Source organism: Salmo salar, chromosome 08, assembly GCF_965601325.2.
Source record: "Salmo salar chromosome 08, fSalSal1, whole genome shotgun sequence".
NCBI classification, from domain to species: Eukaryota; Metazoa; Chordata; class Actinopteri; order Salmoniformes; family Salmonidae; genus Salmo; species Salmo salar.
In genome coordinates, this window is record NC_138298.1 from 40,323,634 (window position 1) to 40,387,500 (window position 63,867).

General features: G+C 44.4%; 1 protein-coding gene and 1 long non-coding RNA gene across 2 annotated transcripts; both read right to left on the bottom strand.

Annotated features, from left to right (window-relative positions):
- Window positions 1-29,721: 29,721 nt before the first annotated feature.
- LOC123741886 (uncharacterized) lies at window positions 29,722-32,986 on the bottom strand. The gene is made up of 2 exons (XR_014393121.1): window positions 30,259-32,986; window positions 29,722-30,169 (listed from the first exon to the last, which is right to left on the bottom strand). It is a non-coding gene; the product is annotated as an uncharacterized LOC123741886 (long non-coding RNA).
- Window positions 32,987-33,039: 53 nt separating this feature from the next.
- Window positions 33,040-50,771, bottom strand: LOC123742562 (uncharacterized). Its single transcript, XM_082978684.1, has 6 exons — window positions 50,479-50,771; window positions 42,497-42,598; window positions 41,908-42,246; window positions 41,569-41,705; window positions 33,987-34,096; window positions 33,040-33,601 (listed from the first exon to the last, which is right to left on the bottom strand). Exons 1-6 carry the CDS (start codon window positions 50,624-50,626, stop codon window positions 33,469-33,471), a joined length of 969 nt encoding a protein of 322 aa, XP_082834810.1. The 5' UTR covers window positions 50,627-50,771; the 3' UTR covers window positions 33,040-33,468.
- Between the last annotated feature and the right edge of the window lie 13,096 nt (window positions 50,772-63,867).

The window sequence follows — 63,867 nt, forward strand, 5'->3', positions numbered from 1 at the left end:
CTTAAAACCTGGATCAGTACCGCAGCAATATATGGACAGGTGAGACAACAAAACAAACAGTTGCTGTTCATTTTGTACACGCTGGGACATCCTGTTACTTTTACATTTACATTAACATTTACGTCATTTAGCAGACGCTCTTATCCAGAGCGACTTACAAATTGGTGCATTCACCTTATGATATCCAGTGGAACAACCACTTTACAATAGTACATCTATATCTTTTTTTTTTTTTGGGGGGGGGTTAGAAGGATTACTTTATCCTATCCCAGGTATTCCTTAAAGAGGTGGGGTTTCAGGTGTCTCCGGAAGGTGGTGATTGACTCCGCTGTCCTGGCGTCGTGAGGGAGCTTGTTCCACCATTGGGGTGCCAGAGCAGCGAACAGTTTTGAATGGGCTGAGCGGGAACTGTGCTTCCGCAGAGGTACGGAGGCGAGCAGGCCAGAGGTGGATGAACGCAGTGCCCTTCTTTGGGTGTTCTTTGGGTGTTCTTTGGGTCTTCTCTGAGACATATTGGAGCAGAAATGGTCATGATGTCATGCAGGGGAGGGGACATTGAGAGGAAACTTCTTCAAATGGAATATTTCTGAATCCACAGAGCCAATGAAAGCCTTAGAAAATGTCACGTTACAGCAGAGATGCTGTATTTTTGTTAGAGATGCCCTAGAAGGACAAGAAATGGTCAGACAGGGCACTTCCTGTATAGAATCTTCTCAGGTTTTGGCCTGCCATATGAATTCTGTTATACTCACAGACACCATTCAAACAGTTTTAGAAACTTTGGAGTGTTTTCTATCCAAATCTACTAATTATATGCATATTCTAGTTTCTGGGCAGGAGTAGTAACCAGATTAAATCGGGTACGTTTTTTTATCCGGACGTGAAAATACTGCTCCCTATCCCAAACAGGTTAAAGTAATGATGGACTGTCGTTTCTCTTTGCTTATTTGAGCAGTTCTTGCCATAATATGGACTTGGTCTTTTACCAAATAGGGCTATCTTCTGCATACCACCCCTACCTTGTCACAACACAACTGATTGGCAAAAACGGCACACCTGTTAATTGAAATTGTAAGGTCTGTCGTCAGGAATGGACCAAGGCGCAGCGGGAATGTGGATACTCATATTTTTAATAAACACAAGTAAAGCATCCACAGGAAAAAAAACAATAAACACGACAGGAACAGTTTTGCAGGCACACAAAACGCAGTGCAAAAACAACTACCCACAACCCCAAAGGAAAACACACACCTGTTTATAGGACTCCCAAATCAGAGACAACTAGAACCACCTGCCTCCAATTGAGAGTCCAACAACCAATCTACACATAACACAAAATCTCTGCCACGTCCTGACCAAAACTAATACAATTGCTCCCTCTGCTGGTCAGGATGTGACAGAAATGCATTCCAGGTGACTCAAATCAAATGTTATTTTTCACATGCACCGAATACAACAGGTGTAGACCTTACAGTGAAATTATGAATACAACAGTGAAATGATTACAAGCCCTTAACCAACGATGCACTTTCAAGAAAAATAAGTGTCTCGGGCCTTAACAACACCCGTGCCAGTATATCCAACAAACACCGGCTTCTCAGACATTATCACTTAAATAATGACCATGGAATCCAATCCACCTTCAATAATAAAAAGTAATAAATATATATCAAAATAAGTGGCGATAGGGAGTAGGCTGCTGGCTTAACGCTGAACAAGACTCTTGCCTTGGACTAGCTGTAGTGTCGCTGGCCAGGAGTCTGGAGGATGATAAGTTGGGTGGGCTGTGTGAGGAAAGTGAAAGGCAGGAGCACGGCTGCCGCTTGACAACGCGACATATCGGGGGCGCTCTGTGAATGAGGCGATGGGCAACAAAGCTGTGGCATGGCGCATGACCACACTGGAGGGACACCGGCCTCCCAATTGCTCATTGCTAACTAGGATATTGCTGCACTTACAGTACATTATAGTTTGACTAAGGTCTCATGAGTTTCTAAAGGGAAAACAAACAAGTTGGAATGTATTTCACTGTGGCTTCTCAGGGTGGTATGCCAGCAGTATACCACCCTGCATCCCACTGCTGGCTTGTTCAGAACTAGCATACCCACCCAAAACTTCCGGTAAATTGACTAAATTACTCACAATAAAAGTTGACAAAAAACATAACAATTATTTTAAGAATTATAGATACAGAACTCCTTCATGCAATCGCTATGTCAGATTTTAAAATAGCATTTCACTGTAAGGTTCTACACCTGTTGTATTCAGCATTTCACTGTAAGGTTCTACACCTGTTGTATTCAGCATTTCACTGTAAGGTCTACACATGTTGTATTCAGCATTTCACTGTTGTGTTCGGCGCATGTGACAAATAACATTTGATTTGATTAGTCCCCACCACCTGGGACCTGTAACACATGCGTAATACAATAATAGGAGAAAGCATTGTCACTTTAATACCACTCACCTTGAATTAAGAATCGTGAAAGTCAGTGAAGAGGACCGTGCTTAGAAGACAGAACAAAGAATAAACATGGGTAATGTAGTTGACAAAACCCCAGTGAAAAGAAACAACAGCAAAGTAGGTGTTATAAAACAGCATTTTATTACTGCTACCTCACACCCACAGTGACTTATAACACTTTACTTTAAGACATGGAGTAGCAAAAGGTTGTTATCATCATTCATTTGTAAGCGTGGTTTTTATTCAAGCAAAATACTTAAAAAGTAAAAGCCACACACACTTCACTTTCTCCAAAGATACATTTAATCTGGAACGTTATATTCCTTTACTACAAAAACATACACAACCTTAATAAAATAATAGTAATAATATAATGTAAAACATACACAACCTTAATAAAATAATAGTAATAATATAATGTAAAAATACACAACCTTAATAAAGTAACAGTAATAATATAATGTAAAACAAACACATCACCACTATGTAGATGGTTTGTTTGCTCCAATCCACATCAGTACAAGTTATTCTCTGCACTCCGGAACTGCACATCCCACACCAGACAAGAGTTATGATACAATCCAGATATTAACCTACTGTAACATGGGAGAGTAACCTACAGCATGGGAGAGTAACCTACAGTAGCATGGGAGAGTAACCTACAGTAGCATGGGAGAGTAACCTACTGTAGCATGGGAGAGTAACCTACTGTAGCACGGGAGAGTAACCTACAGCATGGGAGAGTAACCTACAGTAGCATGGGAGAGTAACCTACAGTAGCATGGGAGAGTAACCTACTGTAGCATGGGAGAGTAACCTACTGTAGCACGGGAGAGTAACCTACAGTAGCATGGGAGAGTAACCTACAGTAGCACGGGAGAGTAACCTACAGTAGCACGGGAGAGTAACCTACAGTAGCATGGGAGAGTAACCTACAGTAGCATATGAGAGTAACCTATAGCAGAATGGGAGAGTAACCTACAGTAGCACAGGAGAGTAACCTACAGTAGCACGGGAGAGTAACCTACAGTAGCATGGGAGAATAACCTACAGTAGCACGGGAGAGTAACCTACAGTAGCATGGGAGAATAACCTACAGTAGCACGGGAGAGTAACCTACAGTAGCATGGGAGAGTAACCTACAGTAGCACTGGAGAGTAACCTACAGTAGCACTGGAGAGTAACCTACAGTAGCACGGGAGAGTAACCTACAGTAGCATGGGAGAGTAACCTAAAGTAGCACGGGAGAGTAACCTAGAGTAGCATGGGAGAGTAACCTACAGTAGCTTGGGATAGTAACCTACAGTAGCACGGGAGAGTAACCTACAGTAGCACGGGAGAGTAACCTACAGTAGCATGAGAGAGTAACCTACAGTAGCTTGGTAGAGTAACCTACAGTAGCTGAACAGTCAACTCAGCCATATAGAGAATAACCTACAGTATCTGATCAGTCAACTCAGCCACATGGGAGAATAACCTACAGTAGATGAACAGTCAACTCAGCCATATGGGAGAATAACCTACAGTAGCATGTACCTGAAGAATCAACTCAGCCATATGGGAGAGTAACCTACACTAGCATGTAGCTGAACAGTCACCTCAGCCATATGGGAGAAAAACCTACAGTAGCATGTAGCTGAAGAATCAACTCAACCATATGGAGAATAACCTACAGTAGCTGAACAGTCAACTCAGCCATATGGGAGATTAACCTACAGTAGCATGTAGCTGAACAGTCAACTCAGCCATATGGGAGAATAACCTACAGTAGCTGAACAGTCAACTCAGAAATATGGGAGAATAACCTACAGTAGCTGAACAGTCAACTCAGCCATATGGGAGAGTAACCTACAGTAGCATGTAGCTGAACAGTCAACTCAGCCATATGGAACAATAACCTACAGTATCATGTTGCTGAACTCAGCATCTTCCCCTACTCCCTCAAACCTTCCCCATCATCCTCCCCACCAAACACCCTTAGCGTCCACCCCTACTCCTCCACAGTCTTACCCCAGCCTCCACCGAACCCAACAACCCCAGCATCCACCCCCCCATCCCATCAGCACCCCTGGTATTGATCCCTCCTTCCCTCCAACCTTCACATAACCCTTGGCCTCCACCCAGCCTTTCCCCAGCCATCATCATGACTCAACCCCACTGGATCTCAACCCAGCCTACACCCTAGCCCAGAGATAGGTAACCCTGGTCCTGGAGTGAGACAGGCACTTCATGTTTTTGGATTCCAAGTTGGTCAGGTTTGCTGCCCTGGCCCTATATAGCCCTTATCCACCCACCCACCCAACCCTCCCCAACCCCAGCCCTCCCTAAGCTCTTCCCAACCCTCCCCAACCCCAGCCCCTCCAAGCTCTTCCCAACCCCAGCCCTCCCCAAGCTCTTCCCAACCCCAGCCCTCCCCAAGCTCTTCCCAACCCCAGCCCTCCCCAAGCTCTTCCCAACCCTCCCCAACCCCAGCCCTCCCCAAGCTCTTCCCAACCCTCCCCAACCCCAGCCCTCAACAAGCTCTTCCCAACCCTCCCCAACCCCAGCCCTCCCCAAGCTCTTCCCAACCCTCCCCAACCCCAGCCCTCCCCAAGCTCTTCCAAACCCCAGCCCTTCACAAGCTCTTCCCAACACAAGCCCTTCACAAGCTCTTCCCAACACAAGCCCTTCACAAGCTCTTCCCAACACAAGCCCTCCACAAGTTCTCCCAAACCCCAGTTCTCCCAACCACATTTACATTTACATTTACATTTAAGTCATTTAGCAGATGCTCTTATCCAGAGCGACTTACAAGTTGGTGCATTCACCTTGTGATATCCAGTGGAACAACCACTTTACAATAGTGCATCTAAATCTTTTAGGGGGGGGGGGGTGAGAAGAATTACTTTATCCTATCCTAGGTATTCCTTAAAGAGGTGGGGTTTCAGGTGTCTCCGGGAGGTGGTGATTGACTCCGCTGTCCTGGCGTCGTGAGCTCTTCCTAACCCCAACCCACCCCAACTCCAGCCCTCCCCAAGCTCTTCCCAACCCTCCCCAACCCCAGCCCCCCCAAGCTCTTCCCAACCCTCTCCAACCCCAGCCCCCCCAAGCTTTTCCCAACCCTCCCCAACCCCAGCCCCCCCAAGCTCTTCCCAACCCTCTCCAACCCCAGCCCCCCCAAGCTTTTCCCAACCCTCCCCAACCCCAGCCCCCCCAAGCTCTTCCCAACCCTCTCCAACCCCAGCCCCCCCAAGCTTTTCCCAACCCTCCCCAACCCCAGCCCCCCCAAGCTCTTCCCAACCCTCCCGAACCCCAGCCCCCCAAGCTCTTCCCAACCCTCCCCAACCCCAGCCCCCCCAAGCTCTTCCCAACCCTCCCCAACCCCAGCCCCCCCAAGCTCTTCCCAACCTCAACCTGTTATTGATAGACTTAACACACCTGCCTTTCACAGATCCAACCATTTTTGTGCTTACATGGCACATCATTCCAAGCCAGTACTGGGTCCTTTAGAGTGTTGTCAACCAAAGCGCAGTCTTCACCTTGCAAATCATTTGGCTCCCCTTTGTTCCAGTAACTTGTGGTCAGTGGTGTGCCATCCACCCATCTCCAGGTTCCCTCAACTTCTATGTCAGTCAGACCAAACCAGGCTTTTTTGTTGAATGTTTTGATTAAAGCCTGTTCCTCTCTGCTGTCGATGATCACCAGGGTTGCTCCTCTCGCCTGACAGTCCTTTCTGCTCTCATCCCACGTTTTCTCATCAGGGGAGATGTAGTAACAACTGCAGCCAGACTTCTTCCAGACTTGGGGACATATTCTGTATTTATTAATAATGGCCAGTAGCTGGTCTCTCTCTTCAGTCTGGTTGTTGTAGCTGGTCTGTAGCTGGTCTCTCTCTTTAGTCAGGTAACTATAACTGCTCTGTAGCTGGTCTCTCTTTGCTGTCAGGGTGTTGTAGCTGATCTGTAGCTGGTCTCTCTCTTTGGTCAGGGTGTTGGAACTGGCCTGTAGCTGGTCTCTCTCTGCAGTCAGGGTGTTGTAACTGTTCAATAGGTTTCTCTCTGTGAAATAATACGATCAACAACCAAGTTAATCAGTCATTACCAGGGTTGGGGTCAATTCCATTTAAATTCCAGTCAATTCAGGAAGAACACTGGAATTCCAATTCCATTTATCTTCAATGCTTTTCAATGAGGAACATTGGGAATTTGGTTTACATTCTGAATTGACTGGAATTGAAATGGAATTGAACCCTGGTTGTTACACCACTGATGATGAAGAATGTTTGAGTGAGAACATATCAAACTCACGGTAGAGTAAGAGGCCTATGATCCCAGCCAGTAGGAGAACACACAGCAGCCCCAGACACACTGCAGCAGCTAGGAAACGTCTCTTCCACACTGAAGCACAAATTATTATTATAAGAACTTTATCATGTATATGCGTTTATTTGTTAGAGTTGCTCTTTCAAGCACTGAGGAAAATACACAAGCTTGACTTGGTCCACAACACAACAACTGAGTTCCGGCACCTCAAATGTTCTGCTGCTTGAGTTGCAGCCCCTGCTGAAAAAACAGCATAGACCAGCATAGGCTGGTGAACAGACTTCATTGTGTTTTTTCAGGTGAACAGCCTTCGTTGTATTTTTTCAGGTGAACAGCCTTCGTTGTATTTTTTCAGGTGAACAGCCTTCGTTGTATTTTTTCAGGTAACCAGCCTTCGTTGTATTTTTTCAGGTAACCAGCCTTCGTTGTGTGATGTTAATGGGATCAGTGTCCCTTCCATGGGATGGTGGAGCTAATGTAGGCTAATGAGATTAGCATGAGGTTGCAAGTAACAAGAATATTTCCAAGGACATAGACATATCTGATATTAGAAGAAAGCTTAAATTCTTGTTAACTACACTGTCCAATTTACAGGAGCTATTGCAATGAAAGAATGCCATGCTATTTTTTGAGGAGAGTGCACAATTTTGAAGATGAAAAGTTATTAATAAACAAATTAGGCACATTTGGGCAGTCTTGCATCAAAATGTTGAACAGAAGTGCAATGGTTCATTGGATCAGTCTAAAACTTTGCACATACACTGGTGCCACCTAGTGGGCAATATATAAATTGCACCTGGGCTAGAATAATACATTATGACCTTTCTCTTGCATTTCAAAGATGATGGTACGAAAAAAATACAAGAGAGCAGTTGGTTTTTTCTTTGTATTATCTTTTACCAGATCTAATGTGTTATATTCTACTACATTCCTTTCACATTTCTATAAACTTCAAAGTGTTTCCTTTCAAATGGTACCAAGAATATGCATATCCTTGCTTCAGGTCCTGAGCTACAGGCAGTTAGATTTGGGTATGTCATTTTAGGTGAAAATTGATTAACCTCTCTGGGCTAGGCGGGACGAATTCGTCCCACCTACGCAACAGCCAGTGGAATCCTGTGGCGCGATTTTCAAATACCTTAGAAATGCTATTACTTCAATTTGTCAAACATATGACTATTTTACAGCATTTTAAAGACAAGACTCTCGTTAATCTAACCACACTGTCCGATTTCAAAAAGGCTTTACAACGAAAGCAAAACATTAGATTATGTCAGCAGAGTACCCAGCCAGAAATAATCAGACACCCATTTTTCAAGCTAGCATATAATGTCACAAAAACCCAGAAGACAGCTAAATGCAGCACTAACCTTTGATGATCTTCATCAGATGACACACCTAGGACATTATGTTATACAATACATGCATGTTTTGTTCAATCAAGTTCATATTTATATCAAAAACCAGCTTTTTACATTAGCATGTGACGTTCAGAACTAGCATACCCCCCGCAAACTTCCGGGGAATTTACTAACAATTTACTAAATTACTCAAGATAAACGTTCACAAAAAACATAACAATTATTTTAACCTGTTATGGCTAGGGGGCAGTATTTTCACGGCTGGAGAAAAAACAGAACTGATTTAATCTGGTTACTACTCCTGCCCAGTAACTAGAATATGCATATAATTATTGGCTTTGGCTAGAGAACACTCCAAAGTTTCTAAAACTGTTTGAATGGTGTCTGTGAGTATAACAGAACTCAAATGGCAGGTCAAAACCTGAGAGATTCCTTTACAGGAAGTGGCCTGTCTGACCATTTATTGTCTTTCTTTGACATCTCATTCAATTACAAAGGATCTCTGCGGTAACGTGACACTTCCCACGGCTCCAATAGGCTCTCAGAGCCCGGGAAAAACCTGAATGTCGTCATTCCAGCCCCAGGCTGAAACACATTATCGCCTTTCTCAAGTGGCCGATCAAGGTACTGTGGCCTTAGGCGCGTGCACTGGCCGCCCCCGTCTTTGTGTTTTTTCCTCTGTTTGCCGAAAAGGAGATTCCCGGTCGGAATATTATCGCTTTTTTACGAGAAAAATGGCATAAAAATTGATTTTAAACAGCGGTTGACATGCTTCGAAGTACGGTAATGGAATATTTAGAAATGTTTTGTCACGAATTGTGCCATGCTCATAACCCGGATTTACCATTTCGGATAGTGTCTGGAATGCACGAACAAAACGCCGCTATTTGGATATAACGATGGATTATTTTGGACCAAACCAACATTTGTTATTGAAGTAGCAGTCCTGGGAGTGCATTCTGACGAAGACAACAAAGGTAATCAAACTTTTGTAATAGTAAATCTGACTTTGGTCAGGGCTAAACTTGGTCGGTGTCTAAATGGCTAGCCGTGATGGCTGGGCTATCTACTGAGAATATTGCAAAATGTGCTTTCACCGAAAAGCTATTTTAAAATCGGACACCTCGATTGCACAAAGGAGTTCTGTATCTATAATTCTTAAAAGGGGCTAATCCTTAAAGCTATTGGCCGATAGCTTGTTGGCCTTGTTGGGTCCTTCCCTGTCTTCCTGATTGGTTCCACATTGCATTCATTGCATTCATCATTCCACATTGCATTCATCATTTACATCATCCCTCCTATCCAGTACTCTAAGATGCTCCTCTCTAGTTCTCTCTCTCCCCCTCTGCCCCTCCTCTGACACATTTTCCAAGCTATGCACTTGGACAAATGCTTTGGCCATCATCATCTGGTGTCCCCCAGGGCTCTGTTCTAGGCCCTCTCCTATTCTCGCTATACACCAAGTCACTTGGTTCTGTCATATCCTCACATGGTCTCTCCTATCATTGCTATGCAGACGACACACAATTAATCTTCTCCTTTCCCGCTTCTGATAACCAGGCGGCGAATCGCATCTCTGCATGTCTGTCAGACATATCAGTGTGGATGACGGATCACCACCTCAAGCTGAACCTCGGCAAGACGGAGCTGCTCTTCCTCCCGGGGAAGGACTGCCCGTTCCATGATCTCGCCATCACGGTTGACAACTCCCTTGTGTCCTCCTCCCAGAGTGCTAAGAACCTTGGCGTGATCCTGGACAACACCCTGTCGTTCTCCACTAACATCAAGGCGGTGACCCGATCCTGTAGGTTCATGCTCTACAACATTCGCAGAGTACGACCCTGCCTCACACAGGAAGCGGCGCAGGTCCTAATCCAGGCACTTGTCATCTCCCGTCTGGATTACTGCAACTCGCTGTTGGCTGGGTCCCTGCCTGTGCCATTAAACCCCTACAACTCATCCAGAACGCCGCAGCCCGTCTGGTGTTCAACCTTCCCAAGTTCTCTCACGTCACCCCACTCCTCCGCTCTCTCCACTGGCTTCCAGTTGAAGCTCGCATCCGCTACAAGACCATGGTGATTGCCTACGGAGCTGTGAAGGGAATGGCACCTCCATACCTTCAGGCTCTAATCAGGCCCTACACCCAAACAAGGGCACTGCGTTCATCCACCTCTGGCCTGCTGGCCCCCCTACCTCTGAGGAAGCACAATTCCCGCTCAGCCCAGTCAAAACTGTTCGCTGCTCTGGCACCCCAATGGTGGAACAAGCTCCCTCACAACGCCAGGACAGTGGAGTCAATCACCACCTTCCGGAGACACCTGAAACCCCACCTCTTTAAGGAAAACCTAGGATAGGATAAAGTAATCCTTCTAACCCCCCCCCCCCCTTAAAAGATTTAGATGCACTATTGTAAAGTGGTGGTTCCACTGGATATCATAAGGTGAATGCACCAATTTGTTAGTCGCTCTGGATAAGAGCGTCTGCTAAATGACTTAAATGTAAATGTAAATGTAAATCTCTGCCTTCTCCTCATCTGTTACTGCCACATCCTACCACCTCGTTAACACTGGATAATCCCACTCCCTTCTGACCCCACCCATCCTCTTAATCATCCCCCACACTTCTCCCACAGGTGTCGTCCTTCCAATGGTGTCACAGAACGGACGCCAACACAGCTCCCCTTCAAACCCCTCCTCCCTTTCTCTCCTCGGGAATAGTTGTTACAATAGAATGAGGAAGTGAGGTCACGATCACCAGTGTAAAGGCCACCAACCGACAGATCTACTGGCTCCACCTAGTGGTACCAATACCTTTCAGGGCCTTTCAACTAATCCAATCTGTTAGTAGGACTTATTGCACCCGTTAGTGGAATGTTTTTTTTTCTTCATTTTAGATGGTTTAGGTCAGGGATCATCAACTAGATTCAGCCTCTGGCTGATTTGTTCTCGAGTGGATGGTCGGGGGGTTGGAACATAATACGAAATCATTTGGAGACTGCAAATTGACCACAAGAAGCCCAAACATATATAATACTTCACTAAAACATAATCAATTCAAAATTTGCTTATTTTTATATTTGATCGCGTGTCTCTCTATTATGCGTGGAAATACTTGGCAACAGATTTCCAGAATTAAAATCACTTGGAGCTGATTTCCTGAAAATGAGAATGCTCAGAAAACTTGAGCGGCCAAATTAAACCACATGCGGTCCAAATTCGGCCCTTGGGCCAACATTTGGGGAAGCCTGGTTAAGACAGTCTCATTCATTCATCATTTCTAGCCCTGGCAGTCATTCTGAAAATAGATTTTAAGAATCCACTCTGGCTGGATTCCAATAGGAATTATACGTCACTTTGCAAGCCAGCATACTGTGTCCAAAACACAGCAGAGACTGGTCACCAGCAAAAACACAATGAAGCCTGGTCGGCCATCATAACATGCTAGACCAGTATCGGACCAGCACTGACCAGCATGCATCAGCTTGAAATTGATGCTGGTCTATGTTGTTTTTTTCAGCACTCTTATAGAATATATATTGGCCTTAACATATGGTGGAGTTCAAGGTAGCAGGTAGCCTAGTGGTTAGAGTTTTGGACTAGTAACCGAAAGGTTGCAAGATCAAATCCCTGAGCTGACAAGATAAAAATCTGTTAAATACATTTTTTTAAATGAGCACCGGCTGTTACCTGAATGTTGATCACTAACTCAATCCTTCTTGCAGGGCATGATGGATCTTGGGTTTGCATATATACAATCATCGATATCCATGGTATTTATTGAATTAGGTTCTTCGTCTTCAAATTGTAACTTCTAGTCTTGTAACTTCTACTCTTGTAATTTCCAATACTGTAACTTCTACTGTTGTAACTTCTACTGCTGTAACTTCTACTGCTGTAACTTCTACTACTGTAACTTCTACTGTTGTAACTTCTACTGTTGTAACTTCTACTGCTGTAACTTCTACTGTTGTAACTTCTACTGCTGTAACTTCTACTGCTGTAACTTCTACTACTGTAACTTCTACTGTTGTAACTTCTACTGTTGTAACTTCTACTGCTGTAACTTCTACTGTTGTAACTTCTACTGTTGTAACTTCTACTGCTGTAACTTCTACTGTTGTAACTTCTACTGCTGTAACTTCTACTGTTGTAACTTCTACTGCTGTAACTTCTACTGTTGTAACTTCTACTGTTGTAACTTCTACTGTTGTAACTTCTACTGTTGTAAAGTCTGCTGTTATCTCAGTTGTAGGTTTGTGTCTGTTCTCTGCACAGCTGGAGCCTCTGTGTGACTCAGTCTAATGTAAGAGACAGTTTTAACTGTCAACCTCATTAAAGGGGAAACTGTCTAACCAATAGTATGACACATACCACCACCATGTGACTCCAGACTTATTTTCTGAAAACCATTTTTTGTTTGTTTCTTACAGTGTAGATTAGTTTGTATATTGAGTTTATATTAGTTTACCACAGTGTAGATTAGTTTGTATATTGAGTTTATATTAGTTTACCACAGTGTAGATTAGTTTGTATATTGAGTTTATATTAGTTTACCACAGTGTAGATTAGTTTGTATATTTAGTTTATATTAGTTTACCACAGTGTAGATTAGTTTATATATTTAGTTTATATTAGTTTAGTTTACCACAGTGTAGATTAGTTTGTATATTTAGTGTATATTAGTTTAGTTTACCACAGTGTAGATTCGTTTGTATATTTAGTTTATATTAGTTTAGTTTACCACAGTGTAGATTAGTTTATATATTTAGTTTATATTAGTTTAGTTTACCACAGTGTAGATTAGTTTGTATATTTCGTTTATATTAGTTTAGTTTACCACAGTGTAGATTAGTTTGTATATTTAGTTTATATTAGTTTAGTTTACTACAGTGTAGATTAGTTTGTATATTTACTCTTTATTAGTTTAGTTTACCACAGTGAAGATTAGTTTGTATATTTAGTTTATATTAGTTTAGTTTACAACAGTGTAGATTAGTTTGTATATTTAGTTTATATTACTTTAGTTTACCACAGTGAAGATTAGTTTGTATATTTCGTTTATATTAGTTTAGTTTACCACAGTGTGAATTAGTTTATATATTTCGTTTCTATTAGTTTAGTTTACCACAATGTATATACATTTTGATGTATATACATGTGATTAAAGCATTGAATATATTTACATGGAGTAAAATGGGACCCTGTGAGTTCACACACACATCACAGAGCATGACTGTAGTTCTGAGAGGTTACGTATCACTACACAGCGGATTCTACTAATCACAGCTTGATGATGAAGAGTTAATTATTATCTTTGTAGTGTTGTGGCAAGAACTAAAACGTGCCCACCTTGGGGTTCCCAGGACTGAGTTTGGGAAATGCTGCATTAAGTCTTGCACTCTGTGGTCGGCAATCAATGACCATGTAGAGTTTTATACACTATGCTGTGTCCTGTGTGACATTGACCCCAGAGAGAATAGTTATTTAGAGATGTCTTTATCTTTCTCAGAGAGGGCCTGTTGTCTACATTTACTGTCTCCTGTGTGACATGGACACTAGAGATAATAGTTATTCAGAGATGTTTATTCACACTACTTCTTTCTTCTTCTGTGGAAGGGAGGAGGGGGGAGGCCTAAATGTGTAAGGTTCTCAGAAATATTTTCTCTCCATCTCTCTCCTTCTGTACCTCCCTCTCTGTCTGTCTGTCTGTCTGTCTGTCTGTCTGTCTGTCTGTCTGTCTGTCTGTCTGTCTGTCTGTCTGTCTGTCTGTCTGTCTGTCTGTCTGTCTGTCTGTCTGTCTGTCTGTCTGTCTGTCTGTCTGTCTGTCTGTCTGTCTGTCTGTCTGTCTGTGATGAACTGCAGATAGCTATATGCAAGACGGAGCACTCACAAAGAATAACTGCTGTCTCTTGTTAAACATTGACACCAGAGAGAATAGATATTCAGAGATGTCTCTATCTTTCTCAGAGAAGGCCTGAGGTCTATATTTACTGTATCCTGTGTGACATGGACACCAGAGATAATAGTTATTCAGAGATGTCTCTATCTTTCTCAGAGAGGGCCTGAGGTCTATATTTACTGTATCCTGTGTGACATGGACAACAGAGATAATAGTTATTCAGAGATGTCTCTATGTTCCTCAGAGAAGGCCTGAGGTCTATATTTACTGTATCCTGTGTGACATGGACAACAGAGATAATAGTTATTCAGAGATGTCTCTATGTTCCTCAGAGAGGGCCTGAGGTCTATATTTACTGTATCCTGTGTGACATGGACAACAGAGAGAATAGTTATTCAGAGATGTCTCTATCTTTCTCAGAGAAGGCCTGAGGTCTATATTTACTGTATCCTGTGTGACATGGACAACAGAGATAATAGTTATTCAGAGATGTCTCTATGTTCCTCAGAGAAGGCCTGAGGTCTATATTTACTGTATCCTGTGTGACATGGACACCAGAGATAATAGTTATTCAGAGATGTCTCTATCTTTCTCAGAGAAGGCCTGAGGTCTATATTTACTGTATCCTGTGTGACATGGACACCAGAGATAATAGTTATTCAGAGATGTCTCTATGTTCCTCAGAGAGGGCCTGAGGTCTATATTTACTGTATCCTGTGTGACATGGACACCAGAGATAATAGTTATTCAGAGATGTCTCTATGTTCCTCAGAGAGGGCCGGAGGTCTATATTTACTGTATCCTGTGTGACATGGACACCAGAGATAATAGTTATTCAGAGATGTCTCTATGTTTCTCAGAGAAGGCCTGAGGTCTATATTTACTGTATCCTGTGTGACATGGACACCAGAGATAATAGTTATTCAGAGATGTCTCTATGTTTCTCAGAGAAGGCCTGAGGTCTATATTTACTGTATCCTGTGTGACATTGACCCCAGAGATAATAGTTATTCAGAGATGTCTCTATGTTCCTCAGAGAAGGCCTGAGGTCTATATTTACTGTATCCTGTGTGACATGGACAACAGAGATAATAGTTATTCAGAGATGTCTCTATGTTCCTCAGAGAAGGCCTGAGGTCTATATTTACTTTATGCACTGTACCAAGCTGATGTTTTATTTTTAATGTATTTTTATTTAACGAGGCAAGTCAGTTAAGAACAAATTCTTATTTTCAATGACAGCCTAGGAACAGTGGGTTAAACTGCCTTGTTCAGGGACAGAACAACAGATTTTTACTTTGTCAGCTCGGGGATTCAATCTTGCCACCTTCCAATTACTAGTCCAACACTCTAACCACTAGGCTACTTGCCGCCCCAATGTGTAGGGGTACGAGGTAATAGAGGTAGCTATGTACAGGGAGTACCAGTACCAAGCTGATGTGTAGGGGTACGAGGTAATAGAGGTAGCTATGTACAGGGAGTACCAGTACCAAGCTGATGTGTAGGGGTACGAGGTAATAGAGGTAGCTATGTACAGGGAGTACCAGGACCAAGCTGATGTGAAAGGGTACGAGGTAATAGAGGTAGCTATGTACAGGGAGTACCAGTACCAAGCTGATGTGTAGGGGTACGAGGTAATAGTGGTAGCTATGTACAGGGAGTACCAGTACCAAGCTGATGTGAAGGGGTACGAGGTAATAGAGGTAGCTATGTACAGGGAGTACCAGTACCAAGCTGATGTGTAGAGGTACGAGGTAATAGAGGTAGCTATGTACAGGGAGTACCAGTACCAAGCTGATGTGTAGGGGTACGAGGTAATAGAGGTAGCTATGTACAGGGAGTACCAGTACCAAGCTGATGTGTAGGGGTACGAGGTAATAGTGGTAGCTATGTACAGGGAGTAACAGTACCAAGCTGATGTGAAGGGGTATGAGGTAATAGAGGTAGCTATGTACAGGGAGTACCAGTACCAAGCTGATGTGAAGGGGTACGAGGTAATAGAGGTAGCTATGTACAGGGAGTACCAGGACCAAGCTGATGTGAAGGGGTACGAGGTAATAGAGGTAGCTATGTACAGGGAGTACCAGTACCAAGCTGATGTGTAGGGGTACGAGGTAATAGAGGTAGCTATGTACAGGGAGTACCAGTACCAAGCTGATGTGTAGGGGTACGAGGTAATAGAGGTAGCTATCAAATCAAAATCAAATCAAATCAAATTTATTTTTATATAGCCCTTCGTACATCAGCTGATATTCTCAAAGTGCTGTACAGAAACCCAGCCTAAAACCCCAAACAGCAAGCAAAGCATGTGAAAGAAGCACGGTGGCTAGGAAAAACTCCCTAGGAAAAACTCCCTAGAAAGGCCAAAAACCTAGGAAGAAACCTAGAGAGGAACCAGGCTATGAGGGGTGGCCAGTCCTCTTCTGGCTGTGCAGGGTGGATATTAAAACAGAACATGGTCAAAATGTTAAAATGTTAAAATGTTCATAAATGACCAGCATGGTCAAATAATAATAATCATAGTAGTTGTCGAGGGTGCAACAAGCACGTCCGGTGAACAGGTCAGGGTTCCATAGCCGCAGGCAGAACAGTTGAAACTGGAGCAGCAGCACGGCCAGGTGGACTGGGGACAGCAAGGAGTCATCATACCAGGTAGTCCTGAGGCATGGTCCTAGGGCTCAGGTCCTCCGAGAGAAAGACAGAAAGAGAGAAAGAGAGAATTAGAGAGAGCATATTTAAATACACACAGGACACCGGATAAGACAAGAGAAATACTCCAGATGTAACAGACTGACCCTAGCCCCCCGACACATAAACTACTGCAGCATAAATACTGGAGGCTGAGACAGGAGGGATCAGAAGACACTGTGGCCCCATCCGATGATACCCCCGGACAGGGCCAAACAGGCAGGATATAACCCCACCCACTTTGCCAAAGCACAGCCCCCACACCACTAGAGGGATGTCTCCAACCACCAACTTACCGTCCTAAGACAAGGCCGAGTATAGCCCACAACGATCTCCGCCATGGCACAACCCAAGGGGGGGGGGGGGGGGGGGGCGCCAACCCAGACAGGAAGACCACGTCAGTGACTCAACCCACTCAAGTGACGCACCCCTCCCATGGACGGCATGGAAGAACACCAGTAGGCCAGTGACTCAGCCTCTGTAAAAGGGTTAGAGGCAGAGAATCCCAGTGGAAAGAGGGGAACCGGCAAGGCAGAGACAGCAAGGGCGGTTCGTTGCTCCAGCCTTTCCGTTCACCTTCACACTCCTGGGCCAGACTATACTTAATCATAGGACCTACTGAAGAGATAAGTCTTCAGTAAAGACTTAAAGGTTGAGACTGAGTCTGCGTCTCTCACATTGGTAGGCAGACCATTCCATAAAAATGGAGCTCTATAGGAGAAAGCCCTACCTCCAGCCGTTTGCTTAGAAATTCTAGGGACAATTAGGAGGCCTGCGTCTTGTGACCGTAGCGTACGTGTAGGTATGTACGGCAGGACCAAATCGGAAAGATAGGTAGGAGCAAGCCCATGTAATGCTTTGTAGGTTAGCAGTAAAACCTTGAAATCAGCCCTTGCCTTAACAGGAAGCCAGTGTAGGGAGGCTAACACTGGAGTAATATGATCAAATTTTTTGGTTCTAGTCAGGATTCTAGCAGCCGTATTTAGCACTAACTGAAGTTTATTTAGTGCTTTATCCGGGTAGCCGGAAAGTAGAGCATTGCAGTAGTCCAGCCTAGAAGTAACAAAAGCATGGATTAATTTTTCTGCGTCATTTTTGGACAGAAAATTTCTGATTTTTGCAATGTTACGTAGATGGAAAAAAGCTGTCCTTGAAACAGTCTTGATATGTTCTTCAAAAGAGAGATCAGGGTCCAGAGTAACGCCGAGGTCCTTCACAGTTTTATTTGAGACGACTGTACAACCATCCAGATTAATTGTCAGATTCAACAGAAGATCTCTTTGTTTCTTGGGACCTAGAACAAGCATCTCTGTTTTGTCCGAGTTTAAAAGTAGAAAGTTTGCAGCCATCCACTTCTTTATGTCTGAAACACAGGCTTCTAGCGAGGGCAATTTTGGGGCTTCACCATGTTTCATTGAAATGTACAGCTGTGTGTCGTCTGCATAGCAGTGAAATTTAACATTATGTTTTCGAATGACATCCCCAAGAGGTAAAATATATAGTGAAAACAATAGTGGTCCTAAAACGGAACCTTGAGGAACACCGAAATTTACAATTGATTTGTCAGAGGACAAACCATTCACAGAGACAAACTGATATCTTTCCGACAGATAAGATCTAAACCAGGCCAGAACTTGTCCATGTAGACCAATTTGGGTTTCCAATCTCTCCAAAAGAATGTGGTGATCGATGGTATCAAAAGCGGCACTAAGATCTAGGAGCACGAGGACAGATGCAGAGCCTCGGTCTGACGTCATTAAAAGGTCATTTACCACCTTCACAAGTGCAGTCTCAGTGCTATGATGGGGTCTAAAACCAGACTGAAGCGTTTCGTATACATTGTTTGTCTTCAGGAAGGCAGTCAGTTGCTGTGCAACAGCTTTTTCTAAAATTTTGGAGAGGAATGGAAGATTCGATATAGGCCGATAGTTTTTTATAATTTCTGGATCAAGATTCGGCTTTTTCAAGAGAGGCTTTATTACTGCCACTTTTAGTGAGCTTGGTACACATCCGGTGGATAGAGAGCCGTTTATTATGTTCAACATAGGAGGGCCAAGCACAGGAAGCAGCTCTTTCAGTAGTTTAGTTGGAATAGGGTCCAGTATGCAGCTTGAGGGTTTGGAGGCCATGATTATTTTCATCATTGCGTCAAGAGATATAGTACTAAAACACTTTAGTATCTCCCTTGATCCTAGGTCCTGGCAGAGTTGTGCAGACTCAGGACAATGGAGCTTTGGAGGAATACCCAGATTTAAAGAGGAGTCTGTAATTTGCTTTCTAATGATCATGATCTTTTCCTCAAAGAAGTTCATAAATTTATTACTGCTGAAGTGAAAGCCATCCTCCATTTGCGAAGGCTGCTTTTTAGTTAGCTTTGCGACAGTATCAAAAAGAAATTTCGGATTGTTCTTATTTTCCTCAATTAAGTTGGAAAAATAGGATGATCGAGCAGCAGTAAGGGCTCTTCGATACTGCACGGTACTGTCTTTCCAAGCTAGTCGGAAGACTTCCAGTTTGGTGTGGCGCCATTTCCGTTCCAATTTTCTGGAAGCTTGCTTCAGAGCTCGTGTATTTTCTGTATACCAGGGAGCTAGTTTCTTATGACAGATGTTTTTAGTTTTTAGGGGTGCAACTGCATCTAGGGTATTGCGCAAGGTTAAATTGAGTTCCTCGGTTAGGTGGTTAACTGATTTTTGTCCTCTGACGTCCTTGGGTAGGCAGAGGCAGTCTGGAAGGGCATCAAGGAATCTTTGGGTTGTCTGAGAATTTATAGCACGACTTTTAATGCTCCTTGGTTGGGGTCTGAGCAGATTATTTGTTGCAATTGCAAACGTAATAAAATGGTGGTCCGATAGTCCAGGATTATGAGGAAAAACATTTAGATCCACAACATTTATTCCATGGGACAAAACTAGGTCCAGAGTATGACTGTGGCAGTGAGTAGGTCCAGAGACATGTTGGACAAAACCCACTGAGTCGATGATGGCTCCGAAAGCCTTTTGGAGTGGGTCTGTGGACTTTTCCATGTGAATGTTAAAGTCACCAAAAATTAGAATATTATCTGCTATGACTACAAGATCCGATAGGAATTCAGGGAACTCAGTGAGGAACACTGCATATGGCCCAGGAGGCCTATAAACAGTAGCTATAAAAAGTGAGTGAGTAGGCTGCATAGATTTCATGACTAGAAGCTCAAAAGACGAAAACGTCATTGTTGGTTTTTTTTTTGTAAATTGAAATTTGCTATCGTAAATGTTAGCAACACCTCCGCCTTTGCCGGATGCACGGGGGGTATGGTCACTAATGTAACCTGGGGGTGAGGCCTCATTTAACACAGTAAATTCATCAGGCTTAAGCCATGTTTCAGTCAGGCCAATCACATCAAGATTATTATCAGTGATTAGTTCATTGACTATAACTGCCTTGGAAGTGAGGGATCTAACATTAAGTAACCCAATTTTGAGATGTGAGGTATCACAATCTCTTTCAATAATGGCAGGAATGGAGGAGGTCTTTATACTAGTGAGATTGCTAAAGCGAACACCGCCATTTTTAATTTTGCCCAACCTAGATCGAGGCACAGACACGGTCTCAATGGGGGAAGCTGAGCTGACTACACTGACTGTGCTAGTGGCAGACTCCACTAAGCTGGCAGGCTGGCTAACAGCCTGCTGCCTGGCCTGCACCCTATTTCATTGTGGAGCTAGAGGAGTTAGAGCCCTGTCTATGTTCGTAGATAAGATGAGAGCACCCCTCCAGCTAGGATGGAGTCCGTCACTCCTCAACAGGCCAGGCTTGGTCCTGTTTGTGGGTGAGTCCCAGAAAGAGGGCCAATTATCTACAAATTCTATCTTTTGGGAGGGGCAGAAAACAGTTTTCAACCAGCGATTGAGTTGTGAGACTCTGCTGTAGAGCTCATCACTCCCCCTAACTGGGAGGGGGCCAGAGACAATTAATCGATGCCGACACATCTTTCTAGCTGATTTACACGCTGAAGCTATGTTGCGCTTGGTGACCTCTGACTGTTTCATCCTAACATCGTTGGTGCCGACGTGGATAACAATATCTCTATACTCTCTACACTCGCCAGTTTTAGCTTTAGCCAGCACCGTCTTTAGATTAGCCTTAACGTCGGTAGCCCTGCCCCCTGGTAAACAGTGTATGATCGCTGGATGATTAGTTTTAAGTCTAATACTGCGGGTAATGGAGTCGCCAATGACTAGGGTTTTCAATTTGTCAGAGCTAATGGTGGGAGCCGTCGGCGTCTCAGACCCCACAACGGGAGGAGTAGAGACCAGAGAAGTCTCGGCCTCCGACCCCGACTCGCTTAATGGGGAGAACCGGTTGAAAGTTTCTGTCGGCTGAATAGGCGACACCGGTTGAGCATTCCTACAGCGTTTCCCTCCAGAAGCCATGAGAAAGATGTCCGGCTGCGGGGACCGTGCGAGGGGGTTTATACTAACGTTACTATCTGTACTTACTGGTGGCACAGACGCTGTTTCATCCTTTCCTACACTGAAATTACCCTTGCCTAACGATCGCGTCTGAAGCTGGGCTTGCAGCACAGCTATCCTTGCCGTAAGGCGATCGTTCTCCTGTATATTATAAGTACAACGACTGCAATTAGAAGGCATCATGTTAATGTTACTTAGCTTCGGCTGTTTGAAGTCCTGACGAACCATGTCCAGATAAAACCTCCGGGGATGAATGAAAAAAGTTGAGTGAGGAAAAAAGTTGAGTGAGGGAAAAAGTAAAAATATACGGTAATGAAAAAGTAAAAAACCGTCAGGTATCAAAGTAAGATCGGCAACAAAAACGCACAGCAGCGTAAACAAGTCTGCAAGTTGTGACCGGAAACAGGAAGCTGATGTGTAGGGGTACGAGGTAATAGAGGTAGCTATGTACAGGGAGTACCAGTACCAAGCTGATGTGTAGGGGTACGAGGTAATAGAGGTAGCTATGTACAGGGAGTACCAGGACCAAGCTGATGTGAAGGGGTACGAGGTAATAGAGGTAGCTATGTACAGGGAGTACCAGTACCAAGCTGATGTGTAGGGGTACGAGGTAATAGAGGTAGCTATGTACAGGGAGTAACAGTACCAAGCTGATGTGTAGGGGTAGGAGGTAATAGAGGTAGCTATGTACAGGGAGTACCAGTACCAAGCTGATGTGTAGGGGTACGAGGTAATAGAGGTAGCTATGTACAGGGAGTACCAGGACCAAGCTGATGTGTAGGGGTACGAGGTAATAGAGGTAGCTATGTACAGGGAGTACCAGTACCAAGCTGATGTGTAGGGGTACGAGGTAATAGAGGTAGCTAGTGCCTTCAGAAAAGTGCATTGTTCCACATTTTGTAGTTACTGACTGAATTTTAAATGATGTTTTGTCACTGACCTGCACACCATACCCCATAATGTCAAAGAGGAATTATGTTTACACAATATATATATATACTGACCTGTTATAACATAATATACTATAATATATATACTGACCTGTTATATATATTAATGTTATATATTATATTATATATAATGAAAAACTGAAATGTTTTGATTCAATAAGTATTCAACCACTTCAACCTAAATAAGCTCAGGAATCATTTGCTAAACAAGTCACATAATAAGTTGCAATGAATCACTGTGTGTGCAATTATAGTGTTAAACCCTCTAGAGTCTAAACTGGGAGAGGGTCTGAGCCGGGGGAGGGTCTGAGCTGGGGGAGGGGGGAGGGTCTGAGCCAACATATGCAATTGTTTTAAGATGGTCATACCAAGATTTTTTTTGCTATTTGATTTAGAATTTTAAGACACATTAAAGTATTTTTTTTTTAAAGTGAAAAAAAAACGATTGCATGAAGCATTGTATTTGGCATTTCTGCTATTAGCCAAAAGAAACACACTGAATAACAGATTCACTACATGGAACAACAGATAGTCCCCAAAAATATCAAAAGGAAGTTCGTTCTGAAGTGTCTGTCCTATATCTGAGAGATATTAGAAAGTTCAGGAAACATTTTATTAATATTTTTTACATGTATTTATCCCCTTATTTTAGGCACTAAACTATCTCCATATATACGTCCATAAATGTTTTAAACTGGTACTGGGGACCTTCAGAGTCTGGTGAGGGTTGTAGACGTCCTAAATGGAGAACCCCAACACGTTTGTGAGAGTCTCAGCTTTCAATAGAGTGGTTATAATAGTTTGTTGGCCAAACCGTTCGGACGCTACGTAAGATTTTGAGAGAAGACCGATTTTCAGGATGTCTCATGGTCTGACAAACATCGCTCCTGCTCTGCCACATTTCACCACAGATACGGAAGGGTGATATCTGAGGATGGATCAACATTGTAGTTACTCCGCAATATTAACCTACTTGACAGAGTGAAAAGAAGGAAGCTTGTACAGAATAAAAAAGATTCCAAAACATGCATCCTGTTTGCAACAAGGCACTAAAGTAATACTGCAAAGAAATGTGGCAAAGCAATTCACTTTTTGTACTGAATACAGGGGGGCAATCCAACACAACACATTACTGAGTACCTCTCAATATTTTCAATCATAGTGGTGGCTGCATCATGTTATCGGTATGCTTGTAATTGTTAAGGACTGGGGAGTTTTTCAGGATAAAAAAATCATAGAATGGAGCTCAGTACAGGAAAAATCCTAGAAGAAAACCTGGTTCAGTCTGCTTTCCACCAGACAACCTACAACACAAGGCCAAATCTACACTGGAGTTTGCAGAGTTACAGTTGTGATCTAAATCTGCTTGCAAATCTATGAAAAGACTTCAAAATGATTGCCAAGCAATGATCAACAACCAATTTGACAGAGCATGAATAATTTTGAAAAGAATAATGGGCAAATATTGTCCAGGTCTACAAAGCTCTTAGAGACTCACCCAGAGACTCACAGCTGTAATCGCTGCCAAAAGGGATTCTAACATGTATTGACTCAGGGGTGTGAATATTAATTTAAATGAGAAATGTCTGTATTTATATGTGTGTGTGTGTGTGTGTGTGTGTGTGTGTGTGTGTGTGTGTGTGTGTGTGTGTGTGTGTGTGTGTGTGTGTGTGTGTGTGTGTGTGTGTGTGTGTGTGTGTGTTGGGGTGTAAGTGTGTGTGTGTTGGGGTGTAAGTGTGCGTGTGTGTCTAGCATTATAACAGGATAAACTGTTACCTGAATGTTGATCACCCACTCCATCCTTCTTGCGGGGCTTTATGGGTCTTTGATTGGCATATATACAATCATCCATATCCATGGTATTTATTAAATTAGGTTCTTTGTCTTCAAATCGTAACTGCTAGTCTTGTAACTTCTGTTGTAACTTCTACAGTTGTAACTTCTACTGTTGTAACTTCTACTGCTGTATCTTCTACTGCTGTAACTTCTCCTGCTGTAACTTCTACTGCTGTAACTTCTACTGCTGTAACTTCTCCTGCTGTAACTTCTACTGCTGTAACTTCTACTGCTGTAACTTCTCCTGCTGTAACTTCTACTGTTGTAACTTCTCCTGCTGTAACTTCTACTGCTGTAACTTCTACTGCTGTAACTTCTACTGCTGTAACTTCTCCTGCTGTAACTTTTACTGCTGTAACTTCTACTGTTGTAACTTCTACTGTTGTAACTTCTACTGTTGTAACTTCTACTGCTGTAACTTCTACTGTTGTAACTTCTACTGTTGTAACTTCTACTGCTGTAACTTCTACTGCTGTAACTTCTACTGTTGTAACTTCTACCGTTGTAACTTCTACTGCTGTAACTTCTACTGCTGTAACTTCTACTGCTGTAACTTCTACTGCTGTAACTTCTACTGTTGTAACTTCTACTGCTGTAACTTCTACTGTTGTAACTTCTACTGTTGTAACTTCTACTGCTGTAACTTCTACTGCTGTAACTTCTACTGCTGTAACTTCTACCGTTGTAACTTCTACTGCTGTAACTTCTACTGCTGTAACTTCTACTGCTGTAAAGTCTGCTGTTATCTCAGTTGTAGGTTTGTGTCTGTTCTCTGCACAGCTGGAGCCTCTGTGTGACTCAGTCTAATGTAAGAGACAGTTTTAACTGTCAACCTCATTAAAGGGGAAACTGTCTAACCAATAGTATGACACATACCACCACCATGTGACTGCAGACTTATTTTCTGAAAACCATGTTTGTTTACCACAGTGAAGATTAGTTTATATATTTAGTTTATATTAGTTTAGTTTACTACAGTGTAGATTAGTTTGTATATTTAGTTTATATTAGTTTAGTTTACCACAGTGTAGATTAGTTTGTATATTTAGTTTATATTAGTTTAGTTTACCACAGTGTAGATTAGTTTGTATATTTAGTTTATATTAGTTTAGTTTACAACAGTGTAGATTAGTTTGTATATTTAGTTTATATTAGTTTAGTTTACAACAGTGTATATACGTTTTACCATGTGATTAAAGCAAAGAAGTGACAATATTTTTACATGGAGTAAAATGGGACCCTGTGAGTCTGGCCCTCTGTGGTCGACCATCAATGACCATGTAGAGTTGTATCATTCTATACGGTCTCCTGTGTGACATGGACACCAGAGAGAATAGTTATTCAGAGATGTCTCTATCTTTCTCAGAGAGGGCCTGAGGTCTATATTTACTGTCTCCTGTGTGACATGGACACTAGAGATAATAGTTATTCAGAGATGTCTCTGTCTTTCTCAGACAGGGTCTGTGGTCTATATTTACTGTATCCTGTCTGACATGGACACCAGAGAGAATGGTTATTCAGAGATGTCTACTCACACTTCTCCTTTCCTCTTCCGGAGAGGGAGAGAGGGAGGGGGGAGGGGGTCTAAATGTCTCTCTCTATATCTGTCTAGCTGTGTCTCTCTCTGTATCTCCCCCCCCCCCCACTCTGTCTAGCTGTGTCTCTCTCTGTATCTCCCCCCCCCCCCCCCACTCTGTCTAGCTGTGTCTCTCTGTATCTCCCCCCCCCCCACTCTGTCTAGCTGTGTCTCTCTGTATCTCCCCCCCACTCTGTCTAGCTGTGTCTCTCTCTGTATCTCTTTCCCCCCCCCCACACTCTGTCTGCTGCCCCCCCCCCCCCCAACCCCCCCCCCCCACACACAGCAGAGAAGTTAGTCTAACTCTCTGCAACGTAATAGTTGCAGGACCTAGTAGTTTAAGACATTTCACCTTGCACACCATCGATGGCCATGTATAGTTATTTTAATCTCTACTGTCTCAGTGAGGAGAGTTATTCAGAGATATGTATTAGAATGTATGTCTGCATCTATCTCAGAGGTTTTTCAATGGCGATAACATTCACACCATTTGAAACTTTGGCGGTTCACTTCCTGTTAAACTGTAAGCAGAGGTTTAAACTGACACTCTGATATGATGTTGACACCAGCAGCAAGATGAACAGTAGATAGCTCAATGCAAGACGGCGCACTCACAATATTAACTACTGTCTCCTGAGTGACATGGACACCAGAGATAATATTTAATCAGAGATGTCTCTGTCTTTTTTCAGAGAGGGCCTAAGGTCTACAATTACTCTCACTTCTCATATCCTCTTCCTCATCCTCTATCGACATCAGAACAAGTGGAGAGACACTAACTGCATTGCACACTACTCTACCAACTTCCTGTTTATCAGAGGAAAGTATGGTGTCACTAAGTACAGAAGTGTGAATGAGTGTAACAACAGCTATGTGTGAGAGTCAGCGTGTCACGTGCTTCTTACTGGGAAAAAGGAAAACGACTTACTGTAACTTGCATGTTGATCATTTGCATGAGACCTGGCTCGGATTAGAGTACTACACTTCTCAAGGGCTGTGTCTGAGGAGTCCTGTTTGTAATTCCTCCCTTCATTCACCAGTAATAAGGGGTGTGTCTGAGGAGTCCTGTGTGTAATTCCTCCCTTCCTTCACCAGTAATAAGGGGTGTGTCTGAGGAGTCCTGTGTGTAATTCCTCCCTTCCTTCACCAGTAATAAGGGGTGTGTCTGAGGAGTCCTGTGTGTAATTCCTCCCTTCCTTCACCAGTAATAAGGGGTGTGTCTGAGGAGTCCTGTGTGTAATTCCTCCCTTCCTTCACCAGTAATAAGGGGTGTGTCTGAGGAGTCCTGTGTGTAATTCCTCCCTTCCTTCACCAGTAATAAGGGGTGTGTCTGAGGAGTCCTGTGTGTAATTCCTCCCTTCCTTCACCAGTAATAAGGGGTGTGTCTGAGGAGTCCTGTGTGTAATTCCTCCCTTCCTTCACCAGTAATAAGGGGTGTGTCTGAGGAGTCCTGTGACATTGGAGTGAATTCCCTGTGTGCCCCGCCCATCTGACTCCCATTGACCCCAACACCTCTGGATGTTTTACATTACCATTTGTATCACTTTGTATTGACCTCAACCCGGTTCACCTCCTCAGGACGCCGGTTCACCTCCTCAGGACTCCGGTTCACCTCCTCAGGATGCCGGTTCACCACCTCAGGACTCCGGTTCACCTCCTCAGGACGCCGGTTCACCACCTCAGGACTCCGGTTCACCTCCTCAGGACGCCGGTTCACCTCCTCAGGACGCCGGTTCACCGGTTCACCACCTCAGGACGCCGGTTCACCACCTCAGGACGCCGGTTCACCTCCTCAGGACGCCGGTTCACCACCTCAGGACGCCGGTTCACCACCTCAGGACTCCTGTTCACCTCCTCAGGACGCCGGTTCACCGGTTCACCACCTCAGGACGCCGGTTCACCACCTCAGGACACCACCTCAGGGCTCCGGTTCCCCACCTCAGGACTCCGGTTCACCTCCTCAGGACTCCGGTTCACCTCCTCAGGACTCCGGTTCACCTCCTCAGCACTCCGGTTCACCATCACACATTGAATTCAGAAAGTATTTAGACCCTTGACTTTTTCCACATTTTGTTACATTACAACGGCAGTGTAGCCTAGTGGTTAGAGCGTTGGGCTAGTAACCGAAAGTTTGCAAGTTCAAATCCCCGAGCTGACAAGGAACAATCTGTTGTTCTGCCCCTGAACAATCCAGTTAACCCACTGTTCCTAGCCTGTCATTGAAAATAAGAATTTGTTCTTAACTAATTTGCCTAGATAAATAAAGGTAAAATAAAAACCTTATTCCTCTCCATCTCTCTCTCTCAATTAAATTACATTCAAAGGATTTATTGGCATGGGAAACACGTTTACAATGCCAAAGCAAGAGGAATGTGAAATGAACAACAGACAACATTAGTAAACATTACACTCACAAAAGAATATAGGCGTTTCAAAAGTTATATTATTGACTATGTACTGTGTTGTAACAATGTGCAAATAGTTAAAGTATGAAAGGAAACAGATAAATATAGGTTGCGATGGTGTTTGTGTTCCACTGGTTGTCCCGTTCTGGGTCACAATTCTTGCAGCTGTGGTGACACACACCTAATAGATATGGGAGTTTCTGCTCTATCTCTGTCTGTATATCCTGTGACTAGCTGTTATCAGTCATATCCCCAGACTAGCTGTTATCAGTCATATCCCCAGACTAGCTGTGAACAGCCGAGATACCCAGACTAGCTGTTATCAGTCATATCCCGTAGACTAGCTGTTATCAGTCATATCAGCCATGTTGACTAGCTGTTATCAGTCATATCCCCAGACTAGCTGTTATCAGTCATATCCCCAGACTAGCTGTTATCAGTCATATCCCCAGACTAGCTGTTATCAGCTCATATCCACCCAGACTAGCTGTTATCTAGTCATATCCCTTCAGACTAGCTGTTATCAGTCATATCCCCAGACTAGCTGTTATCAGTCATATCCTTAGACTAGCTGTTATCAGTCATATCCCCAGACTAGCTGTTATCAGTCATATCCCCAGACTAGCTGTTATCAGTCATATCCCCAGACTAGCTGTTATCAGTCATATCCCCAGACTAGCTGTTATCAGTCATATCCCCAGACTAGCTGTTATCAGTCATATCCCCAGACTAGCTGTTATCAGTCATATCCCCAGACTAGCTGTTATCAGTCATATCCCCAGACTAGCTGTTATCAGTCATATCCCCAGACTAGCTGTTATCAGTCATATCCTTAGACTAGCTGTTATCAGTCATATCCCCAGACTAGCTGTTATCTGTCATATCCCCAGACTAGCTGTTGTCAGTCATATCCCCAGACTAGCTGTTGTCAGTCATATCCTTAGACTAGCTGTTATCAGTCATATCCCCAGACTAGCTGTTATCAGTCATATCCCCAGACTAGCTGTTATCAGTCATATCCCCAGACTAGCTGTTATCAGTCATATCCCCAGACTAGCTGTTATCAGTCATATCCCCAGACTAGCTGTTATCAGTCATATCCCCAGACTAGCTGTTATCAGTCATATCCCCAGACTAGCTGTTATCAGTCATATCCCCAGACTAGCTGTTATCAGTCATATCCCCAGACTAGCTGTTATCAGTCATATCCCCAGACTAGCTGTTATCAGTCATATCCCCAGACTAGCTGTTATCAGTCATATCCCCAGACTAGCTGTTATCAGTCATATCCCCAGACTAGCTGTTATCAGTCATATCCCCAGACTAGCTGTTATCAGTCATATCCATAGACTAGCTGTTATCAGTCATATCCCCAGACTAGCTGTTATCAGTCATATCCCCAGACTAGCTGTTATCAGTCATATCCCCAGACTAGCTGTTATCAGTCATATCCCCAGACTAGCTGTTATCAGTCATATCCTTAGACTAGCTGTTATCAGTCATATCCCCAGACTAGCTGTTATCAGTCATATCCCCGTATGACTAGCTGTTATCAACCTGTTGTATTCGGCACTTGTGACAAATAACATTTGATTATTCCCCACCACCTGGGACCTGTAACACATGCGTAATACAATAATAGGAGAAAGCATTGTCACTTTAATACCACTCACCTTGAATTAAGAATCATGAAAGTCAGTGAAGAGGACCGTGCTTAGAAGACAGAACAAAGAATAAACATGGGTAATGTAGTTGACAAAACCCCAGTGAAAAGAAACAACAGCAAAGTAGGTGTTATAAAACAGCATTTTATTACTGCTACCTCACACCCACAGTGACTTATAACACTTTACTTTAAGACATGGAGTAGCAAAGGGTTGTTATCATCATTCATTTGTAAGCGTGGTTTTTATTCAAGCAAAAGATTAAAAAGTAAAAGCCACACACACTTCACTGTCTCCAAAGATACATTTAATCTGGAACGTTATATTCCTTTACTACAAAAACATACACAACCTTAATAAAATAATAGTAATAATATAATGTAAAACATACACAACCTTAATAAAATGATAGTAATAATATAATGTAAAAATACACAACCTTAATAAAATAATAGTAATAATATAATGTAAAACGATACACAACCTTAATAAAATAATAGTAATAATATAATGTAAAACATACACAACCTTAATAAAATAATAGTAATAATATAATGTAAAACATACACAACCTTAATAAAATAATAGTAATAATATAATGTGAAACGAACACAACCTTAATGAAAATGATAGTAATAATATAATGTAAAACATATACAACCTTAGTAAAATAATAGTAATAATATAATCTAAAACGTACACATCACCACTATGTAGATGGTTTGTTTGCTCCAATCCACATCAGTACAAGTTATTCTCTGCACTCCGGAACTGCACATCCCACACCAGACAAGAGTTATGATACAATCCAGATATTAACCTACTGTAGCATGGGAGAGTAACCTCTAGTAGCATGGGAGAGAAACCTACAGTAGCTTGGGAGAGTAACCTACAGTAGCATGGGAGAGTAACCTACAGTAGCGTGGGAGAGTAACCTACAGTAGCATGGGAGAGTAACCTACAGTAGAATGAGAGAGTGATTTACAGTAGAATGAGAGAGTAACCTACAGTAGCTGAACAGTCAACTCAGCCATATGGGAGAGTAAACTACAGTAGCTGAACAGTCAGCTCAGCCATATGGAGAATAACCTACAGTAGCATGTAGCTGAACAGTCAACTCAGACATATGGGACAATAACCTAGAGTAGCTGAACAGACAACTCAGCCATATGGGAGAATAACCTACAGTAGCATGTAGCTGAACAGTCAACTCAGCCATATGGGAGAATAACCTACAGTAGCTGAACAGTCAGCTCAGCCATATGGAGAATAACCTACAGTAACATGTAGCTGAACAGTCAACTCAGCCATATAGAGAATAACCTACAGTAGCATGTAGCTGAACAGTCAACTCAGCCACATGGGAGAATAACCTACAGTAGCATGTAGCTGAACAGTCAACTCAGCCGTATGGGAGAATAACCTACAGTAGCATGTAGCTGAACAGTCAACTCAGCCATGTGGGAGAATAACCTACAGTAGCTGAACAGTCAACTCAGCGATATGGGAGAGTAAACTACAGTAGCTGAACAGTCAACTCAGCCATATGGGAGAGTAAACTACAGTAGCTGAACAGTCAACTCAGCCACATGGGAGAATAACCTACAGTAGCATGTAGCTGAACAGTCAACTCAGCCGTATGGGAGAATAACCTACAGTAGCATGTAGCTGAACAGTCAACTCAGCCATGTGGGAGAATAACCTACAGTAGCTGAACAGTCAACTCAGCGATATGGGAGAGTAAACTACAGTAGCTGAACAGTCAACTCAGCCATATGGGAGAGTAAACTACAGTAGCTGAACAGTCAGCTCAGCCATATGGAGAATAACCTACAGTAGCATGTAGCTGAACAGTCAACTCAGACATATGGGACAATAACCTAGAGTAGCTGAACAGACAACTCAGCCATATGGGAGAATAACCTACAGTAGCATGTAGCTGAACAGTCAACTCAGCCATATGGGAGAATAACCTACAGTAGCTGAACAGTCAACTCAGCCATATGGAGAATAACCTACAGTAGCTGAACAGTCAGCTCAGCCATATGGAGAATAACCTACAGTAGCATGTAGCTGAACAGTCAACTCAGCCATATAGAGAATAACCTACAGTAGCATGTAGCTGAACAGTCAACTCAGCCACATGGGAGAATAACCTACAGTAGCATGTAGCTGAACAGTTAACTCAGCCGTATGGGAGAATAACCTACAGTAGCATGTAGCTGAACAGTCAACTCAGCCATATGGGAGAATAACCTACAGTAGCTGAACAGTCAACTCAGCCGTATGGAGAATAACCTACAGTATCTGAACAGTCAACTCAGCCATATGGAGAAATACCTACATTAGGATGTAGCTGAACAGTCAACTCAGCCATATGGGAGAATAACGTACAGTAGCATGTAGCTGAACAGTCAACTCAGCCATATGGGAGAATAACCTACAGAAGCTGAACTGTCAACTCAGCCGTATGGAGAATAACCTACAGTGGCTGAACAGTCAACTCAGCCATATGGAGAATAACCTACAGTAGCTGAACAGTCAACTCAGCCGTATGGGAGAGTAACCTACAGTAGCATGTAGCCGAACAGTCAACTCAGCCATATGGAGAATAACCTACAGTAGCATGTAGCTGAACAGTCAACTCAGCCATATGGAGTATAACCTACAGTAGCATGTAGCTGAACAGTCAACTCAGCCATATGGAGAATAACCTACAGTAGCTGAACAGTCAACCCAGCCATATGGAGAATAACCTACAGTAGTTGAACAGTCAACTCAGCCATATGGAGAATAACCTACAGTATCTGAACAGTCAACTCAGCCATATGGAGAAATACCTACAGTAGCTGAACAGTCAGCTCAGCCATATGGAGAATAACCTACAGTAGCATGTAGCTGAACAGTCAACTCAGACATATGGGACAATAACCTACAGTAGCATGTAGCTGAACAGTCAACTCAGCCATATGGGAGAATAACCTACAGTAGCATGTAGCTGAACAGTCAACTCAGCCATATGGGAGAATAACCGACAGTAGCATGTAGCTGAACAGTCAACTCAGCCGTATGGAGAATAACCTACAGTAGTTGAACAGTCAACTCAGCCATATGGAGAAATACCTACAGTAGCTGAACAGTCAACTCAGCCATATGGAGAATAACCTACAGTAGCTGAACAGTCAACTCAGCCATATGGGAGAATAACCTACAGTAGCTGAACAGTCAACTCAGCCATATGGGAGAATAACCTACACTAGCATGTAGCTGAACAGTCAACTCAGCCGTATGGAGAATAACCTACAGTAGCTGAACAGTCAACTCAGCCGTATGGGAGAATAACCTACAGTAGCTGAACAGTCAACTCAGCCATATGGAGAATAACCTACAGTAGCTGAACAGTCAACTCAGCCATATGGAGAATAACCTACAGTAGCTGAACAGTCAACTCAGCCATATGGAGAATAACCTACAGTAGCTGAACAGTCAACTCAGCCATATGGAGAATAACCTACAGTAGCTGAACAGTCAACTCAGCCATATGGAGAATAACCTACAGTAGCTGAACAGTCAACTCAGCCATATGGAGAATAACCTACAGTAGCTGAACAGTCAACTCAGGATTCATTTCCTTTTACTTTGAGTCCTTAGTGGTGAATTACTACGACAATAAAGAGAACAGTCCTTCTGTTATCAGTTCATTGTATTGTTATTGCATATGTTTTGTTATTTTTATTATAATGTATTATACATTTGTATTGTTATATATTGTATGTACTTGACAAGGTAAATTGAATAAGCACAAAAAAGTTTACGATTGATAGTACTTAGCATAATCCTATTTAGCAGTTCAGAGTACCGAGGATGAATCCTATTTCTCACAGATCCATCTGTATTTATAGGAACAGTAATAGTCCCACCATTCTCCTTTGTCTGATGTCCAGGAGTAGAAATACACACAGTTGTCAGCCACGCCACCATTAGGCTCTCCACTGTCCCAATACCTGTAGGAGAAACAACACATAGAATCAGACTGTCCACTGATCCAATACCTGTAGAAGAAACAACACATAGAATCAGGCTGTCCACTGGTCCAATACCTGTAGGAGAAACAACACATATAATCAGACTGTCCACTGTTCCAATACCTGTAGGAGAAACAACACATAGAATCAGACTGTCCACTGTTCCAATACCTGTAGGAGAAACAACACATAGAATCAGACTGTCCACTGTTCCAATACCTGGAGGAGAAACAATACATAGAATCAGACTGTCCACTGTTCCAATACCTGTAGGAGAAACAACACATAGAATCAGACTGTCCACTCTGAACCTACTACTCCAGACAGTGACGTCATAGTGACACAGAATTCATGAATGTCTTACTTTGTGGTCAGTGGTGTGTCGTCCACCCATTTCCAGGTCCCCTCAGTAACAGAGTCAGTCAGACCAATCCAGACATAGTCATATACTCCACATAACCAATTGACCAATGTCTGTAGTTAAGGGAGAGAGACAACATTGTTAATCTCTCTCTCTCTCTCTCTCTCTCTCTCTCTCTCTCTCTCTCTCTCTCTCTCTCTCTCTCTCTCCCTCTCTCTCTCTCTGTGTGTGTGCATGCTGGGAGTTTTTTGGAGTTTGAGTGTTTGGTGCGGAGGACTCTGTCCTAACTTTCTAGACTCTTTTCTTGATCTTTTTCTTACATTTTATTTTCTATGGTGGAGGGTTAATGCAATATTTGTTTTAGCGGTATCCACCGTTTTTTTTCAGAGTTAAGGTGGAAGAGGACAGAGTAAGGTTTCTGGGGTTTGCAAGGTGTGGTATGCGCGATGGCTTCTCAGCCTAGCGCGGAGGAGACGCTGTCGATACGGCATGGATTCAGGTGTGTTCCTGAGAATGGAGTTAAGGTGGAGGAGGTTCTGCTCGCGGTCGGCGAACAGGTAGGAGCTGAATTTATACATTCTGCTTCTAGAATGAACAAAGCAGTGGTGGTGTTCATGAAAAGAGAAAATTTGGTTGGTAGGCTAATTGCTAGCGGAATATTTGTAAGGGATGTGTTGGTGCCAGTTTTACCTCTTTCCACCCCTTCGACAAGAGTAGTTGTTGCAAATTTACCTCCGTTTATTACGGACTATCAAATCAGGAAAGAGCTGAGTCGTTTTGGTAAGTTTGCTAGCGGGTTTCGTGTACTGTCGGCAGGTTTTCAGGCAGCTGCTGTTAAGCACGTTGTTTCGTTCCGGAGGCAAGTGTTTATGTTTCTGAACAACAATGAGCAACAGCTAAATGTGCATTTTAAAGTGAGGCATGGGGAGGGGCTCTATGCAGGGTTTGCCAGCACAGACAGTCTACGGTGTTTTGAGTGTGGGGATTTGGGGCATAAGAGCTTTGCGTGCCCACATAAAGGCCATAGACAAAGTGAGGGTACAAGCGCCGGTGGGGGAAATCGAGGTCAAAGTGCAGGGTGAAATGAGATGCAGACAGCAGAGGCTGGGCCTAGTCATACCAGGGATGGTGGGGTAGCTGAGGCTGGGTCTAGTAAGGCAAGAGATGGTGGGGTAGAGGAGGCTGGGTCTAGTCAGACTAGAGATGGTGGTGTAGTGGAGGCTGGGTCTAGTCAGGCTAGAGATGGTGGTGTAGCGGAGGCTGGGTCTAGTCAGGCTAGAGATGGTGGGGTAGTGGAGGCTAAGCCTAGTCAGGCTAGAGATGGTGGGGTAGCTGAGGCTGGAGGATGGTGTAAATGATTCTGGGCCTAGTCATGCTATGGAGGGTGGTGTAGAGGATGCTAGGTCTAGTCAGGTTATGCTAGTGGATGAGGAGAGTATAGTGGGGAAGTGTAAGAGACTAGGGGGGGAGGAGGAGGGTGCCAAGCGGAAAAGGAAAAAGGGTGTGGTTAAAGGCATAATGGAAATTTTGCCTGTTGCTGTGGGGGATGCCATGACCAGAGAGGAAGAGCAGGTGGTCAGGGTGGGAGATAGAGATGAGGAGGAAAGTGAGTCTGAGGAAGAGGATGAGGAGATATTTTTTTCAGACTCCTCTTCAATAGGCCCGGAGCTGACAGCCAGTCAAGCAGAGGGGTCTAAGTACACGTTGAGAGAACTGACAAAGTTCCTGAATGAGACCAAGGGGAAAAAAGTTAATCTTGAGGCTTTTTTCCCTGATTCAAGAAAGTTTGTACGATCAGTACAACATGCTATGAAAAATGAGGGGCATGGTGTCCTCTCACCCAGGAAACGGTTTAGGTTGAGGAAGTGGGTCACTACAGTGCGTAAGGGTTTACCTTCAGACACTGTTTAGATGTATACTTTCTTTCTGACACTGGGGTTTTTGAGCTTTGCTATTGGTCTTTTTTCTCTGCTGGCTTTTCTCCCACTTCTTATGGAGACTCTACGGGTAGGCTCGCTCAATATAAATGGCGCCAGAGATGCGGGAAAGAGGAGTGTGTTGGGTGAATATGTAAAACAAAAAAAAGTACAGGTGTTGTTTCTGCAGGAGACACATAGTGATGTGTTGAATGAAGTCGATTGGGGGCTCTGGTGGAAAGGGGCAAGTGTGTTGAGCCATGGGACAAATCTTAGTGCAGGAGTGGCAGTCCTTTTTGCACCGGGTCTGTCTGTAAAAATTTGCTCCTCAAAGGAGGTGTGTAGGGGTAGGCTCCTTGTTGTTAAAGCAGAAATTAACAACATGGGTTTTGTCTTTATAAATGTGTATGCGCCTAACACAGGGAGAGAAAAAGGGGTTCTATTTGGGAGTCTTAGACAGGAACTCTCACAGGTAGCGCCTGAGGAGACACTGGTGGTCGGAGGGGACTGGAACTTCACAATGGATTTTACAAAAGACAGAAATGGGGAAGAGCCTCATTCAGTGTCAGTGGGAGTGTTAAGGGACATTATTAATCAGTTCGACTTAGTGGATGTTTGGAGAACTAAACATCCGAACACAAGACAGTACACATGGGTGAAGGTTTTTGGGGCTAGGGTGGGTGCAGCCCGACTTGATCGGTTTTATATGTCTAGGAATCGGAGCAATAGGCTGTTGGGCGCTACCATTCTCCCGGTGGGGTTTCCCGATCATTACATAACCATGGCTCGGCTGTCTATTTCACCAGGGCCCCGGCAGGCATCCTATTGGAAATTCAATGTAAAGCTCTTACAAGATGCCACTTTTTGCGCAGGTTTCCAGACCTTCTGGGAAAGGTGGAGGCAGCAAATAGAGGAGTATGAGTCTCTGAGCCAATGGTGGGATGTGGGGAAAGTCCAAATTCGGCTTTTCTGTCAACAATACACAGCTCTCTCATCCTCAGAGGCTAGGAGAGTATTGGGGGAACTAGAGCGGTGTATTAGTGAGATGGAGGTAGAGATGGTGGGGCAAGGCAATGTAGGCCTCCAGGCTAATTTAGCTGAATTACGCAGGGACCTGGGCAGTTTTTTCCAGGTTAAAGCAAAGGGAGCACTTGTAAGAGCTAGATTCTCCATGCTCAATGAGATGGATGCTCCCAGCTCCTTCTTCTTTGGTTTGGAAAGACAGAGCAGTGAAACCAAAGGTATGCATTGTCTACGGCTGTCTGATGGGCGGGTGACCTCTGTGGTGGGTGAGATGCGGGAGCGGACTGTGGAGTTTTATACTGAATTGTATAGGGCAGAAGAGTGTGATCCTTTGTGTGCTCAGGTCTTGTTCACAGGACTCCCTAAACTCTCTCTGGCACAGAGGGACGATTTCGACGTTCCTCTGTTGTCCCATGAACTGGCAGAGGCCGTAACCCAGATGTCCCCCGGTCGTGCACCGGGGGTCGATGGACTCCCAGTGGAGTTTTATAAAAAATTCTGGGGAATAATTGGACAGGACTTCTTTTGCGTGTTGCGTGAATGCGTCGGGGTAGGAGAGTTGCCGATGAGCTGCCGTCGGGCGGCTCTGACTCTCCTGCCCAAAAAAGGGGACTTGTGTGAACTTAAGAACTGGAGGCCTGTGGCATTGCTCTGTGCGGACTACAAGATATTTGCCAAGGTCCTCTCTAACAGACTGAAGTCCCACTTGGACTCGATAGTACTTAAGGACCAAACATATTGTGTACCGGGACGCTCAATCACGGACAACCTGTTCTTAATTAGGGACATGTTGGACTTGTCGAGAGGTTCTAATGTGAACTTTGGACTGGTCTCTTTAGATCAAGAGAAGGCTTTTGACAGAGTGGACCATGAATATCTGTTTAATGTGATGTCTGTGTTTGGGTTTGGGAGGAGTTTTTTGACCTGTGTGAAGCTATTGTATGCTGGGGCGTCATGTATGGTTAAGGTGGGAGGGGGGCTCAGTAGGCCAGTCTGGGTGAGACGGGGCATTAGACAAGGATGCCCTCTATCTGGGCAGTTATACACACTAGCCATTGAGCCTTTTTTAGGACTGCTACACAGGAGACTGCAGGGAGTGTGCTGGACAGGTATGGGTGTGGTGACAGGCATAGCAGTGTCAGCATATGCAGATGATGTTTCTGTCATGGTCAGGGATGGTAAGGATATGCAGGCACTGGAGACCAGTCTGAAGGTGTACGAGGGAGCTTCATCAGCTAAGGTAAACTGGGGCAAGAGCAAAGCTCTGTTATGTGGGGCATGGGGGGATAGGGCTCCTCCTCTGCTTCCAGGGGGTTTGCAGTGGGGTTGTGAAGGGCTTAAAGTGTTGGGGGTGTACCTGGGCTCGGAGAGGTGGGTCAGGAAGAACTGGGAGGGGCTGTCACAGGCAGTGGTGTCAAGACTGGCCAGGTGGAGGTGGCTCCTGTCCCAAGTGTCATATAGAGGGAGGGTGCTGATAATTAACAACCTGGTGACATCTTCCCTGTGGCATAAACTGGCTGTCCTCAACCCCCCCGCCGGTCGGCTCGCAGGCCTGCAACGCAAGCTGGTGGACTTCTTCTGGTCGGGCCATCACTGGCTGAGGGCGGCAGTGTTGTATATGACCGTCCACGAATGAGGACAGGGCCTGGTGGAACTGGAGAGCAGGATGGCTGCTTTCCGGCTAAAGGCGGCACAGAGACTGCTGTACCATACTGATGTTGGCTGGAGGGAACCAGCATGCGCGCTGCTGAGGAGAGCTGGAGATTTAGGGTTGGACCGGCAGCTGTTCCTCATGAAGCTGGAGAGGCTGAGTACAGCAGGTCTCTCAGATTTTTACTCTGCGGTGCTGAGGGCCTGGCAGCTGCTAAGGCACACACGAGAAGGGGGTGTGGAGCCTGGGCTGTGGGTGTGGGAGGAGCCTATCTTCCACAACCCAGCCATCCCTCTGAGATCGGTCCAGTCGGCCACCCTGCAGAGGCAACTGATGGCAGGGGGTGTAAAAAGGCTGGGTGACTTGAGACTCCTGGGAGAGGAGGGGTGGAAAAGCCCGGAAGTCTTGGCACAGCAAACAGGAATAACGTCTCTTAGGCTGCTGGAGAGATTCCTGGAGGAGGTCCAGGAGGCACTGTCTGAGCCGGTAAGGGGGATGTTTGAGCAGCCAAAGGGAGAGGGGCCACCAATGTTTCCGCCACTGCAGGTGACGGCAGAGACTGGAGACTGGCAAGGGGGTCTGGAGGACTTGTTAGATTTTAACACTCCGAGCCTGGGGGAGTTTGAAGGGGTGGGAGGTAAAGCCCTCTACAACCTCTGTGTTAAGGTGAGGAACATTAGGAGCCTAACAGGAGTGAAGGCACATCAGTGGCAGGGTGTATGTGGAGCGGAGAGTATGGTGGGTTTTAGATGGAGGGGGCTCTACAAACCCCCAGTACCAAAGAGGTCAGGGGACCTCCAGTGGAGGGTTCTTCATGGAGCCCTGGCCACTAACAGCTGGTTGGCACGGGTTGAACCGGGAGTCGGGCAGGAGTGTCCTTTCTGTAAAATGAAAGAAACTGTGATTCATGTGTTTTCTGTGTGCACCAGATTAATGCCATTAATGTCTCTGTTGGAATGTCTGTGTGAGAGGTTGGGGGTGGTCTTTACTGGTGGGGTGTTCATAATGGGATACAGGTATTCAAGTAAGGAGAAGGAAAAATGTGTTTTGTTGAATTTTCTGTTTGCTCAGGCAAAGTTAGCTATTTGGCTAACAAGGAGGAACAGGGTCAAAGGTGGGGGGATAACAGACCCTTTATTATTGTTTAATGGGATGGTCTCTGCGCGCCTTAGGGTTGAGTTTGAGTTCTATAAAATGATAAAAAGTGTGGAGATGTTTCAGGAGATATGGTGTGTTGGGGGGGCTGTCTGTATAGCTGGGGAAGATGTTTTGGATATACGGTTGTAGGAGTGGGTATTGTCTTGAGTATTGTGATGTTGGTTTGTATCATGTGGTTGCTGGAAAGGCGAGTATGGTACATGTATGCATTACAGGATGTATTTTTGGTTTTATTTTTAAGGGGGAGGTTGGGTGGTGAGTTTTAAATGAAATGAGAATGTTTCAGTAAAGAAAGTCAAAAGTCTCTCTCTCTCTCTCTCTCTCTCTCTCTCTCTGAAACATATGTTTACATTGTCAAAGCAAGTTAACTAGATTATAAACAAAACTGAAATAAACAATACAAATGAACAGTAAACATTATACTTACAAAAGTTCCAAAACAATAAAGATATTTCAAATGTCATATTATTTGCAAGTAGTTAAAGTACTAAATAAATCAATAAAGATAGTAAAGAAAATAAAAATGCAAATCAATTTATAAAATTTCTGACATGCGTTTTTCTGGATATTTTTGTTGTTATTCTGTCTCTCACTGTTCAAATAAACCAACCATTAGAATTATAGACTGATCCTTTCTTTGTCAGTGGGCAAACGTACAAAATCAACAGAGGATCAAATACTTTTTTCCCCCACTGTAGCCGGTCTTCTGTTGAGTGCCAGGTGTGCCTACGGCGGCCTTTCTCAATACAAGGCTATACTCACTGAGTCTGTATATAGTCAAAGCTTTCCTTAAGTCTGGGTCAGTCACAGGGGTCAGGTATTCTACCACTGTGTTCTCTCTGTTTAGAGCCAGATATCATTCTAGTTTGCTCTATTTTTTTGTTAATACTTTCTAACATGTCAAGTAATTATTATTTGTGTAATTGTGTTGCTGTCCTGGTGCTCTGTGGGGTCTGTTTGTGTTTTTGAACAGAGACCCAGGACCAGCTTGCTTAGGGGACTCTTCTCCAGATTCATCTCTCTGTAGGTGATGGCTTTGTTATGGAAGGTTTGGGAATCGCTTCCTTTTAGGTGGTTGTAGAATTTAACGACTCTTTTCTGGAATTTGATAATTAGCGGGTATCGGCCTAATTCTGCTTTGTATGCATCATTTGGTGTTTTACATTGTACACAGAGGATATTTTTTAGAATGATGTATGCAGAGTCTCAATTTGATGTTTGTCCCATTTTGTGAATTCTTGGTTGGTGAGCGGCAATGGGTTCTATAACTGATTAAAACAATGTTTAGCCAGATCCTAATTGGTATGTCAATTTTATGTTCCTTCTGATGGCATAGAAGGCCCTTCTTGCCTTGTCTCTCAGATCGGTCACAGCTTTGTGGAAGTTACCTGTGGAGCTGATGTTTAGACCGAGATATGTATAGTTTTGTGTGCTCTAGGGCAACGGTGTCTAGATGGAATTTTTATTCATGGTCCTGGCAACTGGACCTTTTATGGAACACCCATTATTTTTGTCTTACTGAGATTTACTGTCAGGGCCCCGGTCTGTCAGGGCCCAGGTCTGATAGAATCTGTGCAGAAGATCTAGGTGCTGCTGTTGGCCCTCCTTGGTTGGGGACAGAAGCTCCAGATCATCAGCAAACAGTAGACATTTGACTTCAGATTATAGTAGGGTGAGACCGGGTGCTGCAGACTGTTCTAGTGCCCTCGTCAATTCGTTGATATATATGTTGAAGAGGGTGGGGCTTAAACTGCATCCCTGTCTCACTCTCTTTTTGTCTCTCACTCACTCACTCACTCACTCACTCACTCACTCACCCTCTCGCTTTGTCACACACCTGTTTCTCTTCGCTGTTGATGACCACCAGGTCTGCTCCTCTTTTTCTGCAGTCCTGTCTGCTCTCCTCCCAGGATTTGTACTCAGTAGAGACGTAGTAACAACTGCTATCAAGCTTCTTCCATTCTTGCGGACACACTAGAAGTTGAACATTTCTTGCTTTAGTCACTTAAATACAACGTTTAATTAAGTATCAATCAAACACTCAAGGAAGACACTAACTAATGGACGGTTTGGAAGCATCATTTTTCATTTAATATAAGTTAAATTCCTGTCTGTAAGTGACGTGAACTGATACAGAGACTGTCAAACAGAACAGTCATGAGACTATTTGACTCACCTTTCTCAACTAAAGATTGTTTCAGACGTTCTATCTCTTTCTGTAGCTGGTCTCTCTCTTTGGTCAGGGTGTTGTATCTGGTCTGTAGCTGGTCTCTCTCTTTGGTCAGGGTGTTGTAACTGGTCTGTAGCTGGTCTCTCTCTTTGATCAGGGTGTTGTAACTGGTCTGTAGCTGGTCTCTCTCTTTGGTCAGGGTGCTGTTGCTAGTCTGTCGCTGGTCTCTCTCTTTGGTCAGGGTGTTGTTGCTAGTCTGTAGTTGGTCTCTCAAGTTGTTGCCGCTGGTCTGTAACTGGTCTCCATCTTTGGTCAGGGTGTTGTAACTGGTCAATTGGTTTCTCTCTGAAATAATGAGATCATTGAACAAGGTAACAGTGGAAAAGTTAATCAGACATTACCAAGGTTGGGGTCAGTTGCATTCAATTCCAGTCAATTCAGGAAATACACTGGAATTCCAATTGATTTCCAATTTTTGGAATTTAAATTTGGCTTACTTTCTGAATGGAATTGACTGAAATGTAAATGTAATTGAACCCTGGTCATTACATCACTGATGATGAAGAATGTTTGAGTGAGAACATATCAAACTCACGGTAGAGTAACAGGCCTATGATCCCAGCCAGTAGAAGAACACACAGCAGCCCCAGACACACTGCAACAGCTCCAGAGTATCTCTTCCACCACTGACAAAACACTGAAGCACAAATGATTACCATAAGAACTTGCTCTTTATCAGCGTTGTAGTTGGTTTCTACATATGTGTCCAGTTTCTCTTTGAAAAACGCATGGAACAGACCACCAGAACTGAGTTCCAGAACCTCTAACAGATGATTGGCTTGAACATAATGCAGAGTCCAGGTACCCAAATGACTGCCGGCACCTATTTCAATCAAAATGAAACGTAATTTGTCATTTGCTTTGTAAACAACAGGTGTATGCTAATAGTAAAATGCTGAATTACGGGTCCTTTTCCAACAATGCCGAGTTGAAGATACAACATTTAAAATAGCGACACAATAAATAAATACACAGTGAAAAAACTAAGAAGAATAACAAGTCAAAATAACATGGCTACAGTGCATTTGGAAAGTTTTCAGACCTCTTGACTTTTTCTACATTTTGTTACGCCTTATTCTAAAATGGATTCAATTGTTTTTTTCCCTCATCCATAAAAATTGTCTTGATCAATCTAGACACAGAGCCTTTTTGGTACAATGTTCACTATTCGAGCAACAGCCCAACTCTTATGGTAGTGAACGGGTCAAGATTTCCTTCCTGACTGGCTGCCTCCGTGTAGCTCGGCCGGGCCCGTCTCTCTCCAGAGGAGAGGCAGCGGCAAATCAGCACTAGAAGCTGCCTGTTCTGTGGCCAGGTTGGTCACTTTGTCTGCACTTGTTCCCTGCGTCCAGCAAAAGTGCTGCTCAGCAGTAGTGGGGGATATACTGTTGAGCCAAATCGCCGGCCCATCTCCCCCCAGACCCCTGCTTGATGGCGCCCTCGTGTTGCAGAGCCTGGCTTTTCCCTCTGCCTGCTCTTATCGACTCAGGCGCCGAAGAGAGTTTCCTGGACTGTGGTGTCGTTACCAGTCGGGCTTGGACACTGTTCCACTCGATTCACCCCTTGATTCCAACGCTCACAACGGACAGCTCCTCGCCCGTCTTTTTATTTTATTTTTTATTTCACCTTATTATTGACATACAGTCAATAATACAGTAGAAAAATAACTCTATATACAATGTGAGCAAATGAGGTGAGATAAGGGAGGTAAAGGCAAAAAAAGGCCATGGTGGCAAAGTAAATACAAAATTGCAAGTAAAACACTGGAATGGTAAATTTGTAGTAGAAGAAAGTGCAAAGTAGAAATAGAGATAATGGGGTGCAAAGGAGCAAAATAAATAAATACAGTAGGGGAAGTGGTAGTTGTTTGGGCTAAATTATAGATGGGCTACGTACAGGTGCAGTGATCTGTGAGCTGCTCTGACAGCTGGTGCTTAAAGCTAGTGAGGGAGATAAGTGTTTCCAGCTTCAGAGATTGTTGTAGTTCGTTCCAGTCATTGGCAGCAAAGAACTGGAAGGAGAGACGGCCAAAGGAGGAATTGGCTTTGGGGGTGACCAGAGAGATATACCTGCTGGAGTGCGTGCTACAGGTGGGTGCTGCTATGGTGACCAGTGAGCGGAGAGAAGGGGGGACTTTACCTAAGCAGGGTCTTGTAGATGACCTGGAGGAGTGGGCTTGGCGGAGATTATGAAGCGAGGGCCAGCCAACGAGAGCGTACAGGTCGCAGTGGTGGGTAGTATATGGGGCTTTGGTGACAAAACGGATGGCACTGTGATAGACTGCATCCAGTTTGTTGAGTAGGGTATTGGAGGCTATTTTGTAAATGACATCGCCGAAGTCGAGGATCGGTAGGATGGTCAGTTTTACGAGGGTATGTTTGGCAGCATGAGTGAAGGATGCTTTGTTGCGAAATAGGAAGCCAATTCTAGATTTAACTTTGGATTGGAGATGTTTGATGTAAGTCTGGAAGGAGAGTTTACAGTCTAACCAGACACCCAGGTATTTGTAGTTGTCCATATATTCTAAGTCAGAACCGTCCAGAGTAGTGATGCTGGACAGGCGGGCAGGTGCAGGCAGCGATCGGTTGAAAAGCATGCATTTAGTTGTTACTTGTATTTAGGAGCAGTTGGAGGCCACGGAAGGAGAGTTGTATGGCATTGAAGCTCGTCTGGAGGGTTGTTAACGGGATCGATTTGACAACATCCGGTGAAATGGCAGAGCGCCAAATTCAAAAAAAAATATTTAAAATATTTAACTTTCAAGTGCACACACCAAATTAAAGCTGAACTTCTTGTTTTTCTAGCCACCGTGTCAGATTTCAACATGGCTTTACGGCGAAAGCAAACCATGCTATAATCTGAGGACAGCACCCCATCAAACAAACACTGACAATCATATTTCATCCCGCCAGGCGCGACACAAAACTCAGAAATAACATATAATTAATGCCTTGCCTTTATCTCGCCATCACGGTGGACAACTCCATTGTGTCCTCCTCCCAGAGTGCTAAGAGCCTCGGCGTGACCCTGGACAACACCCTGTCGTTCTCCGCTAACATCAAGGCGGTGACCCGATCCTGTAGGTTCATGCTATACAACATTCGCAGAGTACGACCCTGCCTTACACAGGAAGCGGCGCAGGTCCTAATCCAGGCACTTGTCATCTCCCGTCTGGATTACTGCAAATCCCTGTTGGCGGGGCTCCCTGCCTGTGCCATCAAACCCCTACAACTCATCCAGAACGCCGCAGCCCGTCTGGTGTTCAACCTTCTCAAGTTCTCTCACGTCACCTCGCTCCTCCGCACACTCCACTGGCTTCCAGTTGAAGCTCGCATCTGCTACAAGACCATGGTGCTTGCCTACGGAGCTGTGAGGGGAACGACACCTCCGTACCTTCAGGCTCTGATCAGGCCCTACACCCAAACAAGGGCACTGCGTTCATCCACCTCTGGCCTGCTGGCCCCCCTAACGCTGCGGAAGCAGAGTTCCCGCTCAGCCCAGTCAAAACTGTTCGCTGCTCTGGCACCCCAATGGTGGAACAAGCTCCCTCACGACGCCAGGACAGCGGAGTCAATCACCACCTTCCGTAGACACCTGAAAACCCACCTCTTTAAGGAATACCTGGGATAGGATATAGTAATCCTTCTAACCCCCCCGCCCCCCCCCCCAAAAAAAACATATAGATGTACTATTGTAAAGTGGTTGTTCCACTGGATATCTTAAGGTGAATGCACCAATTTGTAAGTCGCTCTGGATAAGAGCGTCTGCTAAATGACGTAAATGTAAATGTAAAAATGACGAGCTTCTTCTGTTGGCACTCCAATATGTCCCATAAACATCACAAATGGTCCTTTTGTTTGATTAATTCCTTCGTTATATATCCAAAATGTCCACGTTTGATCCAGGAGAAACACCGGTAACAACTTGCGCAATATGACTACAAAATCTCTCATAAGTTACCTGTAATCTTTGTCCCAGCACTTCAAACAACTTTCCTAATACAACTTTAGGTATTTTTTTACGTAAATAATCGATAAAATTTAAGACGGGATAAACTGCGTTCAATACCGGAGGAAAACAAAGTGGAGAGTGTTTTTCAGGTCACGCGCCTCTATCAAACAGTACACTTCACTCGACCCTCTTTCTGAACAGGGCTACTTCTTCATTACACAAAGGAAAAACATCAACAAATTTTTAAAGACTGTTGACATCCAGTGGAAGCGATAGGAACTGCAAGCAACTGCCTTAAAATTCTAGATTCTCAATGAAAACCCATGCATATATTTATTGGCTTTGGATAGAAAACACCCTAAAGTTTCTAAAACTGTTTGAATGGTGTCTGAGTATAACAGAACTCAAATGGCAGGCCAAAACCTGAGAAGATTCCATACATATGACTATTTTACACCATTTTAAAGACAAGACTCTCCTTTATCTAACCACACTGTCCGATTTCAAAAAGGCTTTACTACAAAAGCAAAACATTAGATTATGTCAGGAGAGTATCCAGCCAGAAATAATCTGATACCCATTTGTCAAGCTAGCATATAATGTCACAAAAAACAAAACCACAGCTAAATGCAGCACTAACCTTTGATGATCTTCATCAGATGACAACCCTAGGACATTATGTTATACAATACATGCATGTTTTGTTCAATGAAGTTCATATTTATTTCAAAAACCAGCTTTTTACATTAGCATGTGACGTTCAGAACTAGCATTCCCACCGAACACTTCCGGTGAATTTACTAAATTACTCACGATAAACGTTCACAAAAAACATAACAATTATTTTAAGAATTATAGATACAGAACTCCTTTATGCAATCGCGGTGTCCGATTTTAAAATAGCTTTTCGGTGAAAGCACATTTTGCAATATTCTGGGTAGATAGCTCGCCATCACGGGCTAGCTAATTTGACACCCACCAAGTTTGGTACTCACCAAACTCAGATTTACTATAAGAAAAATTTGATTACCTTTGCTGTTCTTCATCAGAATGCACTCCCAGGACTTCTACTTCAACAACAAATGTTGGTTTGTGTCACGTCCTGACCAGCAGGTGGAGTAGGTGTATAAGTGTTGGTCAGGGCGTGGCAGAAAAGTTGTGTTTTCTTTGTTCTGTCTAGGTTGGGTGTTTCTATGTAGAGGTAATTGGGGTGGACTTCCAATTGAAGGCAGCTGTGTGGTGTTGCCTTTGATTGGAAGTCCTATATTAGTTGGGTGTGTTTGTCTGTGTGTTTGTGGGGAATTGTTGTGAGCACTGCTTTTTTTGGTTTAGCCTGCTACACTGTCGTATCGTGAGTACTGTTCATTGTTTTGTTTATTGTTTTTTCAGTGGATGCTTTACTCCTTTTTTTTTAATTAAAATATGAGCATCCATATTCCCGCTGCGCCTTGGTCCTCCTTTCAACAGCACGATGGATTATGTGACAGTTTGGTTCCAAATAATCCATAGTTATATCCAAATAGCGGCGTTTTGTTCGTGCGTTCAAGACACTATCCGAAGGGTAACGAAGGGTGACGCGCCGGTGCATATCGTGACAAAAAAATTCAAAATATTCCATTACCGTACTTCGAAGCATGTCAAACGCTGTTTAAAATCAATTTTTATGCGATTTTTCTCGTAAAATAGCGATATTATTCCGACCGGGAGACGTCGTTTTCGTTCAAAGACTGAAAATGTAAAATGGACTCTTCACGTGCACGCCCGTCTCATTGTTCTCAGATCGACCACTATCCAAATGCGCTACTGTTTTTCAGCCTGGGACTGCAGAGTCATCATTCAACGTTCTGGTGCCTTCTGAGAGCCTATGGGAGCCTTAGAAAGTGTCAAGTTACAGCAGAGATCCTCTATTTTCGATAGAGATGACAAAGAAAGCCAAGAAATGGTCAGACAGGGTACTTCCTGTACAGAATCTTCTCAGGTTTTGGCCTGCCATATGAGTTCTGTTATACTCACAGACACCATTCAAACAGTTTTAAAACTTTAGGGTGTTTTCTATCCAAATCAAACAATTATATGCATATTCTAGTTTCTGGGCAGGAGTAATAAACAGATTACATCGGGTACGTTTTTTATCCGGCCGTGAAAATACTGCCCCCTATCCATAACAGGTTAAATACATTTTAGAATAATGCTGTAACGTAACAAAATTTGGAAAAAGTCAAGGGGTGTGAATACTTTCTGAATGCACTGTATATACAGGGAGTACCAGGACCAAGCTGATGTGTAGGGGTACGAGGTAATAGAGGTAGCTATGTACAGGGAGTACCAGTACCAAGCAGATGTGAAGGGGTACGAGGTAATAGAGGTAGCTATGTACAGGGAGTACCTACCGATGTGTAGGGGTACGAGGTAATAGTGGTAGCTATGTACAGGGAGTACCAGTACCAAGCAGATGTGTAGGGGTACGAGGTAATAGAGGTAGCTATGTACAGGGAGTACCAGTACCAAGCTGATGTGTAGGGGTACGAGGTAATAGAGGTAGCTATGTACAGGGAGTACCAGTACCAAGCTGATGTGTACAGGTACGAGGTAATAGAGTTAGCTATGTACAGGGAGTACCAGTACCAAGCTGATGTGTAGGGGTACGAGGTAATAGAGGTAGCTATGTACAGGGAGTACCAGTACCAAGCTGATGTGTAGGGGTACGAGGTAATAGAGGTAGCTATGTACAGGGAGTACCAGTACCAAGCTGATGTGTAGGGGTACGAGGTAATAGAGGTAGCTAGTGCCATCAGAAAAGTGCCTTTTTCCACATTTTGTTGTTACTGACTGACTTTTAAATGATGTTTTATCACTGACCTGCACACAATACCCCATAATGTCAAAGAGGAATTATGTTTATATATATATATATATAACATAATATTTATATATAACATAATATTTATATACTGACCTGTTATAACATATAAGGTTTTATATATAAAATGAAAAACTGAAATGTTTTGATTCAATAAGTATTCAACCACTTCAACCTAAATAAGCTCATTTATAATAAGTCATTTGCTTACAAGTCACATAATAAGTTGCAATGAATCACTCTGCTTGCAATTATAGTGTTTAACCCTCTAGAGTCTGAGCCGGGGGAGGGTCTGAGCCAACATATGGAATTGTTTTAAGATACCAAGGATTATTTAGCTATTTGATTTATAATTTTAAGACCCATTAATGTATAAAAACAAATGTGAAAAAATTATTACATGAAGCATTGAATTTGGCATTTACGCTATTAGCCAATGGAAACACATTGAATAACAGGTTCACGACATGGAACAACAGATAGTCCCCAAAAATATCAAAAGGATGTTTGTTCTGAAGTGCCCTAAATCTGAGAGATATTAGAAAGATCAGGAAACATGTAATTTTTTTTACATATATTTATCCCCTTATTTTAGGCACTAAACTATCTCCATATATACTTCCATTCACTTTCTTTTTACTGGTACCTTCAGAGTGGTGTGAGGCTTGTGGACGTCCTAAATGGAGAACCCCATCCCGTTTGTGAGAGTCTCATCTTTCAATAGAGTGGTTATAATAGTTTGTAGGCCAAACCGTTCAGATGCTACGTAAGATTTTGAGAGAAGACCGATTTTCAGGATGTCTCATGGTCTGACAAACATCGCTCTAGCTCTGCCACATTTCACCACAGATACAGAAGGGTGATATCTGAGGATGGATCAACATTGTAGTTACTCCACAATACTAACCTACTTGACAGAGTGAAAAGAAGGAAGCTTGTACAGAATAAAAAATATTCCAAAACATGCATCTTGTTTGCAACAAGGCACTTAAGTAATACTGCAAAGAAATGTGGCAAAGCAATTCACTTTTTGTACTGAATACAGGGGGGCAATCCAACACAACACATTACTGAGTACTTCTCTCAATAGTTTCAATCATAGTGGTGGCTGCATCATGTTATCGGTATGCTTGTAATTGTTAAGGAATGGGGAGTTTTTCAGGATAAAATGTTTTATAGAATGGAGCTCAGTACAGGAAAAATCATAGAAGAAAACTTGGTTCAGTCTGCTTTCCACCAGACAACCAACAACACAAGACCAAATCTACACTGGAGTTTGCAGAGTTACAGTTGTGATCTAAATCTGCTTGCAAATCTATGGTAAGACTTCAAAATGGTTGCCAAGCAATGATCAACAACCAATTTGACAGAGCTTGAAGAAATTTGAAAAGAAAAAGCTCTTAGAGATTCAACTTACCCAGAGACTCACAGTTGTAATCGCTGCCAAACGTGATTCTAACATGTATTGACTTGGGTGTGAATATTTATGTAAATGAGAAATGTCTGTATTTATGTTGTGTGTGGTGTCAGTGTCAGTACATGTGAGCCTGTTGTAGAATCCAGTGTGTATGCATATAGTCAGTGTAGGAAATGTAGTGCAAAAAAGTTGTGTGTGTGTGCGGGTGCATGTGTGTGTGTGTGTGCATGTGTGTGTTGGGGTGTAAGTGTGTGTCAGTGTCAAGCACTATACCAGGATAAACTGTTACCTGAATGTTGATCACCAACTCCATCCTTCTTGCAGGGCATGATGGGTCTTTCGTTGTTGTATATTTGATCATTAAAATCCATGGTCTCTATTTCATTTATTTTTTTGCCTCTAAATCCATCGCTGTTTTCATAGATTTCCTCTGACATCTTTACACACGTGTGTTCAAATGCAGTAACTTCTACTGTTGTAACTTCTACTGTTGTAACTTCTACTGCTGTAACTTCTACTGTTGTAAAGTCTGCTGTTATCTCAGTTGTAGGTTTGTGTCTGTTCTCTGCACAGCTGGAGCCTCTGTGTGACTCATTCTAATGTAAGAGACAGTTTTAACTGTCAACCTCATTAAAGGGGAAACTGTCTAACCAATAGTATGCTGTGTCCTGTGTGACATTGACACCAGAGAGAATAGTTATTCAGAGGTGTCTCTATCTCTCTCAGACAGGGTCTGAGGTCTACATTTACTGTCTCCAGATAGCTAGATGTGTCACGTTCTTCAAAATGAGTGGACCAAGGCACAGCGTGTGTTGGGTTCCACATCTTTATTTCAGTGAAACTAGAAACAAAACTTACAAAGAACGTGAAGTCGTAGTGTCACAAGCACATACAAAAACAAACAATATCCCACAAACACAGGTGGGAAAACTGCTACCTAAATATGATCCCCAATTAGAGGCAACGATTACCAGCTGCCTCTAACTGGGAACAATACAAAAACACCAACATAGAAAATATAGACTAAAACACCCCCTAGTCACACCCTGACCTACTACACCATAGAGAACCAAGGGCTCTATATGGTCAGGGCGTGACAGTACCCCCCCAAAGGTGCGGACTCCGGCCACAAAACCTGAAACCAAATGGGGAGGGAAAGGGGTGATTAGTGTCGGTGGCGGCTCCGGTGCAGGTCGTAGCCCCCGCTCAGACCGTGGATCCGGCCATCGCGCCGGGCTGAACGCCGTGCCTGGACTGGGCACCGGCGCAAAGGATGGCTCTGGCCATGGAGCTGGGTTGGACGCCGTGCCTGGACTGGGCACCGGCGCAGAGGAAGGCTCCGGCTTTGGAGCGGGACTGGACGCCGTGCCTGGACTGGGCACCGGTGTAGAGGAAGGCTCCTGCCATGGAGCGGGACCGGGCGCCGTGCCTGGACTGGGCACCGGCGCAGAAGAAGCCTCCGGCCTGTTGACTGTCACTGGAGGTTCCGGAACGTTGACCGTCGCTGGAGGTTCCGGACTGTTGACCGTCTCTGGAGGTTCCGGACCGTTGACCGTCGCTGTCACGCCCTGACCTACTACACCATAGAGAACCAAGGGCTGTCTATGGTCATGGCGTGACAAGATGCAAGACGGTGTATTGCAAAAAATGACTGAGCATGTGCACACGTGCGCTTCACACTGCTACAACATGATAGCTGCAGGACATAAACAGCAGAGAAGTTAGGTCTAACTCTTCATACTGCTACAACGTGATAGCTGCAGGACATAAACAGCAGAGAAGTCTAGTCTAACTCTTCATACTGCTACAATGTGATAGCTGCAGGACATAAACAGCAGAGAAGTTAGGTCTAACTCTTCATACTGGTACAACGTGATAGCTGCAGGACATAAACAGCAGAGAAGTTAGGTCTAACTCTTCATACTGCTACAATGTGATAGCTGCAGGACATAAACAGCAGAGAAGTCTAGTCTAACTCTTCATACTGCTACAACATGATAGCTGTAGGACATAAACAGCAGAGAAGTCTAAAGTTTCATACTCTTAGTAGTTTAAGACATTTCAGCTTGCACACCATCGATGGCCATGTATAGTTATTTTAATCTCTACTGTCTCAGTGAGGAGAGTTATTCAGAGATATGTATTAGAATGTATGTCTGCATCTATCTCAGAGGTTTTTCAATGGCGATAACATTCACACCATTTGAAACTTTGGCGGTTCACTTCCTGTTAAACTGTAAGCAGAGGTTTAAACTGACACTCTGATATGATGTTGACACCAGCAGCAAGATGAACAGTAGATAGCTCAATGCAAGACGGCGCACTCACAATATTAACTACTGTCTCCTGAGTGACATGGACACCAGAGATAATATTTAATCAGAGATGTCTCTGTCTTTTTTCAGAGAGGGCCTAAGGTCTACAATTACTCTCACTTCTCATATCCTCTTCCTCATCCTCTATCGACATCAGAACAAGTGGAGAGACACTAACTGCATTGCACACTACTCTACCAACTTCCTGTTTATCAGAGGAAAGTATGGTGTCACTAAGAACAGAAGTGTGAATGAGTGTAACAACAGCTATGTGTGAGAGTCAGCGTGTCACGTGCTACTTACTGGGAAAAAGGAAAACGACTTACTGTAACTTGCATGTTGATCATTTGCATGAGACCTGGCTCGGATTAGAGTACTACACTTCTCAAGGGCTGTGTCTGAGGAGTCCTGTGTGTAATTCCTCCCTTCATTCACCAGGAAAAAGGGGTGTGTCTGAGGAGTCCTGTGTGTAATTCCTACCTTCCTTCACCAGTAATAAGGGGTGTGTCTGAGGAGTCCTGTGGGTAATTCCTCCCTTCCTTCACCAGTAATAAGGGGTGTGTCTGAGGAGTCCTGTGTGTAATTCCTCCCTTCCTTCACCAGTAATAAGGGGTGTGTCTGGGGAGTCCTGTGTGTAATTCCTCCCTTCCTTCACCAGTAATAAGGGGTGTGTCTGAGGAGTCCTGTGTGTAATTCCTCCCTTCCTTCACCAGTAATAAGGGGTGTGTCTGAGGAGTCCTGTGTGTAATTCCTCCCTTCATTCACCAGTAATAAGGGCTGTGTCTGAGGAGTCCTGTGTGTAATTCCTCCCTTCATTCACCAGTAATAAGGGCTGTGTCTGAGGAGTCCTGTGTGTAATTCCTCCCTTCCTTCACCAGTAATAAGGGGTGTGTCTGAGAAGTCCTGTGTATAATTCCTACCTTCCTTCACCAGTAATAAGGGGTGTGTCTGGGGAGTCCTGTGTGTAATTCCTCCCTTCCTTCACCAGTAATAAGGGGTGTGTCTGAGGAGTCCTGTGTGTAATTCCTCCCTTCATTAACCAGTAATAAGGGGAGTGTCTGAGGAGTCCTGTGTGTAATTCCTTCCTTCCTTCACCAGTAATAAGGGGCGTGTCTGAGGAGTCCTGTGTGTAATTCCTCCCTTCCTTCACCAGTAATAAGGGGTGTGTCTGGGGAGTCCTGTGTGTAATATCCTACCTTCCTTCACCAGTAATAAGGGGTGTGTCTGGGGAGTCCTGTGGGTAATTCCTCCCTTCCTTCACCAGGAATAAGGGGTGTGTCTGAGGAGTCCTGTGTGTAATTCCTCCCTTCATTCACCAGTAATAAGGGGTGTGTCTGAGGAGTCCTGTGACATTGGAGTGAATTCCCTGTGTGCCCCGCCCATCTGACTCCCATTGACCCCAACACCTCTGGATGTTTCACATTACCATTTGTATCACTTTATATTGACCTCAGGACGCCGGTTCACCTCCTCAGGACGCCGGTTCACCTCCTCAGGACTCCGGTTCACCTCCTCAGGATGCCGGTTCACCACCTCAGGACTCCGGTTCACCTCCTCAGGACGCCGGTTCACCACCTCAGGACTCCGGTTCACCTCCTCAGGATGCCGGTTCACCGGTTCACCACCTCAGGACGCCGGTTCACCACCTCAGGACGCCGGTTCACCACCTCAGGACTCCGGTTCACCTCCTCAGGACGCCGGTTCACCGGTTCACCACCTCAGGACGCCGGTTCACCACCTCAGGACACCACCTCAGGACTCCGGTTCCCCACCTCAGGACTCCGGTTCACCTCCTCAGGACTCCGGTTCACCTCCTCAGGACTCCGGTTCACCTCCTCAGGACTCCGGTTCACCTCCTCAGCACTCCGGTTCACCATCACACATTGAATTCAGAAAGTATTTAGACCCTTGACTTTTTCCACATTTTGTTACATTACAACGGCAGTGTAGCCTAGTGGTTAGAGCGTTGGGCTAGTAACCGAAAGTTTGCAAGTTCAAATCCCTGAGCTGACAAGGAACAATCTGTTGTTCTGCCCCTGAACAATCCAGTTAACCCACTGTTCCTAGCCTGTCATTGAAAATAAGAATTTGTTCTTAACTAATTTGCCTAGATAAATAAAGGTAAAATAAAAACCTTATTCCTCTCCATCTCTCTCTCTCAATTAAATGACATTCAAAGGATTTATTGGCATGGGAAACACGTTTACAATGCCAAAGCAAGAGGAATGTGAAATGAACAACAGACAACATTAGTAAACATTACACTCACAAAAGTTATAAAAGAATATAGGCGTTTCAAAAGTTATATTATTGACTATGTACTGTGTTGTAACAATGTGCAAATAGTTGAAGTATGAAAGGAAACAGATAAAAATAGGTTGCGATGGTGTTTGTGTTCCACTGGTTGTCCCGTTCTGGGTCACAATTCTTGCAGTTGTGGTGACACACACCTAATAGATATGGGAGTTTCTCTCTCTCTCTGTGTGTGTGTGTGTGTGTGTGAAAACGAGAAAGAGGTAGTGAGAGGTTGAAAATGTGTGTGTTCTTAGTTACCATCCATGTCTCGGTCATATCCCTTTGACTAGCTGTTATCAGTCATATCCCCAGACTAGCTGTTATCAGTCATATCCCCAGACTAGCTGTTATCAGTCATATCACCAGACTAGCTGTTATCAGTCATATCCCCAGACTAGCTGTTATCAGTCATATCCCCAGACTAGCTGTTATCAGTCGTATCCCCAGACTAGCTGTTATCAGTCGTATCCCCAGACTAGCTGTTATCAGTCATATCCCCAGACTAGCTGTTATCAGTCATATCCCCAGACTAGCTGTTATCAGTCATATCCCCAGACTAGCTGTTATCACCTGTTGTATTCGGCACTTGTGACAAATAACATTTGATTATTCCCCACCACCTGGGACCTGTAACACATGCGTAATACAATAATAGGAGAAAGCATTGTCACTTTAATACCACTCACCTTGAATTAAGAATCATGAAAGTCAGTGAAGAGGACCATGCTTAGAAGACAGAACAAAGAATAAACATGGGTAATGTAGTTGACAAAACCCCAGTGAAAAGAAACAACAGCAAAGTAGGTGTTATAAAACAGCATTTTATTACTGCTCCCTCACACCCACAGTGACTTATAACACTTTACTTTAAGACATGGAGTAGCAAAGGGTTGTTATCATCATTCATTTGTAAGCGTGGTTTTTATTCAAGCAAAAGATTAAAAAGTAAAAGCCACACACACTTCACTTTCTCCAAAGATACATTTAATCTGGAACGTTATATTCCTTTACTACAAAAACATACACAACCTTAATAAAATAATAGTAATAATATAATGTAAAACATACACAACCTTAAAATAATAGTAATAATAAATGTAAAAAATACACAACCTTAATAAAATAATAGTAATAAAATAATGTAAAACATACACAACCTTAAAATAATAGTAATAATAAATGTAAAACATACACAACCTGTCAGGAATCCCGCTTCCTGAGTCTGTTTCTGCCTTAGCTGACTGTTTTTTTTTGTTTGGAGTGTTGTCTTAGGTTCCTGAACGCACCCTGTCTGGTTGCTAGGCAACGAAGTTAGGCGGGAGATCTAGTGATTACCCGCACCTGCATCTCATCAACCTTCTGCACACCTGCATCTCATCAACCTTTTGCATACCTGGTCCTGATCATCACCTCTTCTTAACCTGTTGGGGGTAGGGGGCAGTATTGACACGGCCGGATAAAAAACATACCCGATTTAATCTGGTTACTACTCCTGCCTAGTAACTAGAATATGCATATAATTATTGGCTTTGGATAGAAAATACCCTAAAGTTTCTAAAACTGTTTGAATGGTGTCTGTGAGTATAACAGAACTCATATGGCAGGCAAAAACCTGAGAAGATTCCTTACAGGAAGTGCCCTCTCTGACAAGATCTTGTTCTTCTTGTCTCTGTTTATTGAAGACTGAGGATCTTTGCTGTAACGTGACACTTCCTACGGCTCCCATAGGCTCTCAGAGCCCGGGAAAAAGCTGAATGATATCGAGGCAGCCCCAGGCTGAAACACATTTGCGCTTTTGGCAAGTGGCCGATCAGAGGACAATGGGCTTAGGCGCGTGCACGAGTCGACCCCATGCTTTATTTTCTTTCGTCTTTTTACCTAAACGCAGATTCCCGGTCGGAATATTATCGCTTTTTTACGAGAAAAATGGCATAAAAATTGATTTTAAACAGCGGTTGACATGTTTTGAAGTAGGGTAATGGAATATTTAGAATTTATTTGTCACGAAATGCGTCGTGCTCGTCACCCTTCTTTACCCTTTTGGATAGTGTCTTGAACGCACGAAGTAGAAGTCCTGGGAGTGCATTCTGACAAAGAACACCAAAGGTAATAACATTTTTCTTATAGTAAATCTGACTTTGGTGAGTGCTAAACTTGCTGGGTGTCTAAATAGCTAGCCCTGTGATGCCGGGCTATCTACTTAGAATATTGCAAAATGTGCTTTCACCGAAAAGCTATTTTAAAATCGGACATATCGAGTGCATAGAGGAGTTCTGTATCTATAATTCTTAAAATAATTGTTATGCTTTTTGTGAACGTTTATCGTGAGTAATTTAGTAAATTGTTAGTAAATTCCCCGGAAGTTTGCGGGGGGTATGCTAGTTCTGAACGTCACATGCTAATGTAAAAAGCTGTTTTTTGATATAAATATGAACTTGATTGAACAAAACATGCATGTATTGTATAACATAATGTCCTAGGGTTGTCATCTGATGAAGATCATCAAAGGTTAGTGCTGCATTTAGCTGTGGTTTGGGTTTTTGTGACATTATATGCTAGCTTGAAAAATGGGTGTCTGATTATTTCTGGCTGGGTAGTCTGCTGACATAATCTCATGTTTTGCTTTCCTTGTAAAGCCTTTTTGAAATCGGACAGTGTGGTTAGATTAACGAGAGTCTTGTCTTTAAAATGCTGTAAAATAGTCATATGTTTGAGAAATTGAAGTAATAGCATTTCTAAGGTATTTGAATAACGCGCCACAGGATTCCACTGGCTGTTACGTAGGTGGGACGATTTCGTCCCGCCGACCCTAGAGTTATTATGATACAATCCAGATATTATCCTACAGTAGCATGGGAGAGTAACCTACAGTAGCATGGGAGAGTAACCTACTGTAGCATGAGAGTAACCTACAGTAGCATGAGAGTAACCTACTGTAGCATGAGAGTAACCTACTGTAGCATGAGAGTAACCTACAGTAGCTTGGGAGAGTAACCTACGGTAGCATGAGAGTAACCTACAGTCATATGGGAGAGTAACCTAAAGTAGCTGAACAGTCAACTCAGCCATGTGGAGAATAACCTATAGTAGCATGTAAATGAACAGTCAACTCAGGCATATGGAGAATAACCTACAGTAGCTGAACAGTCAACTCAGCCATATGGAGAATAACCTACAGTAGCATGTAGCTGAACTCAGCATCTACCCCTACTCCCTCAAACCTTCCCCATCCTCCTCCCCACCCAACACCCTTAGCATCTACCCCTACTCCTCCACAGTCTTACCCCGGCCTCCATCCAATTCAACAACCCCAGCATCCACCCCTCTGCCCCACCCAGCACCCCTGGTATTGATCCCTCCTTCCCAACAACCTTCCCCCAACCCTTGGCCTCCACCCAGCCTTCCCCCAGCCATCATCCTGACTCAACTCCATTGGATCTCAACCCAGCCAACACCCTAGCCCAGAGATAGGTAACCCTGGTCCTGGAGTGCGACAGGCACTTCATGTTTTTGGATTTCCAGCAATCAATGAACATATCAATTAGCTCAGTTGGTCAGGTTTGCTGCCCTGGCCTTATATAGCCCTTATCCACCCACCCACCCAGCCCTCCCCAACCCCAGCCCTCCCCAAGCTCTCCCCAACCCTCCCAGCCACAGCCCTCCCCAACCCCAGCCCTCCCATCCCCTGCCCTCCCATCCCCAGCCCTCCCCAAGCTCTTCCCATCCCCAGCCCTCCCCAAGCTCTTCCCATCCCCAGCCCTCCCCAACCCCAGCCCTCCCCAAGCTCTCCCCAACCCTCCCCAACCCCAGCCCTCCCATCCCCAACCCTCCCCAACCCCAGCCCTCCCATCCCCAACCCTCCCCAACCCCAGCCCTCCCCAACCCCTCCCCAACCCCAGCCCTCCCCAACCCCTCCCCAACCCCAGCCCTCCCCAAGCTCTTCCCATCCCCAGCCCTCCCCAAGCTCTTCCCATCCCCAACCCTCCCCAACCCCAGCCCTCCCATCCCCAACCCTCCCCAACCCCAACCCTCCCCAACCCCAGCCCTCCCATCCCCAACCCTCCCCAACCCCAGCCCTCCCATCCCCAGCCCTCCCCAAGCTCTTCCCATCCCCAACCCTCCCCAACCCCAGCCCTCCCATCCCCAACCCTCCCCAACCCCAACCCTCCCCAACTCCAGCCCTCCCCAACCCCAACCCTCCCCAACCCCAGCCCTCCCATCCCCAGCCCCCCCCAAGCTCTTCCCATCCCCAACCCTCCCCAACCCCAGCCCTCCCCAACCCCAACCCTCCCATCCCCAGCCCTCCCCAAGCTCTTCCCATCCCCAACCCTCCCCAACCCCAGCCCCCCCAAGCTCTTCCCAACCCTCCCCAACCCCAGCCCCCCCAAGCTCTTCCCAACCCCAACCTGTTATTGATAGACTTAACACACCTGCCTTTCACAGATCCAACCATTTTTGTGGTTACATGGCACATCATTCCAAGCCACTACTGGGTCCTTTAGAGTGTTGTCAACCAAAGCGCAGTCTTCTCCTTGCAAATCATTTGGCTCCCCTTTGTTCCAGTAACTTGTGGTCAGTGGTGTGCCATCCACCCATCTCCAGGTTCCCTCAACTTCTATGTCAGTCAGACCAAACCAGGCTCTTTTGTTGAATGTTTTAATTAAAGCCTGTTCCTCTCTGCTGTCGATGATCACCAGGGTTGCTCCTCTCGCCTGACAGTCCTTTCTGAATTGTATATATGGAGTCCTGGACAGTCTGATGCAGGTATTGGAGGGAGTCCTGAACAGTCTGATTCAGTTATTGGAGTCCTGAACAGTCTGATTCAGGTATTGGAAACATGAACTCATTACCTTGATGCTTTCTACAGTTTCATACTCTTAGTAGTTTAACACATTTCACCTTGCACACCATCGATGGCCATGTATAGTTATTTTCATCTCTGCTGTCTCAGTGAGAAGAGTTATTCAGACATATGTGTTAAACTGCATGTCTGCATCTTTCTCAGAGGTTTTTCAGTGGCAATGTCATTCACACCATTTGAAACTTTGGCGGTTCACTTCCTTTTAAACTGTAGGCAGTGGTTTAAACTGACACTCTGATATGATGTTGACACCAGCAGCAGGATGAACAGTAGATAGCTCAATGTGTGACATTAAGAGAGAGAATTTATTCAGAGATGTCTCCATCTTTCTCAGAGAAGGCCTGAGGTCTATATTTACTGTCTCCTGTGTGACATGGACACCAGAGAGAATAGTTATTCAGAGATGTCTCTATGTTCCTCAGAGAGGGCCTGAGGTCTACATTTAATGTCACTTCCAATTTCCTCTTCCGGGGAAGGAGGGAGGGGGGGTCTAAATGTCAAAGATTCACCCCCCCAAAAAAAATTCTCTCTTTCTTTCTGTATCTGTCTCACTGTGTCTCTCTCTCTCCATCTTCCTCTTGAACAGAGAAAACATCAAGGTAATGAGTTCATGTTTCCAATACAATATCAGACTGTCCAGGACTCCCTCCAATACCTGAATCAGACTGTCCAGGACTCCCTCCAATACCTGAATCAGACTGTCCAGGACTCCCTCCAATACCTGAATCAGACTGTCCAGGACTCCCTCCAATACCTGAATCAGACTGTCCAGGACTCCCTCCAATACCTGAATCAGACTGTCCAGGACTCCCTCCAATACCTGAATCAGACTGTCCAGGACTCCCTCCAATACCTGAATCAGACTGTCCAGGACTCCCTCCAATACCTGAATCAGACTGTCCAGGACTCCCTCCAATACCTGAATCAGACTGTCCAGGACTCCCTCCAATACCTGAATCAGACTGTCCAGGACTCCCTCCAATACCTGAATCAGACTGTCCAGGACTCCCTCCAATACCTGAATCAGACTGTCCAGGACTCCCTCCAATACCTGAATCAGACTGTCCAGGACTCCCTCCAATACCTGTAACAGACTGTCCAGGACTCCCTCCAATACCTGAATCAGACTGTCCAGGACTCCCTCCAATACCTGAATCAGACTGTCCAGGACTCCCTCCAATACCTGCATCAGACTGTCCAGGACTCCCTCCAATACCTGCATCAGACTGTCCAGGACTCCCTCCAATACCTGAATCAGACTGTCCAGGACTCCCTCCAATACCTGTAACAGACTGTCCAGGACTCCCTCCAATACCTGAATCAGACTGTCCAGGACTCCCTCCAATACCTGAATCAGACTGTCCAGGACTCCCTCCAATACCTGAATCAGACTGTCCAGGACTCCCTCCAATACCTGAATCAGACTGTCCAGGACTCCCTCCAATACCTGAATCAGACTGTCCAGGACTCCCTCCAATACCTGAATCAGACTGTCCAGGACTCCCTCCAATACCTGAATCAGATTGTCCAGGACTCCCTCCAATACCTGAATCAGACTGTCCAGGACTCCCTCCAATACCTGCATCAGACTGTCCAGGACTCCCTCCAATACCTGAATCAGACTGTCCAGGACTCCCTCCAATACCTGAATCAGACTGTCCAGGACTCCCTCCAATACCTGAATCAGACTGTCCAGGACTCCCTCCAATACCTGTAACAGACTGTCCAGGACTCCCTCCAATACCTGAATCAGACTGTCCAGGACTCCCTCCAATACCTGAATCAGACTGTCCAGGACTCCCTCCAATACCTGAATCAGACTGTCCAGGACTCCCTCCAATACCTGAATCAGACTGTCCAGGACTCCCTCCAATACCTGAATCAGACTGTCCAGGACTCCCTCCAATACCTGAATCAGACTGTTCAGGACTCCAATACCTGAATCAGACTGTCCAGGACTCCCTCCAATACCTGAATCAGACTGTCCAGGACTCCAATAACTGAATCAGACTGTCCAGGACTCCCTCCAATACCTGAATCAGACTGTCCAGGACTCCCTCCAATACCTGAATCAGACTGTCCAGGACTCCCTCCAATACCTGAATCAGACTGTCCAGGACTCCAATAACTGAATCAGACTGTCCAGGACTCCCTCCAATACCTGAATCAGACTGTCCAGGACTCCCTCCAATACCTGAATCAGACTGTCCAGGACTCCCTCCAATACCTGAATCAGACTGTCCAGGACTCCCTCCAATACCTGAATCAGACTGTCCAGGACTCCCTCCAATACCTGAATCAGACTGTCCAGGACTCCCTCCAATACCTGAATCAGACTGTCCAGGACTCCAATACCTGAATCAGATTGTCCAGGACTCCCTCCAATACCTGAATCAGACTGTCCAGGACTCCCTCCAATACCTGAATCAGACTGTCCAGGACTCCCTCCAATACCTGTAACAGACTGTCCAGGACTCCCTCCAATACCTGAATCAGACTGTCCAGGACTCCCTCCAATACCTGAATCAGACTGTCCAGGACTCCCTCCAATACCTGAATCAGACTGTACAGGACTCCCTCCAATACCTGAATCAGACTGTCCAGGACTCCCTCCAATACCTGAATCAGACTGTCCAGGACTCCCTCCAATACCTGAATCAGACTGTCCAGGACTCCCTCCAATACCTGAATCAGACTGTCCAGGACTCCCTCCAATACCTGAATCAGACTGTCCAGGACTCCAAAACCTGAATCAGATTGTCCAGGACTCCCTCCAATACCTGAATCAGACTGTCCAGGACTCCCTCCAATACCTGAATCAGACTGTCCAGGACTCCCTCCAATACCTGAATCAGACTGTCCAGGACTCCCTCCAATACCTGAATCAGACTGTCCAGGACTCCCTCCAATACCTGAATCAGACTGTCCAGGACTCCCTCCAATACCTGAATCAGACTGTCCAGGACTCCAATACCTGAATCAGACTGTCCAGGACTCCCTCCAATACCTGAATCAGACTGTCCAGGACTCCCTCCAATACCTGAATCAGACTGTCCAGGACTCCCTCCAATACCTGAATCAGACTGTCCAGGACTCCCTCCAATACCTGAATCAGACTGTCCAGGACTCCCTCCAATACCTGAATCAGACTGTCCAGGACTCCCTCCAATACCTGAATCAGACTGTCCAGGACTCCCTCCAATACCTGAATCAGACTGTCCAGGACTCCCTCCAATACCTGAATCAGACTGTCCAGGACTCCCTCCAATACCTGAATCAGACTGTCCAGGACTCCCTCCAATACCTGAATCAGACTGTCCAGGACTCCCTCCAATACCTGAATCAGACTGTCCAGGACTCCAATACCTGAATCAGACTGTCCAGGACTCCCTCCAATACCTGAATCAGACTGTCCAGGACTCCCTCCAATACCTGAATCAGACTGTCCAGGACTCCAATACCTGAATCAGACTGTCCAGGACTCCCTCCAATACCTGAATCAGACTGTCCAGGACTCCCTCCAATACCTGAATCAGACTGTCCAGGACTCCAATACCTGAATCAGACTGTCCAGGACTCCAATACCTGAATCAGACTGTCCAGGACTCCCTCCAATACCTGAATCAGACTGTCCAGGACTCCAATACCTGATTCAGACTGTCCAGGACTCCCTCCAATACCTGCATCAGACTGTCCAGGACTCCCTCCAATACCTGAATCAGACTGTCCAGGACTCCCTCCAATACCTGAATCAGACTGTCCAGGACTCCAATACCTGAATCAGACTGTCCAGGACTCCCTCCAATACCTGAATCAGACTGTCCAGGACTCCCTCCAATACCTGAATCAGACTGTCCAGGACTCCAATACCTGAATCAGACTGTCCAGGACTCCCTCCAATACCTGAATCAGACTGTCCAGGACTCCCTCCAATACCTGAATCAGACTGTCCAGGACTCCAATACCTGAATCAGACTGTCCAGGACTCCAATACCTGAATCAGACTGTCCAGGACTCCCTCCAATGCCTGAATCAGACTGTCCAGGACTCCAATACCTGATTCAGACTGTCCAGGACTCCCTCCAATACCTGCATCAGACTGTCCAGGACTCCCTCCAATACCTGAATCAGACTGTCCAGGACTCCCTCCAATACCTGAATCAGACTGTCCAGGACTCCCTCCAATACCTGAATCAGACTGTCCAGG

Excerpts from the sequence above, each read along its gene's own strand:
- LOC123742562 (XM_082978684.1), bottom strand. The coding sequence starts at position 50,626 with ATGTCAGAGGAAATCTATGAAAACAGCGATGGATTTAGAGGCAAAAAA. Across the intron at positions 42,247-42,496 it reads CATAGGCCTGTTACTCTACC|AGAGAAACCAATTGACCAGT; the intron begins GTGAGTTTGATA and ends TCATTATTTCAG. Across the intron at positions 41,706-41,907 it reads ACAATCTTTAGTTGAGAAAG|TGTGTCCGCAAGAATGGAAG; the intron begins GTGAGTCAAATA and ends TTCAACTTCTAG.